This window comes from Culex quinquefasciatus, chromosome 3, assembly GCF_015732765.1.
Source record: "Culex quinquefasciatus strain JHB chromosome 3, VPISU_Cqui_1.0_pri_paternal, whole genome shotgun sequence".
In the NCBI taxonomy this organism is placed as follows: domain Eukaryota; kingdom Metazoa; phylum Arthropoda; class Insecta; order Diptera; family Culicidae; genus Culex; species Culex quinquefasciatus.
Genome location: NC_051863.1, coordinates 51,094,781 through 51,155,317, shown reverse-complemented (window position 1 = coordinate 51,155,317; position 60,537 = coordinate 51,094,781). Strand labels below are relative to the sequence as shown.

The 60,537-nt window shown below is 36.1% G+C and overlaps 1 protein-coding gene across 1 annotated transcript; it reads left to right on the top strand.

Moving 5' to 3' along the window:
* The first annotated feature begins 263 nt into the window (after window positions 1-263).
* Window positions 264-35,125, top strand: LOC119770783. The gene is made up of 3 exons (XM_038266270.1): window positions 264-363; window positions 21,055-21,189; window positions 34,243-35,125. Exons 1-3 carry the CDS (start codon window positions 265-267, stop codon window positions 34,909-34,911), a joined length of 903 nt encoding a protein of 300 aa, XP_038122198.1. The 5' UTR covers window position 264; the 3' UTR covers window positions 34,912-35,125.
* Window positions 35,126-60,537: the final 25,412 nt, after the last annotated feature.

Here is a 60,537-nt window from a genome sequence, read left to right as displayed (position 1 = left end):
CGGCACTAATTCCATTATGTTTCTACACCGGAGAAAAATCGCTCTAATTAATTAATTTTCAAACCCCTATCATGAACGATTCAGGGTAAGCGATTGCGTTTTTCAACTAATAATGTTCTATACAGATTAAATTCGTGAATAAAAATTTTAAAGTGGCGGAGAACCTGCCATTTTCCCCATACAACCAGTTACACACCAATTGTTACGTTGTTATGCCTTTCTTTTTTTCTAACCCCATTATTTTGTTATCTCTTCTGCAGGAACATGAAAGCCACTCTGTGGTTGTGGTCGCTGGTGACAGTGCTGGCGTGCGTCAGTCAACGGGTGTCCGCGGGGCCGTACACAGACTCGAGGATTATACAGGTGAGTTAAAACCCCGCCCCTCCCCACCCAGTGTAGGATCAGCTGATGGCCTTAGAAAATCTGTCAACCAAATGAACTGATTAAGGGCTCAACAAGTGGGTGTTGGTAGCCATGATTGAGCTGGAAATTTAACTAAACTGCTGTGATTTAAAGCATTCGAAATGATTTAAGGCTCTGAAAGGCAGCATTCCTGATCGGCCATTTAGCGGCCATGTTTGTTTAAAAAAAAAAACATTCAAATCTTGATTCAGAATGTTTCAATCAAAAAATGGGTTTCGTTGTGTTGTTTTTAGAAGCATATTACATATAGTGATTATTTTTTTCATTTCAATTTACTATTTCTGGACCCTGAATTCAGAACCATCATTGACAGTCATTGCCCCAAAAGTGAAAGACACCATCTAACAGCTTAAGTTGATAAAACAAGATTGTAATAAGCGTTCATGTCTTAAATTAACTTAAATCTACCTCATCCGCCTGAGCATTCCACTCGTGCACGTGTGCACATGCCAGCCAGCAAAGTGACCTCAAGTCCATTCCATGTTTCTACCCTGTTCACGTTCCAGCAATCTATCACCCGTGCTAATCGTCTGAAATTGATTAAAATGCCAAGTGTAACGAAGGTAGACTTTGCACGGCGCACACACCGGTACAGTGGAGGCACACCCCCGCAGATTCCAGAGATTGAGGCTTTTGGTGAGTTTGCGTTTTTCTTTCGCTCCACTGGTAACAAATCCTTTGAAGGTTGACTTATTCAGAGGCTGGTGTTAGTCCTTCGATACTCACAGGGAAGAAATGTTTCAGAAATTGCCATCTGGCCTTTCTACACAAAATATTATCAATGCCGTATTTATTAAAATCGTAGTTTCTGATCGATTTGATTTCTTCGGCAATGTTTGGGGAAATTTTCCCTCACCCCCTTAAAAAAGTGGGACATCAACACTACCCGTCTTAGAAACCCTGTTGTTGTCCCTGGTGAGCGGTGGAGTCCAGTTTTTTTTTTCATCAGTTTTCTAATAATCTAAGTACATACTGACAAACCGTACATCGGGATTCTACAAAAAATCCAAATATTTGTAGAGAGCTCAGACATGCTAAATATGATAATGAACGCAAGAAAATGCAATTTTTTACAGTTGATTACACTCTATTTCCATAAAAAAATAAGTTTTCTGATAAAAATATTTTTCCCTTTGATTTTGCGGATAGTTTTTACAAAATTTATGATAACTTTGATCTGTTTTGGAATAAGAATTGATTTTAGCGAAAAATAATACCCCTTACTAAAGGACAGGAGTGTAGCCAGAATTTTGGTTCGGGGAGGCTGGAAGAAGACATTTTCTTCTTCTTTTCTTCTTCTTCCCTCTCTCCCATATGTCTTCCAAAAATTTCGGGGGGGGGGGGGCTTCAGCCCGAAGCCCACCCCCTGGCTACGGGCCTGCTAAAGGAGGTTTCAAAAACACTCAAAGTGCAAAACATGAAAATTTGTTTTGTTGGACCTATTGAAAAAAAAACTCTACAATTCTACTCAACACCCAAACTTGAGAAGCTAAATTCACTGGCAAATTTATCGCATTCGCATTTGCATGGAGATGGTGATCTTAGCGGGTTGCAGACTGGATTTCGTCATGTATGTGTGATAATTGTCCAGCTCCGGCTGCTTAGAAATTGATTAGAGGGAATTAAAACCAATTCTACGAGAACATGACAGGTAGCACCATGAAAGCCATCCATTGCCGGCCGCTCCCATCTCCACCATTCACCGGGGCAGGAATAAGGATTAGGAGCACGGGAAGTGTTGATGCTAAACTTACTTAGAAAAAGGTAGCGAAACCGCAGGCTCTTTCCAACCTTATTGTGGAACTTGATCAAACTGACCGTTTGCCCAAATTTGATCGAATTTAAACAACAAGGTTGCGTAAGTGTCGCGGGGAGTTGGTAGTTGTGATGGGTAAAGGTCTGGGAGTCGCCCTAAGCAAGCGATACGACCATTGGCATAAATGAATTTTACTGTTAGGTTATTATTCTCAAGGCAAGCAATCGGATGCTGCTGTTGAGACAATTCCCGTTTAGTCAAATTGGTGAAATTAGTTTTTTTATCAGATTGAATTTTATTCTCCAGTCAAGCAATAAGATGTTGCTGTTGAGACCGTTGTCATTTAGTTGGTGAATGTTTAACACTTTATCCCGACGCGAATATTTGTTTAAGATCCAATATTAGACAGCCGGCTGTGGAAATAAGGGATCCTTTGAATAAATTCAAATGTTGACGAAGACATACAGACTATGACTAAACCATTCTTGAATAAAAATGCAATTTATGAATAAATAAAAATATAAATTGGCAGTACAAGTAACGCAAAATACGCGGAGCATTCCGAAATGATTCTAATGAATCTACTTGCACCGTGGCCGAAAAAGGCAACAAACAGACCGAAAACGCATCGCAAATCGAGCTAACTTAGCCGAATCAATCACGGGAAAGTGGATACGAATGTTAGTAAAATACTTTCATTTGTTGTGCACGCGACGCGAAACAAAAGGAGCAGAACAAAAAACAAACACAAACGAGAGGCGTAGGTTAACAAAGATAACTAAAAATGAAAAATAGCAGCTCCTCTAATTACGTAATAAAATAACGCTCCCTCATAAGATAATTTTAGTTCCTGTAAAGAAATCTGTAAGGACAAAAACTGGAATCTGCTTCAAAAATTAGAAAAAGTCTGTACTACTCTCAATTCTATTTTTCTGCGTCCACTGTTATTTTTGACAGCTTGGACGTGAAAGCTGACACGCTCATCTCGCTCTCTCAAATCCAGAGGAAAAACGATTAAAAGAAAAGGAGAGGAGGACGATTGGACAAAGATAGAACATTTTGGAAAGATCTCACCCGAAACTCGTCGATCTCGTTGCCGTCGCGAAACTGTGCTGAGCGCGCTGACCAACGTGAAGTGGCCCACTTCAATGAACAACATTGCAGCCCGTCTCGCTCTCTCCCAATGCGCCTCCAAGCACCACCCTCCACGCTGCCCGCCTCTGCTAGCACCGTCCACCGCTGTTACGGAACTCAAATCCCACTTCCGGGGAAAAGTCAATTTCGGTGCGCAGATGAAATCCGGGAAGGCGGCTCTTCTCAATCACTTCAAAATCCTCACTCTCACTTCGTGATCTTTCACACATTTCTCCGATAACACGCCACACACACAATAGTTTTGTCTCGCTCTTACAAGACACCGAACGAAAAAAAACATTCGCGACGCTTGCCGGAGGGCGTAGTCCCCGCTTTGGGGTATAAACAAACTTCTCCAAGAAATCAATTTTTCAAAATTTCACTATTTTTCCGCCGTGATCTCAATGGAATTGACGCACAACGTATGGTTCGGCGTTGCACACACGCGATGTGCGAAATAAACCAAATAATTAATTGCTAAAACACAAGTTATAGCAGAACAAAATTGTCGTCACAAAAAACGCGTGCACTCGCGATGATGGCCGCTCTGGATGATTTTTTTTCTAAATTCACTGGCAAATTTATCAGTAATAAAGTAAGTAAATCTTGCCCAGTTCCAGAGAGGAACACCCTTGAACAGTATTGGGGTCGGCATTTACAAAGTGGATTCAGTGTCAATTTTTTATCTCAACTAATGTTAACATGTTAATGTTAACATGTTAATGTTAACATGTTAATGTTAACATGTTAATGTTAATGTTAAAATTCCATAGGTCGCCTTCCTAAGGTGTCGTTCATAAGGTCCAGCTTGGGACAATGCACCACCTTCCCTATACTAAGCAATCGAATCCAGAAGAGTAACGATCACCAGTTTTGTTGGTTCGAACCTGGATTTGAACCCCGATCTAACGCTTACGAGCAGAAGCGTACCACTAGGCTACGTAATTCGGTCAGAAAATATATCAAAGGCTCTGTAAATAGATTTTAGAAGAAGACGCTCTGACTTCCGATGATACCTAGGCAACTAAGTTTATAAGCTTTATAACAAAATTCACACAAATTTGTAGAAGAATTGATAAAAAGCTATAGTGTTCTTAAATTCTTTAAACTAGTCTTGTTAAAAAAAAAAGATTTATATTGCATGTTCAACTGCATTCGAAGTACGAATGAACTGGTTTTACTTTTTATATAAAATTTGTTCTACTACATGTACAGTCAACTGGGGTGAAATGGGACACATGGGGCGAATTGGGACAGCAGTTTTAACCATGTTAGAGCACAATATTTAGATGTTTCTGGTTGGTTTCGGATAGAACAGACTCAGACCAACAAAATGTGTACATCCATTTCCAAATTTAAAACCTTTAAGTGCTCTAAACACTGCTGTCCCTATTCAAACTGTAGTCCCGATTCACCCCAGATGACGGTATTATTATTTAATATGCATTCTATTTTCCGATTCTAACAAATTTTTATTCAGAAAATTATGAAACTTTATTGAGCAATTCCAGCTCAAATCAGGAATTTTTCTGGTACTTTTGTACCCGACCCTCTCCTATTTCAATGAAATAGGAGCCCTTACATCCAATTGAAATGCTGTCAAAGACAAACTTATGGGAAATTGAACGAGCTTTCCGGTAAAAATATTTACGAGACTGAAAAACCAAGTCTGTCATATAGAAATTGCCATAAACCACAAAAAAACCCATTTTTAAACATTTTTATTATTAAAATCGCTGTATCTTCCTTAGGATTGGACATAGGACCATGGTCAATATGGAGACTTTTATGTAAAATTGTCTGGAGAATCGATTGCCATTACCAATTTTTAAAAAAATTTACGTTTAGACCACTTTTCAAAAAAACTGTTTTAGTTAATGATTTTTACATTTTTTTATGAGAGACATACCATCCTGCATTTTTCGTCAGTCTTTTGGTAACATTTTAGGCTATTTCCTCAAAAATTTTGAACGAAAAAAAAATCGCCTTTAAATTTAAGTTTTAGACTTAAAAATCAAAAAATCTTATAGATGTGGCGTGTATTTTTGTTTCAGTGTATTTTTTTCAGAAAGCCCGTCCAATTTCCTACAAGTTTGTCTTTGACCACTTTTTGATACGACGCAACGGCTTCGAGATACAGTAATTTTTAAATTACAAAATACAAAAATATTTAAATACCTTACGCCCTTCTCAAATGTTATTTTCGAGTACTTTTGGCTCCATATACACAAAAATGGCTTATATAGGCCTAGGATAACATGTCTACAAAGTTTCATTGAAATAGGAGAGGGTCGGGTACAAAAGTACCAGAAAAATTCCTGATTTGAGCTGGAATTGCTTTATTAATTACCATTTTCTTAATTATACTATTCTAACTTTTAAAACTTTTCAAAATTTAATGAAAATTTCTCTACCACGGTCAGTATGATTCCATACCATTCGTTACATACATAATTTGTACTAAGTTTATAAGCTTAATAACATATATAAGCATATTGCGGAAAAATCTCAAACCGACCAATTCAACCCTGTTTACGTAGTTTACTAATGTTATAAATATATTAAAAGTCTACTTGCTTGCTTGCAACAACTCCTCCGAAGACATTTAGTTTCTAACACTGCACAATTTCGTCACTTGTTTGCTATCGTGTGACACGTCCGATCTTTTTACGATTTTTCGGAGTATATATTTTTCACTTATAATTATAATTTTACAATCACGACACCACTGTGCATTGTTAAATATGGGTCATTCCATCTCAAGTGTGCACGAAAAAGTGCAAATTTGGAAATTACCCTCTCCGATCCTGCTCAAATTTGGCAGAGCTGTTGATACTATCAAAACATGCAAGAATCCCGAATTTCATCCAAATCGGACCACCCCTCCATTTTTGTACCTCCCCAAAAAATCGACCTTTTGGCGATTTTTGACCAAACCTCCTAGTTTCAAACGGAGATAGCTCAGGAACCACAAATCGGTCTTAGACTGAATTTTGAAGGAAATTGGACGTAGAATCCATTTCCGTGATCAAAATTTGGATTAAAATATTTTTTTACCTGTATTGCGCAATTGAAAACTTTAAACGGCCGTATCTCAAAACACCCCAACTTATTTTTTTTGATTTGACCTCACCATCGTATTCCCCGGACAATTTTACATGAGAATCACTTAACGACAGAAATGAATATGTTTCGTTCCAGAGATATCGAATTTCAAAGTTTTGTGTTTTCGAGATTACCTACATCAGCTTCATTCGCCGCATCGGGCTGATCAATAACTGCTACCTGGTGTTCTGCGAGATGATCAATTTAATTTTAATTTTTATAATTTTACGCAAATATTTCTTCAAATGGCTAATAGGGGAAATTCTCGTTCTCGTTTGGCAGGTTAAGTCCTCGCTCCTAGTTTCGTCCAATTTGCTCATTTTCACTATTTAAACAACAAATTTTGCAAAACTTTTGAGAGAAACTTGTTCACTTCTTATTGAGCTATTTATCACTCGATTTCAGTTGAAAACGCTTTTAATCAGCTGTAATTGAATGCCAAAGCGCTGATATGGCAACATTAGAGGAACGCTGGAATTAGATGCTGTTCCCCTACCTTGATCAATCTATTTTTGTGAAAGGAATATTCATTGAGTTATTTTGAATGCGCCATTTTTTTACGTGTTGCTAACCGTTTTAGAGTACCTCCAAGGCCATGACTAGGGCCTTTATCATAGGTGGTAGCAAAATAGTGCCATTCAGCAAAAACCCCAAAACCTGCTTTATTATTATTATTATTATAGTTTGTTGTTGACACTTTCCCATAATTTGGCAAATCTGATTTATGGTTTAAAAGATTGATCATATTGAATCAATTTTTATATTGTGAGCCAGCTCCATTTGATTAAAAGATGATTTTGGTCAAGGTACATTTAATTAAAAAAAAAAAAAAAAAAAACATTATACGTGAGGACAGCAGCCGTATTGTGTTCCAAGAATCCAAGAATGATAGAAGAAAAAAACACTGTTGTTCGGACGGTGTCGAAATCATCGCAACTAAATTTGGGGAATTAGCCGTTTTGCAGCAGATCATACTTTGTGATTTTCTTACATTTTTCAGATAAACATTCGCGATCAAACTCCAGATTCCTACAGTGTTATACAGTTAATTTTTGCCCAATTTGATAAAGATTATTTATGATGAAATATTATTTCAATAAATGACCAGGTAGCAGTTATTGATCAGCCCGCCTGTGTGCTTCTAGCAGATGCGGCGAATGAAGCTGATGTAGGTAATCTCGAAAACACAAAACTTTAAAATTCGATATCTCTGGAAAGAAACATATTCATTTCTGTCGATAAGTGATTCTTATGTAAAATTGGCCGGGGAACACGATGGTGAGGTCAAATAAAAAAAAATAAGTTAGGGTGTTTTGAGATACGGCCATTTAAAGTTTTCAATTGCGCAATACAGGTAGAAAAAATATTTTAATCCAAATTTTGATCACGGAAATGGATTCTACGTCCAATTTCCTTCAAAATTCAGTCTAAGACCGACCTTCTAAGATTTGTGGTTCCTGAGCTATCGCCGTTTGAAACTAGGAGGTTTGGTCAAAAATCGCCAAAAAGTCGACTTTTTGGGGAGGTACAAAAATGGAGGGATGGTCCGATTTGGATGAAATTCGGAATTCTTGCATGTTTTGATAGTATCAACTGCCAAATTTGAGCAGGATCGGAGAGGGTAATTTTCAAATGCTGTTCCGCTTCAGATGGAATGACCCATATGTATTTAATTAAAATAATTTTTCAACGAGTCATAAGCTCCCGGTCTCAGCTAAAGGCAGTTGAGTGATATTTAGTTATTTATCATCTTACACCCAAAACTGGGCATCGGCATACGAGAGGATAAAGAGCACGGATCGGTAGTAAAATGGAACTGTGAACGAACGGAGAGGATAAATCCCGAAATTACCGAGTACTTTACTCATGGGTTCATTTTCCAAAAAGTTCATCCTTCAAAAAAAAATCGATACCGAGACTCGAACCCAGACCTTCGGCATATTAAACCACGCTTTTGCCGTGTCGGCCACCATGGTTCAGTGACTAAGTGGCGGTCATTTGTCATATAGGCCGCTGAATGGGATGAACATTGGCAGTCAAGCGAGACAGGCTTGACTTTATTTGACTGCAAACAGTGGAAAGCCAGTCCTGTTATGAAAGTAGGCGAATATCTTGTGTTCCGTCGAAAATCCAAATTCCGTTTGTTAACGTCAGGTGTGACATTCTGTGGCTTTCACGGATGTGATACAAAATGGCACTAGAGCTACTTAAGGATTACGGAAGCGAGTCCAGTTCGGGGGAGGAACTCGAAGAATTTCCGGAGCCAATTCAAGATGAATCGCCGCTCCTGTTGTCTGCAACTGCCACTTCGACGAACTCCGATGAAATTGTCATAAACGAGCCAGCGTTGAAGAAGCGCAAGTTGACCAAAAAGGAAATCAAGCGGAGATCTGTGGCCAATGGACGGCGCAACGCTCATCGCGCCAAATTAAGCACGTGCCGATGCCACCGGAACTGCAATGATCTTCTTTCACGCGACGATGTCATAGCCGTTAACCGCGCGTTCTGGGTTCTTGACTTGCATGGTCAGAAAAAGTGGATTCGGCAGCAGGTAACGCGGCGTGAGGGCTCACGCCGTTCCACAAATCGTTTCTTGTTCCGCCTTCCAACATCTGAAGGAACGCAAGTGGAAGTTTGTCGCAAAAAGTTCTTGAACGCGATAGGATACGGCGAGGATTGCGGGTAAAGGATTGCGGTCAGCTTTACGGCATGTCTAGTATTAATTTGACAAGTTTTTCTAGCAACATCGTTTATCGGTGCTTCGTGGAAGGGGAGGACGGGTTGCCGGTGCCATCACGACGTGGTAAATACAAACGGGACAAGTCGAAGCGTGACGGAATCGAATACGTGTTGGGCATCTAAACCAATTTAGTGATGTTGTCACTAAGAGAAATGCTACAAGAAATTGAAGAGATTCTGATAAATATTTAAGTAATTGGAATAAAAAAAATGTACTATGAAAAAACTAACATTTTGCACTAACGTGGTCCACTCTTTAGTTTGCGTTTACCTCAGTTTATATCCCTTGGGCAGTCACGTGATTTGACGTTTCTAACAAGTGACCTTACAAAGAGTCTTCAAAGTACACATACGTGACTGCCGAAGGAATAGGTAATTACAACTTTAAAATTTCAATGTTGATTGGAAAATGTGTCACAAATTGTAACCATCAAGTCAAACGTTGTAAAACAAGCAAAAGTTTGACCAAGCAATTTTGGTTCAAATTTTACATTCAATATTGAAAAGACAAACTTTTTGGCACCGATGGCACCCACCTGAAACCACTCAACTGGTGGGCGCTATACCGCCTCATTTTACTTTTTTTCCGTAAACCTAAATTCTCACAACCCATCTCCCCGAGAAGCAGTGAGTTAAAAAAGCTATCGTACGTGTCGGAAAACTACGTTTAGCTCGGTCTACTGCGCTTGCTCCAAGCCCTCATCCATCCTGCGGTCTTGATGGTTCCGGGAGGGTTGGGACTAAACTTTCCCTCTTGGGGGAAACACTTTCCCCCCCACGCACACATTCACAGAGTTAAACAAAAATTGTAAACCTGAGGGCCTCCCACTTCACTTCGAGTGTAAACAGAGGCGAATCCGACCCCTCTTCGAAACCGAGCTGTCTATAAGGCTCTTCGATATTTCCCAAGTGCAAACAAATCCCCTTGCAGAGCGTAGGTACAGATTGTTACTCTACGGTGTACCGTAAGACAGGGTTCACTATTTTGAATTTTGAAAATTATTTTAAATAAAAAATAAAGAAATGAATAGCGAATTTAAAAAAAACATTGTACTCCACTAAACAGTACCCAACGTAAAAGTAATACTCCAAACAAGTGCATTTTTCAGCACTTGGTCTAGATTGCACAGTCTGAGGACTTCCCCCTCGGTCAAACTCTCGCTCTTCACCATAAGCAACGGCAAGAAGTCGAAAGTGAGCAAAGAGAGTGTAATTGAAGGTGTAAGGGGCTGGCCCCAACACCTGGGAGTCCATCTTTTTTTTCGCTCCTTCCTGTTGTTGCAGCTTTTCTGTTTGCGATGAGCAAATTTGCATACCAGGCACCAGGTCTAATTGCTTTGGAAATAATTAAGCAAAGTATGATTTGGTTTGATTGCAGCACAATGTGGAGTGAGGGGGAGGGGAGGGTAAATGATTTATCTCAAGGTTTTATATTTTTAAAAACGAGTCACGTTTCACAGGGCAAACTGTGGTTTGATACTTAAGACATAATTTGTTCGTGCCATGCATTCCGAAACGATATGGACGACTTCAAAACATGTGAATAAATGCTTTGTAATAATAAGTTTAATTTTTATCGAAGTTCAGCTTTACCCTCTATTTATTCTGTTAGAATTAGTTTGTTAGCCAACAAAAACGTGATACTGCAAACTTCAACGAAATCTACACTTAAATTTATTAAATTTATTAAATTTATTAATCTACAATGTCAAAATTTAAATTTGTTACAGCCAAATTTAAATTTCAATATTTTTTATCTCTATTAATTGGGAAAACATTCATAGCAATGACGAGGAACTAAAAGGTAATAATTCTAAAGAGAACAATTTTAGATTTTTTTAAAGGGTCCTATAAGCTATTGTCTTTCATATGTATATAGGACCTTTAAAAAAAACACGGTAAAAATTCATTATTTTATTTCGCTTTTTATCACTTCACCCTTTCAGGACTGAAATTTAAAAAAAAATGAATTTATGATGGGAAAATGATTCTTATGAACATACGAAAATTATAGGCTAGTTTTGGATATTTATATTTTGGGGGCATATATGCCCTCCCAAGTAACATTTTTTCCAGGAGTTCTACAAGAGCTCTTCAAGATAGCTACAGCATAGCAGTTTGGACCGCGGTAGGATAAAATTCTCTTCAAAACTTCTTCGGGAGCTTGGAAGAGTACTTGAAGAGAGTTTTATCCTACCGCGGTCCAAACTGCTATGCTGTAGCTATCTTGAAGAGCTCTTGTAGAACTCCTGGAAAAAAATGTTACTTGTTATAGCTATCAGGCCTAAAAGGGGTAATTTTGAACCCCCAGGCATTTTTGTGCAGCAAGTTAGAATGTTTGTTTAGATATTGCGCAATTCTCACTAACTTGGACTTCGCACTAAATTATTGCTATCGATCGCACTATTGCGACTTGTCAAACTGGCTTGGGAAATTTTAATTTTCTTAAAAAATGATCAAAGCGAGCCGATGTTGCTCACCAGTCAATTGCAATTTTAAAGTGCGAATGTCCAGTTTGGTGGAAACTGCGACTGGAAATGTAAATAAACAACTGCTGGTTGCCTAGTTTTTGGAAATTTTGTTGTCAAAAGTGCGAGAGAAAAGTGCGGGCAAAATCCAAGTTACAGTGCAAGGATCAATATAGAATTTAAACAAAGTGGATGATTTTTTTCATTCCATGCATTTTAAAATTCACTTCTGCAATTCCGTTGAGAAACTAGTTTTTTGCAATTCCGTCGTAAAACGACTTACTTTTCCTGTCATTTTTGAAAGATGAAAAAAGCCTACTTTTCTGTACCAAAAATAACAGAATCGAATAGCAACACTTTTCAAAATAAGTGCTGAAAAGTACTACTTTTCAGCACTGAAATAGATGCTGAAAAGTTGAACTTTTCAGCACTTGTTTCGAAAAGTAATACTTTTCAACATTTTTTTTATTTAAACGATTTATTGACAAAATACATGAACATTTAACTTATAATTTCACTCAATGGGTGTTTTTCGGAATTGCAAAAAATGTTGTATGGAACTCGTTGCGAAACTAGATTTTTTCAGCACTCGTCGTATTTATCCAACTCGGTGAACCTCGTTGGATAAATGTACGACTCGTGCTGAAAAAATCTTTTTTTGCAGCTTGTTGCATAAACTACTATTCTTGTAATACCTATTTCACACATTTCAGTGCTGAAAAGTAGAACTTTTCAGCACTTGTATCGAAAAGTATCACTTTTCGAAACTTTTATTTTTAGCATATCATAGCATAGCATAGCATAACGGGTCTGCACCACGCTGTAGGGGGTGCAACAATGGTCAATTCAATATTCTTAGACAATTTGATTGCTGCCCGGTACAACCAAGAATATCTAAGAACGTAAATTTCCACACTGTGCTCCAAGGCTACGCCCATACAGTTTTTTTTAAATTTATATTTATTTTGATTTTTTCTTCCATGTACATTCATTCAGTTAAAAAAATTATTCAGTGTCCAATCACAATCGATGACTTTTCACCTCAATTTTAAATACTAGCAACTTTCATTTATTCATGAAATATTGTAGCTTTCGCTATTCAGTGATTTCAAATGTAGGAGGTCCTACATGTACAAAAGGGAAAGGGATATCTTAAAACTAACTTTTAAACTATATAAAGAGCGGATCAATGCAGCTGAAGACTGCAATGATTTTTGTCGAAATGCATCAATTATCTTATTGGACATAACATCCAAAGTGTCAACTTCGGCTAATTGATGAAGTTCACTGGTGCTGAACCAGGGAGGAAGTTTCAGAATCATTTTCAGAATTTTGTTCTGAATCCTCTGAAGTTTTTTCTTCCTGGTTAAGCAACAGCTTGTCCAGATCGGCACAGCATAAAGCATGGCAGGTCTGAAAATTTGTTTATAAATTAACAGTTTATTCTTGAGACAAAGTCTAGAATTCCTGTTTATAAGGGGATACAAACATTTAATATATTTGTTACATTTAACCTGTATGCTTTCAATGTGATCCTTGTAAGTAAGGTTTTTGTCAAAAGCAAGTCCAAGATATTTCACTTGATCCTCCCACTTTAAATTTACCTCATTCATCTTTATAATGTGATGACTTTTTGGTTTAAGAAAATCAGCCCTTGGTTTGTGAGGGAAAATAATAAGTTGAGTTTTTGCAGCATTTGGAGTAATTTTCCATTCTTTCAAATAAGAAATGAAAATATCCAAGCTTTTTTTGTAATCTTCTTGTGATGACACGAAGGCTTCTACCTTTGGCGGAGATGCTTGTATCATCAGCAAAAAGTGATTTCTGACATCCTGGGGGCAAATCAGGCAAGTCAGAAGTAAAAATATTGTATAAAATTGGACCCAAAATGCTTCCTTGAGGGACGCCAGCACGTACAGGTAGTTGATCAGATTTGCTGTTCTGATAACAAACCTGCAGAGTACGATCCGTCAAATAATTTTGAATAATTTTAACGATGTAAATCGGAAAATTAAACCTTTTCAATTTCGCAATCAAACCTTTATGCCAAACACTGTCAAATGCTTTTTCTATGTCTAGAAGAGCAGCGCCAGTAGAATAGCCCTCAGATTTGTTGCTTCGAATTAAATTTGAAACTCTCAACAACTGATGAGTAGTTGAATGCCCAAGGCGAAATCCAAACTGCTCATCAGCGAATATTGAATTTTCATTAATGTGCGTCATCATTCTATTAAGAATTATTCTTTCGAATAATTTACTAATAGATGAAAGCAAACTAATGGGCCGATAGCTTGAGGCTTCAGCAGGATTTTTATCCGGTTTTAAAATCGGAACTACTTTGGCATTTTTCCAACTACTGGGAAAATATGCCAAATCAAAACATTTGTTGCAAATTTTGACCAAGCTACTTAAAGTTGCTTCAGGTAATTTTTTTAATTAAAATGTAAAAAAATGCCATCCTCACCAGGGGCTTTCATATTTTTAAATTTTTTGATAATAGATTTTATTTCATTCAGATCCGTATTAAAAACATCATCTGATGAAAACTGTTGTTCAACAATATTCTGAAATTCTATTGAAATTTGATTTTCAATAGGACTCAGAACATTTAAGTTGAAATTATGAGCACTCTTAAACTGCTGAGCAAGTTTTTGAGCTTTTTCCCCATTAGTTAATAAAATATTATCTACGCCCATACAGTCCCGTGGGGATTTGGGAGGGGATGTTTTTGTTGTTCACTAGTGGCAAAAGTGCAGGGAACCCATGCGACTTTTAAAAGTGAACGGAATATTTTTGGGAGGTTTGGAATGGGGGTTAGGGGAATTTCATCGGGCCGATGAAAATGGTTGAGTGCGTAATGTATTTAATGATTTGAATGTTTGTAAGTGTAAATGTGAGTCTGTAGTGTATTATCTAATAAGCATATAGTTTTGTAATAATGATAAATAATAAATATAATAAATATAGTAAATAAAATAAATATAATAAATATAATAACTACAATCAAGATGATTCCAGGAAGCTGTAAAAAAAACAGTTATTTAAAATATAAATGCTCCAGATGGTTCCCATGCTGTTTTAGAAAGACTTTTCGAAACTTTTATTTTTAGTAGAGAAAAGTAGGCCTTTGCGTCATGCAAGAATGACAGGAAAAGTTTCACAATAGAATTGCAAAATGTACTTTTCAGCATTCATTTGAAGAAAACCAACTCTTTCATGTCAGTGAAAGTGTATTTTAAGAATGAGCATGGTAAACTCTTTACTTACAAATCTTGATTGGCCCATCTACAATGTTTTGCTTGATTTCAGTTCTGAAAAGTTCAAATTTTCAACACTTATCTTAACGTAAAAAAACATTCAGGCGGAGAAATAAGTGTTTCACTGAAAATGTCGATTCAAAAGTTTTTTTCCGGAAAAATGTAGAATGTAGAAACTTGATTTTTTCAGCACTCGTTGTAAATATCAAACTCTGTAAATCTAGTACTGAAAAAAAAATCGTGACTTGTTGCATAAGCTTCTATTTTACATGCAAAATCAAATTTGCAATCGATAATTAATTTGCATATCTGTTGATAAAATGTTACCCAACATTTGAATATTTTTCTGTAATTAAAAATATTTCATAAAGGGAAAGAAACGTCGAAAAAAAAACTTCTTGAAGATCTGTTCATTTTTTTAAAGATGTTAATGAATCTACAACTGATTGCTGAAAGTTTAAATTTGTTGGAAACGTGTTTTTCTCCGTGTTATCTAATAAACCTTCATTTTTCACCTATAATGATATCTTGGCAACTATTGGTTTTAATTTCAATGTAAAAAAATGAAACTTGAGTGAAATTTCTGTACATTTTATTTTAAATCAGTCCAAAAATGTCAAAAAAGTTCAACACACTTATTTCCTATGCAGATTGCATTATTGCAGATTTGAAAATATTTTTCCATAAAATAACATATCTCTCGATTTTTTTACAGTTGAGTAACGGGAAGCGGCAGAGGTGATAAAAACCTATAAAAATAGGTGTTTTTTTTTATTTTGAGTAAGGGAGCGTTACTTTATTATGTTACGCAAATCTAGGAATTTTTGAAACACCCTTTTCACTTGTAATAAAATTTTCGTGCAAATTTATAAACAAGTTACACCCTTAGGCCATCTCCGTGTGAGCTGGCGAAGGATAACACATTTGTTAAAATATAAAACTTGAATGAATATAAATTGAACTATGTAGAATTTAAACTTCTAAAAAGCGACCAAATTAAACCATCAGCTAAGTTCAAAGTTAAACAGCTTAAAGATCGGTGGGTGTTTATTGCTCTGAGTGGCCTCCTTCGTCTACCCTGGGGATGGTCTTAATCCACACCGACCAGGGAAGATAAAATATTTGCACATCGCCCTCGTTTCGGGAGCGCGGCGCAAGGATTTCGAAAACGTCGTGTGCCAACAGCGGTTGACGCGATTTGCCGTCCCGCCGACAAATGGCGCGAAAAGGTGGTCTGTTGACACAGGAGGATTGACGCAGGTGAGCGGAGGTCATTTAGTGAAAGTACTTTATTTTGAAAGAAGGTGGTGATGGAAACTTGATTTAGGGTTATTTTGATGGTCTTCTGCTGAGAACTTTTGAGAACGAGGTAAAATTTGTGAAATTTTCAATATTTTTCGGAATTATGCAAACATTTCTGCCAACGTAATGAAGTTTTGTTTGAACATCGCTTCACTTCAGTGCAGTGCACTTGAGTATAATTAATTCATCGAAAATATCAAACCATTGAAAAGGTGCCTCAAAACATATTTTTCGTGTTTGCTCAACTTTCCCTACTTCAAAAGCCACATGGCAAGAGGCCACCTTCAGCGGTCATCAGGTCGCAGTTGTCACATGCTTCAGCGTGTTACATCGATTGGTGGGCAAATATTTACGCGTGAATGATTTCGAATAAAGTCCGCACCTCGCCGTCGTCGTTTATTTGCTTGTTTACCGTGGCTGCTGGCAGCACTGCCAGCTGATGGCAGTGTTGATAAGGGTGTAAATTGGTTCAATTTGTGGCTGGTTGTTGTTGGCAGTGCGTGGTGGAGTTCCACACGTAATCGACATCCAATCCTTGAATTGGAGTAAGAAAGGAGCTACATAAATCATGACTGACGTAGGTGCGACGCAGAGTGTCTGGAATGTTTATCTGAGGTCAAAATGCTTTGTTGGTGCATAATCCATAAATATTGCATTTTTATTGTTACATCGGAGCTAGTTACTATAAAGTAGGTTAAATGCTTAGCACCGTTGTGTCTGAACCTTGTTGATAGCAGCTTATTAACTGCCAGCCCAATTTATGCAACTCATACAGTTACATACTAATTTGACGATAAGTACCATTTTGATGAATGCCAGATTAATCAAAGCTTACCACCTGCATCAAGGATTTAAATGAAATCATTGAACCGAACAGTGTCAAGTCGCTAATGAGTGCTCCACCAATTAGCGCGAACACCTTGAAACTACCGGTTAACTATCCAACTAGGAAAGAAGCCCCTGTTTTGATCCATACCGCCCCGAGCAAAATCGTGATATTTTTGACTTTTCTTTCATAATTAAATCATAATGAAATTTGAATTGGTTTCAGTAATCAGTAAAAAATCGTAGGTTGAACTATGCAAGCAGAATAATTAAAATTCTTTAACACAAAAACCCCCGATTACCATGGGAATAAGAGGGTAAATCAATCATCAAAAACTTGTAACAAGCAAACAAGCCCTACCAAAGATATGTGCTTCAACCTTATCCTATGCTCCAGAACAAAACCCATATTACGCTACATCTTATCCTTCCGGGAAACAAAAGCATCCCGTCGCAATGTATTCACGGAGCATAATATTTTCATTTTCTCATAATACCTACCCCTGCAGTCAAAGCGGCATTCAGCTGAAATCTTCCTCTTCGGATGACACTAATGAGAAGAAGCAGAAAACCAATAGTGTCACCTTTACTATTATAACAAACACAGTGGTTGCGGCTTCGTTACGACGTGCTTATGTTTTTCCGTAAGTTTTTTTTTGCGGTACATTTTTTCCGCATTTTCGTATCATGCAAAAATGTGTATCATCCCAAGGGAAGGGTAAATGACACAATAAGGCACAGCACTCTACGAAATCGGCCGATTTCAACCATTTTTATTTTTTTTGTTTTTTGATTTGGCTCAAACTTTTTGGGGGCCTTCCCTATGACCAAATAAGCTATTTTGCGTCATTTTTTCACCCATACAAGTCTCCATACAATTTTGGCTGCTGTCCATACACAAATGGTATGTAAATATTCAAACAGCTGTAACTTTTGAGTGAATTTTCTGATCAATTTGGTGTCTTGGGCAAAGTTGTAGGTATTGTTGAGGACTATTGAGAAAAAAATAGTTACAGGAAAAAAATTGCAGATTTTTTAACCAAATTTTTTTCAACAAAAACTCAATTTCCAAAATACGTATTTTTTGATTTTCAAAATTATTTGATATGTTTTAGGAGACAAAAATCCGCAACTTTTGAGCCATAAAGAAACATGGTCAAAAAATCTGCCGCCGAGTTATGAATTTTTGAAAAAAATATGATTTTTGTAAAAAAAAATCGAAATTTCATGCAAAAAACAAATTTGACGTTATTTTTCAATGCAAAATTGAATTTGCAATCTAAAAGTACTTACAGATTTTTCGATAAAGTGCTCCGTTTTCAAGATATAGCCAGCGAAAGTTTGATTTTAGCGAAATATTTGCAGTTTTTCGATTTTTAAAAATAGTGACCATTTCTAAAAGGTTTTTTTTTTTAAGTTCAGAAAATTTGCTATTAAATAGTCTAAGAGACATTGAAGATAGGACCTCGGGTTGCTGAGATATAGCCGCTTTAAGAAAAAAAAATAAGAAAATTGAAGTTTTCTAAGGCTCACCAAAACAACTCACCATTTTCTAACGTCGATATCTCAGCAACTAATGGTCCGATTTTCATTCGTAAAATTTTCCGATCTTTTCGAAAAAAATATTTTCAAAAAATTAAATCAACTAGCATTTTAAATGGGCGTAATATTCAATGTTCAACGTAAACAGTCATGTAAAAATTATTTTACTAAAATTACTGTATCTTTGCACTGAAATGACAAACTATTCAAAATTGTTCAGCAAAAAGTTCCGTACAAGAGAATGGCATTGATTTTGGCTGCAAAATTTGTTAAACTGGAGTGAATTTCGTACAAATTCCAGGCAAATAATTTCATTATTTAAACTTAAATATTTTGCGAAAAAATACGATTTTCTGGATCTATATGAATACAGAACACCCTTTCCTATGATATGACATTGTTCTAAGACAAAAATCTATCAAAATCTGGTTGAGCTTACGAATTTACGAAATATCACGGGACACCCTCATATTAACGATTTACCGAAGTTCAAGAGGCTTGCTACCGAGCTTAATCCAAATTATTCTAAATTTTCAATGTTTTTCTTCAAAATGTTCACAAAAAAAGATTTATCAACTATCCATTGAATGATCACGAGAAAAATTGTTATGCAGGTTTAATTATTTTGTTTTGTTAATTTAATAATAGATTTTCTCTGGTTTTTCAAACATATGATCACTTGAAAAAAATGTTAAATGACAAAAAAAGCATATTTTCATATTTTTGTCAACTTTGGCTGTTTTTCTCTAATATTTGCTTTATTTTATGTAAAAATAAAAATGATGTAATTTTTTTATTGTTCCAGACTATGCCTCTAAGAATTTTGAAAAAATTTAACCCTCTACTGCCCAAATTTTTTTTCGAGATTTTTTATTTTTCCCTTGTTCTGGAGGTCATTTGAGCAACTTTTGTTCTACAGAAAACTTAACTTTTCTTGTTTTATGTTTTTCTAGTTTCTTTTTTACTATTTTAATTTGCATTTGTCTTGTTTAGTTTATCTGTGTTTTTGGTAGTATTTGGCCTATTCTACCACCTCCTGTCATTAAATTTTGCCTATCTAATTTTTTCATGTTTTTACAGTCACTTTTTAAATTTTTTGCTTGTTTTTCACATTTTCTGCTATAAAATGGCACCATTATCATTTAAATTGTACAAAAATGCGTAGAGTCATAGTCTCGGACACCAGAAAAATTACTGCATACTTCTTTTTACTTAGAATATAGGAAATGTCAGATAAAAACACAGCCAAAGTTGACCCCTAAAAAATGACATTTTTTAAAACATTGGCAAAGTCACATAAAACAAGTAAAACTTCAAACCCACAGATTTAATAAAATTTTAAGAGTTCTTCTTTCCAATGCTTTTTCAATATCAAAATATGGTTGATAAATTGATTTTTTGCGATTTTGGGTTGGGTTGTAGAGGGTTAAATGATAATAATTCCGTTCTAGAGTAAAAATGTGAAAAAAATAATTAAAAAGTGTCTCTAAAAACATGAATTAACTAAATATACAAAAGGTAATGGAGGTGGTAGTATTAGCCACAAACTATCAGAAACAAACATAAACTAAACAAGATAAATGCAAATATAATTACTAAAAATGAAACAAGAAAAACATAAATCAAAAGAAGAGAAGTAAAGTTTTTTGTAGAACAAAAGTTGCTCAAATGACCTCCTGAACACGGGAAAAATAAAAAAAATCGAAAAAAAACAGTAGAGGGTTGATAATTACAGGCTATTTTTGAACTTTGATGGAGTGTAAAATTTTATGACATTTGCACCGAACATCGGCCCAACAGTTGCAGATCAAAAAAAAAACAGAGACAATCAACATGTTGAATGGCCTGAACTTAAAATATTTGTTTCATAAATTTTCAAGTTTTTTGTGGCAATTTGCAGCAAAATAAACTTAATTTGAGGCCATGTACAATATTAAAATCATAACGACTAAATCATATATCGAATAAATTAACACATCGACTAATGATGGCCGATGAAAGTAAATAAAATCTTGGGTGATAAAATCAAGACCAAACTCCAATATCGTCAATTTTTTCATACAAATGTTTTTTTAGAATAATCCTTAGAGTAAAATGCTCTTCGCTTAATTCATCAACATGTCAACATTTTTCACGGTTACGAGTGTATCGGTCATAGAAAGTTATGAATATTTATTCACGACTTCTGAATAATTCGTACCTTATTTTCAGAGTTCAAAAATTCGTAAGAATTTCGGAATACTTCTTTTCCGCGCAGGATTCTGCGATTCTTTAATTTTGTTATTCTATTGAACTCAAATTACCTCAATACGTATAGTTTGCGTCTGCAGCATGTGTATTGCTGATATTCCATGTTGCAATCATATTTTAGGCAAACTTCAAACATTTTACCCTCACAGCAGAAATTCTACGTAGACACTTTCATCAGGCACCGCTGGCTGGCTGCAACCAACCCAACTGATACTCACACCCACTGTTTTCTCCGCTCTGTTCTCTGTTTCAGCCACAAGACAATAGCCTGGTGGCACCCGCCAAAAGGACAAAACCGTCACTATCGATAGTGAACCCGCTGGATGTGCTGCGGCAGCGAATTATCTTGGAAATGGCACGAAGGCAGATGCGGGAAAACACCAGACAGGTAAGAGAGAGAGTGAGAGTTGGAGCATGTTGATTGGAATTCTGCATCCCGACAATGTACAGCTACTATTCACTATCCAATTGACAGTATGCCACCTGGCTGCTCTGTAGCAGTTGGTCACAATTGCATCTCACTGCTGGCACATGTGTCATATCGGGGTCAATCATTTGTGTCACTCTGGGAGTTGTATTGAGCTGGAATTTGCACATTGAGGAACTGTCACAAAAATGAGCTTTTTTTTGTTAAGAGCAAACTGATTGGCAATTTCACCTTTATGAAGTTCAGATCCAAATATATCTCTGGCTCTCATCAGCCATATTGATACTCATTGGATCGAATGGTTATTTCGAGATCCATTTTAGCAGTGCCGCAGCGTTTAGTTTGTATCTGGCATGCATCGAGGATACCAATTTCAAAAAGTTGAATTTATCAATTGAATTTAACATTTCTTTATTTGAGTTACAATTTCTATCTATTCCCAAAAAAAGGATTGATTCGTGCATACAAGTTTCAACCCCATGCTATTTTGACAGAAGGCCATTTAAAAACGTTATGCAAATATTCAAAAATCTAGATTCCAGGATGGAATTGACAAGATGTATGAGCATTTTTTCCATGAATCTGCAAATTTTTAGGTTTTTTTGTTTGGATCAAGTTTGAATTGTAATTTTTCTATGACCAGGAAGTCATTTTGCATCATTAGTTCATACATAAAAGCTTTCATGCAATTTTGGTAGCTGTACATACAAAAAGGCTAATGAAATATTAAAAAATTAAAGTATCTTGAGAACTTTTTTCTAATCGATTTGATGTGTTTGTAGGTATTTTCTCAAAAATAATAGTAGGGTAGGGTAGTCATCAATGAGACACTTTTGGTTTTTCAACGATTTTTGTATATTTTTCATTAGCATGTTTTAAATAGCTTTTTGTTGCATTTTCTTTCTTTTAATTAAATTTTAATTCTAACATTGACCAAAATATGAGATCGATCTGACGTCTACAGCCAGAGTTATTCAACTGTCTCATTGTAGACGCACTTGGCAGGAACAATGAGACAGGTGGGGAACAATGAGACACTCTACGAAAATCAATACATTTCTAGTAAAATATCATGTTTTTATATTGTTCCCTTGCAGGTGACTTGCCTTGAACATTTTAAAGCAATTTTGCCAACTTGAAACTTTAATTAACAAAAGTTATACTAGTAAGTATTTAAATTTAGTAAAATCCAATTATTTATATCCAATAACCTTATATTTTTGGTTAAATGAAGTTCAAACTCAATAAATATGCCAAAAATCACTTCCAATTCATGTTTTAAAGGATTTCCCTAGATTTTGAAAAGTTTCATGAAGAAAAATCATAGTGTCTCATTGTTACCCATGGGCTGAAAAGAGCGGGGAACAATGAGACAGCCCTGGATTCTGGGTATATTCTTAATTTTGGTCAAACCTAATAAAAGGACATTGTAGCCCAACTCATGCCCTGTGAAATGACGAAAGAAATTTTGAGAAATATTATTTTTTGTGTTAATGGCAGCCTATGAGCGAAAATATAATTTTTTGTCATAATTTACTTTTACACCCCAGAATCAAACATGTATGAACAACTTTGCAAAGGAGCTTCCATAACCAAAGCCACTTGTATGGCAGACGTGTATCTAGTTGACACACCTTTCCCCCAAATATGAGCCTGATTGGTTGAAACTACGTCTTGTGAGAGCCATTTTATCATTGTTCCTCGTGTCTCATTGATGACTACTCTACCCTAACCTTCTTTAAAAAAAAATGTTTAAGCTTCTCAAACAAAAAATTTTTTTTTTTAGTTCATGCATTTCATTTTATGTGTTTATTTTATGATGTCATAATCAAATTTGCTAATGAAAAGTATCAAACATAAATTTTAACCATTTTCAAGTTGTATTTAATGATTTTTTTTGTTGATAACGTGCTTTTCTTCAACTTGCGAAATTCATGAGCAAGTTTAACCATCTCTGAAAAAAATGTTTTCTAAAAGATCAACAAAATTTCAAATGAATCTACTTCAAAGATATTACAGATTTGATCAATGGAGGAAAAATAAATTGAAATAAAATCGCTTTTTAACAGGAATTCCAAAATTCAAACATAACTTATAAAAATTAAAAAGTTTTGCCAATATTTTTCAAAGTTTTTGTTCCTGGACTATGGCCCCCTTAATTTTTCGGGCCGACTTTGAATTGAAAAACATGACTTAATCCACCTTTAAGTGGATGGTGCCTTCCTCTCATTTATAGTGTGATTCCAACCCCCCTGAGGTGTCCACATGGTTTATTGATCGCCCCTAACGTGATCGCAGCACCAAAGAGGTCCTAATAAAAATAAGTGATGAGTAAAAAAAAACAGACTGCCTACAGACTTTTTGTCAAGATTGTACATACACCACCGTGGGGAAACAGAGATTGAGGTTTTGTAAATTCAGAGCATTTTTAAACTGCTTGTAATTTTAGATAGGTAAGTCAGATCTTGAAAATTCTCAATCCACAAGAAAGGCCATTCAGAGCCTTTCTAAAAATATATGATATGACAGGTTTCCATGCAAAAACCACCCTTTTTGGCAAATTGTGAAATTTATATGCAGCAGTTTTTAAAGCATAACTTTTGATGTGCTTTACTAAAACTTATAAATTTTAATAGGGACTTATGAGACCCCAAGACGAATCGAATGAGTGACATTGATTAGGTACACATGTCTACATACAGCCAAACACACAGAAATTTGCTCAGCTGGTGATTCTGAGTCGATATGTATAAATAACGATAGGTCTAGGAGGTCTAATTAAAAAGTTCATTTTTCGAGTGATTTTATAGCCTTTCTTCAGTAAGGTGAAGAAAGGAAAAATGAGTTTCAAAATTTCTGATATTTGAATTTATTTGAAATTTTTACTACACTTTTTATCATTTATATCTGAACTATTAATTTTATTCACTCAATCAAAAGTATTTATCGACTTTCTAAAATTTCAAACAAAAGATATGAATTTAGGGAAAAATTACAGATTTTTATAAAACAATAATTCCTTTCATTTGAAGTTGCTAAATTTCATAAATAAAACATAAATAAAATATATAGCTTAAATTAATATCCACCAGATTACAACAGTTAGTTACTACATCAAGGTATTCCATTCAAGAAATAACACAAAAATAAACATAAAATTCCAAACGTTGAAGCCATTATAACCCTTCTTTTTGCCGCCTTTTTAACTGCGCGACAATAATTGTCTCAAACTTGCTGGTGATAGGAAACGGCACGTGCGAAGAGTTACACTGGCTGCCTTCTTCAAGTTGGGAAGGTGTCACCTTCCAACCACACTGCAAACAAACCTGTAACTCCAACCACCATCTCCGTTGGGGGGAGCGCCTCGAGGTGATGACTTCTTGCGGGGATGGGTATGTGTTGTTGCTTTTGAGGAATCTTCTATGAAAATATCTACACACATTTCAATGTTTCAAGAATCTCTTGAACCTATTTTATTGTATTCTACTTAGGTCGGAGTAATTAAAAAGAATGTTTTAGAAAAAAACTTTTGAACTTTGATCAATTGAATGAAAAAAAAAATAAAATAACTTGAAAAAAGGTAAAAAGAATAGCTTAACACTTAAATCCCCTACATAAAGGTGATATCGTATTGCATATCAATCTCCCCATCGCCAAGTTTTCCCAATTGTACAGCATGAGAACATCAAAAGAAGTTTCGTTTTCCAAAGTAGAAAGCGATTTGCGTATGTGATGTTTGTTATTCTCAATCTATCCCATTTTTGGCAATCCATTACCTCGGGCAATCTGGGCTTGGGGTGGAAATATGATGCTAAATAAATATATCAAAGTTAGAACAGTTATTTTTTTTCCTTTGGAGTTAAGGAATCAAAAGGGGGACCAATTTGCAGGAAATATATTTTGTACAAGATTAAATTACAATTTCATTTTCGAAGTTAAAGGTTTTTCTTAGATTTTTTTTTCAGCCTGAAACAGGAACATGGTTAATAAAGGGATAAAAGTGCCCAATTAGTAATTACCAAGGGAATACGAATGAGTAGCCGCAGAATCATTAGAAATGCCCTCGAATGCGGTCGAAACATGGCCCCTCGTTAAAGATGATACAACGATTGGAGTCACTTGGATTATTACCTCCAGCAGTATCCATTAGAAAGAAAAGCCTCACAAGCTTGGTGGAGGAAAATTGACCCTTAGTATCTTAAGAGAGAATGTTTTGGGTTGAGTTTTTTTTTTAGAAAGTAACAATTAGGATTCAAAAATTACAAAGAAATAAAGTTCAAAATCACAACCAAATTTAAACATCTATTTAAAACAGTTTTAAAAATCTCCTGCATTCATCGCGATATGATGAGACTAAATTCAGCTTCATTTTTTACGATCCTTGGGCGTCGCCTTATGAAACGTAAATAGCAGCGGCGTCGTATTACAACCCCAGACGGCAAAGGTGTCTCACCTTCATAAATAATGCATCGTTAAACAATGAAAGTCACAAGTCAGTTTCTTTGCAGCTGGGTTGGGAGCAGTGAAAACATAAATATGGGACGCACTGCTGTTGGGATTAAAAACTGTGCTGAATAATGTCTAGCCCTTGTACCGGATGATGCATGCTTGTCTTGCCGTTTTGCCATGTTTCTTAATCATTGAGATTTCTCAGAAGAATTGTGAAAACGGTATTTAGACCGTTGCAAACATTTCCAGCAAAGCAAAGTGTACTAAAATTTTATTTCTATGGAGAAGCATGGTAATATAAAGGACGTATTAGAGTATGACAGACAAACAAACAAACTTGCAAACAAACAAACTTTTTGTCAGTTGTTTGCAGAAACGTCAGCCTGCATACAATTGGAATTGTTTGCGAGTTTGGCAAACTGTCAAACCCCAAAAAGTGCGAATTTGTTTGTTTGTTTGCCATAGTCTAATACCCCGTCAAGCTCAAATAAATTAACGAAATCCTTATTTAAATAAATCATAGCTCTGAGTTCTGTTAATTATACTTCAAAAATCCAAATATATATGAAAACTAACTTAATCCACCTATGTAGTTGATGCCTTCCTCACTCTTTTCCAACAATGGGTGATATGTGATATGATGGGTTTGGACACAAATTTCGTTAAGTTCCGGAATACAAAAAACACACATATCACTCAAGGGCTCATAAATGGAATCATAAGTGATCATTAGGGTGTAATATCAAAATCGATTTTCCAGCACAGCATTATTTTAGTTCCTTTTGGGGTCCTAAACAACTCCCCAAAGTTTGGGAACGATTGGTTTAGTCCTCACTTTGCGGAAAGCGATTCAATTTTCCATACAAATTTGTATGGGAAAAATCATTTTTTTGAATTTTGATATTTAAAAAATCCAAGTTTCCCGCTATACTAAAACCGGATTCATATTCGGATGCTCCGGAATGTGCTCTACAACTTTCCCGAAGAGAATATGGTGCTAACTTGCTCCTATAAAAAAGATATAACGTGTTCAAAACTCGTCTAAAACGTGTTTTTTGATCGAAAATCACGTTTTAGACGAGTTTTGAGGACGCTGTATCTTTTTATAGGAGCAAGTTAGCACCATACTCTCTTTGGGAAAGTTGTAGAGCACATTCCGGAGCACCCGAATATGAATCCGGTTTTAGTATAGCGTGAAACTTGGATTTTTTAAATATCAAAATTCAAAAAAATGATTTTCCCATACAAATTTGTATGGAAATTTGAATTGCTTTGCGCAAAGTAAGGACTAAACCAATCGTTCCCAAACTTTGGGAAGTTGTTAAGGACCCTATAAGGAACCAAAAAGTTTCTGTGCTAGCCAAATTTGGACAACTTTATTTGTTTCCATACAAACATATTACACCCTAGTGGTCATAGCTTGAGACAGGGTTGCCAGATTATTAATGTTTCGGATTCGTTGGAAAGGTCTTTCGATTACCTTACCAACGATGGGTCGGATGATGGATCCGGACATTGTTTACATACATTTAAGTGAGATCCGGCTACAAAAAAGTACATAAATATTACTAAAGTGGTCAGAACTCGAGACAGGGTTGCCAGATCTTCAATGTTTTAGACTCGTTGGAAAGGTCTTTCAATTACCTAACCAACGATGGGTTGAATTATGGATTCGAACATCGATTTCATACATTTAAGTGAGATCCGGATATATGTGAAAATACATTTTTATACATAACTTTTGAACTACTTATCGAAACTTCAAACAATTCAATAGCACCGTATAGGACCCTAAACCAAGTCGAATGCAACTGGTTTGGTCAAAATCGGTTCAGCCAGTACTGAGAAAACTGAGTGACATTATTGGTCACACACACACACATACACATAGACATTTGTTCAGTTTTCGATTCTGAGTCGATATGTACAGTCATCCCTCATATTCGGAACAGTTTACAGATCGGCCAATGTTCAGAAAATCATAGAAAATCGATAATTGAACTTGATGATTCGCTTTTACCTTCATTTGAAAGCTTTTCTTGCGATCTTTCGAATGCTGTATCGAACAACTGCAAATTTTAACTTTTATATCAAGTTTTTGAAGAAATACTTTGACCCTTGAAATCCACAAATTCGGAACACTTTTTTCTTACGGATGTAAACAAACTTTGGATCTCTCCAGGAGCACATTTTTGTAACAAAATAATGACTTCCCACACTGCAACCAGTGAAACTCAAGCTTAGTGATGTTTTATCCATGGTCTGATAACTTTTTTTTGTAAAAATATCAGTTAAATTCAGGTGCTCCACAATTGTGGGAGGCACAATAACATCCCACAATCATGGAACAGGCAATTTGGAGGCAGAGTTTTGCTGCCCTGGATAAAGTAGTCTTGGAATGGGCTTTTATTGTTCAAAAAGTACTACTTTTACTAGTGAAATAGCAAGAGAATGTCCAAATGAAGGTCCTAAAAATAGTAGGGTCGACACAAAAGCTGCATTTGGAATGTTTTTGACAAATTGCCACAAAAGTGTTCCGAATTTGTGGGTGTTCCGAATATGTGGGATGACTGTATACATCAAGGTGGGTTTTCGAGCTTTAAATAAAAAGTTCAATTTTAGAGCAGGATTATAGCCTTACCTCAGTGAGGAAGGCAAAACATTTGTTTTTCATTTGACCAATACGTATATTCAGCTATTTTTAGAACTTTCTTGTATTTTTTCTTAACAAGAGCTTTTTGCACAAAGATTTTTGCTACAGATATTTTAGTATCTTCAAAATTATCGGGAATTATCGGTGTAATGTTTTATAAATCCATAAAGTATTGTCTACAACACAATTTACAACAGAATTTGTCTATTTTTAAAACCATATTGTTGCATTATTGGGTCCGTAAGTTTGACAATTTTGGAATAAGATATTCCATAATTTCAAAAATTCATGAAAATGTTGCAATTGACCAGATTTTCCAGTAAATCATAATTAAAAATAAACAGAAAGAAGTTATGAAAACAATAAATTTGTCAACTCAGCCATCTTAAAGAGCGAAGGTATATAAAACCACAAATTTCACCTTTCTCCAAAAACCATTTCACCGTTGACCTTTTTGCTTGGAATGCTTCCTCAAGTTGCACAATGTTTATTGCTCTTTCAGGACGTACTCGACTTTTTTTTGTCGATTCCAGCCATTCCAAGAATTCTTACAGCTCACAGAGTGAGTCAATTGAAAATACAAAAAAAATCGAGACATACTTTGCAACTAGTCATTGTAAAAAATGTTCGTGGAAGCAATTGGTTGGAAGTTTCGAAGCATGGGAAAAAAAACCCAATGCCGTCTAATAAAACTTTAGGGTGACTTAACATTGATTATAAAAAAAAGAATATTTTTTTCCTGATAAACTTTTTCAAAAAATCGCAAAATTCAACATTACGAATTTAAAAATAATCACCTACCATCGACGTTGGAGTTACCTGCTGAGCGGTTCAAAACACTCCCAAAGTTGATCGAAAATAAATCAAGTTGAAATTGAATTGTGTGGATTTTACCGCTTAACCGCAGAGTGCTGCCGAGTGGCGAAAGTCGAGAAAGACCGCACACAGCTTCCCCGTTGAGAGTTGGGTGGGTAATTCAAAATCGATAAAGTTTTGCGGACTGTTTCGCCGACGAGTTGGATGAAAATTGGTTTTGAATTATCGAAGGTGTGGTTTGGAAAGTTCGACCTGTTGATCGTAACGGCGATCGGTGGACCAGATGATAGCAAAAGCAATGACCACAGAGTATAGAGTTTCTACGAATGTTAGCCGTTAAATTTATCGACGAGTAAACCTGCTGATCACAGAACGTTTTAAATACTTTGTAGTGCATGTATATTGAATAGTTTGCACTTAATGAAAATAAATCTCTTTCCATCTCGTCAATTTCTGCAAGATATTTAGCCTCGTCGTACCGGCAAACCATCTAACTATCATATCATCTATCGTCCTAGTTCAACCACCAACGGCTACGATGACGATGAGGCAGCACCATGACGGAAGAAAATCAATTGGTTGATAGATACTTTATCGTTTCGAAGGCGATGTGGCGAGTTGAGGTGGCTTTGGTCCCGGTTGAACGTCTATTGTCTCAACAGTCAAAGAGCTGTCGAACTAAATTACGGTTCCCGAAGCGAGGCCATCACGGTACGGTCTTTAAGACTTAAGTTCTTCAGAACAATCTGAAGATGAAGTGGACAATATACTGGTAAACTCAGATGTATAAAAAGCTGAAATAATATTTTTTTTAAATTTGGTCCAATAAAGTAAATTCTTTTTTGCAAAAAACCGAATACTTCTAACTTGACAAAAAAAATCAATCTACTCAATTTGCAAATAACTCGAAAAACAAATATATTTTAATTTTAAGTGCTCATAACCGAATTCGCGATTAAAATATGAACAAAGTTTAGGTTTCGTTTGAATTTTTCAGGATTTCTCTGAAGTTTCAACAGAAAATAATAACTGCAGCTTAATTTAACTCATTTTAGTGTCTTATACAACTGGGTGTGCATACTGAATAAACTTGAACGGACGAACGAACCACCCTCAGGGGGAGCGAGAGAAAATGTGCACGTGAGAGCATGACCAAATCATCATCTCGACTGATTTCTTGATATCCTCAAGGGATGGACCCAGATAGAGATGTGGAAAAGCGCAAACATGGGAACTTTCCGCACGGAGGAGTGATAGGATACATTAATGTTCTTATATGATAATTATTGAATTTGTGCCAAATTTCCTTAGTCTGTGTTTCCTTGCAGTGAATATTGCTAGATCCACTATTTAAAACAAATTATTTGCTTTAAATGAAAGAAAAAATTAAAAAAACGTCTAATACCATACAATTCTTTTTTTTCTGAATTTGAATAGTCTCAGCCAATACCAACGATTTTTTTTTCGAATATTTGAATACGATTAACTGTGGTGTCATTGATAGGATTTCAATTTATTTTTCAAATACTATTCAAACTGTAAGACTCGTCTCAAGATTTATATTTTTTAAACATTTTCTGGGGTAGGTCAAGGTCCATGAACTTTTTTATAAATAAAGTATTTTTTTTCAATAGTACTTTAAATATAAGTTTCATTAAAAAAATCTTATTTAAAAAACCGGAGTGGCTTTGTTGGCCACTTCCAACAAATTACAGATTGAATTGATTTTGTCAAATTAGTATTAGTATTAGTATTTAGTTTCATTTGACACAAGTACAATTGTATGTTTGTTTAACTGAGTTCATTAACTTTCAGTAAAATGTATATATTCGAGGCTTAGTAAATACAAAGTTTTAAGATTGATCAAAATTCATTAGAAATTGATTTTATCATAAAAATATAAACTTTTGCTGCCACATAAACATACTTTGTAGCATGATTCATACAAACACATCGGAAAATACTTTTGAATTCTGATTCAATAACATTTAAAACTTGTAACTTAGAAACTCAATTTAACTGTTCTTTGTGTAGAATTATCCAAACAATCTGACAATGCAGCCTGTTTCCCGGTACGATCTTTTTTGCATTAAGAAAAACATGATAATTTGATGTACATAATCCTATTTATCATTATTTATTATGGGTCATTCTCCGCCAACTCACACAGCAGTTGCCCCGAACCTTCTTCGATTTTCGTGAAACTTTGCTCTAAGGGGTAATTTTGGTCCCTGATCACGAATCCGAGGTCCATTTTTCGATATCTCGTGACGGTGGGGCGGTACGACCCCTTTCATTTATCTGGTTTTTAACTAAGACACGTTTTTCAGTGATTTGTAGCTCGCAACCGTGAAAAGATATAAATTTGGTGTCAAAGGGACTTTTGTGTAAAATTAGACGCCCGATTTGATGGCGTACTCAAAATTTCGAAAAAACGTACTTTTCATAAAAAAAAATTAAAAAGGAGTTTTAAAATCGCTGCCATTTCTCGTTACTCAACTGTCAAAAATCGTTAGACATGTCATTTTATGTGAAATTTAATATACTTTTCGAATCTGAAATAACCCAGAAGGGTCATTTTTTCATTTAGAACAAAAAATTTCATTTAAAAATTGCGTGTTTTTTCTTATTTTTCAGGATTACATTTTAAAGTGTAACAATGTTCTACAAAGTTGTAGAGCAGACAAAGTCACGAGTTATCAGAATTCTACAAAAAAGTTTTTTGAAAAAGTTATGATTTTGACCAGTTTTTCGAATTTTTAACCCCTTAAACTCAATCGTGTGCTTTTGAAAGTATTTTTTTCGGAAAGTTCAGTTAATTTTGCATAAGAATGACCCCTTGGACGATTGTTGTGACTCGTGCATTGCGAGAATCAGAATTTTTTTCAAAAAAAATATTTTTGTGATTGGTGAGTGTATCCGGTTTGTTTTTTTATTTTCAAAAAATCCCCACATACAAGCAGTGCACAAGCCACAACAATCGTCCAAGAGGTCATTCTTACGCAAAATTAGCTGAACATTCCGAAAAAAAATACTTTCAAAAGCACACGATTGAGTTTAAGGGGTTAAAAATTCGAAAAACTGGTCAAAAATGGTCAAAATCATAACTCTTTCAAAAAACTTTTTTGTAAAATTCTGATAACTCGTGAAGAATACATGCAAACCCCTTATGTTACCCTGCAAAGTTAGAAAAAACACGTAATTTTAAAATGAAAATTTTTGTTCTAAATGAAAAAATGATCTTTTCACGGTTGCGAGCTACAAATCACTGAAAAACGTGTCCACGATTTTCTAATGACGACATCTCAGCAATTAATGGTTCAATTTTCAATGTTAATACCTGAAACATTCGTGAAATTTTCCGATCTTTTCGAAAAAAATATTTTGAAAAAAATTAAATCAATACTAGCATTTTTAATGGGCATAATATTCAATGTTGTATCGTCATTAGAAAATGGTGGGCTGTTTGGGTGAGACTTAGAAAACTTCAATTTTCGTGTTTCTTTTTCTTTAAGCCGCTGTATCTCAACAACCAGAGGTCCAATCTTCAATGTCTCTTAGACAATTTTATAGCAAATTTTCTGAACTTTTCAAAAAAAATATTTTTAGAAATGGTCACTCATGGTCACTATTTTTAAAAATCGAAAAACTGCAAATATTTCGCTGAAATCAAACTTTTGGTGGCTATATCTTGAAAACGGGGCCCTTTATCAAAAAATCTGTAAAGTAATTTTCGATTGCAAATTCAATTTTGCATAAAAAAATGAGGTCAAAAAAATTTTATCTATGAAATTTCGATTTTTTCCAAAAATCACCAGTTTTTCAAAAAATCATAACTCGGCGGCAGATTTTTTGACCATGTTTCTCTGTACCTCAAAAGTTGCGGATTTTTGTCCTCTAAAACATATCAAAAAATCTCGAAAATCAAAAAAATACGTATTTTGGGAATTTGAGTTTTTGTGAAAAAAAAGTTAATAAAAAAATCGGGAATTTTTTTTCCGTGTACCTATTTTTTTCTAAATAGTCCTTAACAATACCTACAACTTTGCCGAAGACACCAAATTGATCAAAAAATTCCTTCAAAAGTTACAGATTTTCGAATATTTACGTACCATTTTTGTATGAACAGCTGCCAAATTTGTATGGAAATTTATATGGACAAACTAATGATGCAAAATGGCTTCTTTGGTCATAGGGAAGGCCCCCACAAAGTTTGAGCCAAATCAAAAAATACAAAAAATAAAAATGGTCGAAATCGGCCGGTTTTGTAGAGAATTGCTCACATCTCTTTTGATTTGGTTTGATTGAAAAGATGATATCTGATTTTATATAGAAAAAAAAATAATTATCCGGAAATCCGAAGTCCCAGCTCTAGCGTGCACTGGGTGGGATAACATGGGCGGTTGCCCCATCATCCTCAGAAATTTGTTCTCAAATTGGTTAGAGAGTGTCTATAAACGACGAAATTTTCAAAACGCTCATATTGTTGCCCTACCTTAATCGAGGATCTGGGCACGCTCGTGGTTTTAAACCCGTATCAAGCAATAAATAGCTTAATGGGAAATGAGCATGGAAGTTTCTATCAAAACATTTGAAAACTGCAAAATGGACGAAATAAGGACCTTCCAAACAAACAAAAATTTCTTCTAATTATAATGTTTACTATTTGCAAAACAAATTATAACCTGTCAACGTCACCCTGTTTTACGGTACTGTAGCTCATGATTCCAGCATTCAGGATCGTGATGAACAATAACCATAGTTTGAATACTGTTAAACTGTGGTTTGATTTGTTTTTTTTCGGAATTCATTGATTTAAATTTACAAAAAAAAAACTTCACAAACGTTCCTCACAACCTTGTGAATCGTCAGCGTTTGCTAATTACCGTTGTTACGCAAAATGCCTCTCCGGATAAGCGTTTCGCGGTTCATTTCCTCCCATCCAACTCACAATCGTGGGCACACGCTGCTGCATGGTAATTTGATAATCCATTCAACCTGTCCTGTACTATGTTCCACCACGCTCCAAATGCGATGATTACACCGAGCAATTGACATTACAGTGCAATTATTTATCCTCGCTCCTTTTTTTCCAGGTTGAACGAAACAAAGCCATCCTGCGCGAGATTGGCAAGCGAAGTCACGCCGAGTTTCGCAGCTCCGACGGCGACGACACCGAACTTGGCAGCCCGGCCGGACTGCTGCTGGACCGGCTGTACTACCCACCTCCGCCGAGACCGGTGGCCGAGTTGGCACCCTACCTGCGGCGTTTCGCTGGGTCCGCTGGGAGTGGTGCTGTAGATTACGATTTGGACTCGCGGGAGCAGCGGAAGTCCACCGGCGGGAGTAGCGGAAGCAGCAGCAACAACAAAGCCACCGATGACAGCAGTAACAATCCGAACGGAAAACCGATTAATGAGCAAATTAGCAGTGGGCCGCTCACGTTGGCCAAGGAACAACGCCGGCTGGAACAGCAGGAAGAGGCGGAAAAGGCAGCTGGGGCGTTTCATCCCCAGCAGCTGAGGTTCTCCAACGATCGGCCAATGGTACCCCCGAATGACGGTTTTTTGGACGATCCACGTGACGACGGCGACGTCGACGATGACGACGAGGACGAATATCTTGCCGGTAACGAAGACTTGGTCAAGGGGCGGGAAAGACTTCAGCAGCTGCAGCAACAGCAACAACGCGACCAGAAGCTGAAAAGTGACAACGGTTACCGGCTAAGGTACTTGAACAACATTCAAGCTAAAATGTATGGCTAAGTGGGCTGACTCGAGACGCAACTCCACGCAACTTCTCTGACAACTGAGCTACATTACAAAACGAAACGGAAACTAGAGACAGGAACGAGGCAAAAGTAGGCAGCAACTATGTGTGTGTGTGGCGCGAGGGGTAGACAAACTATGAACGGAACTGGACAAACACGACCAACGTTAAGGAGACGCGCGAATCGGACTAAACTACCCGAGGGCTGTTTTAATTTAGCTTTTTTTTAATCAAAAATAGAAGGGCACCGTTTGAGCATTCTCTGTCAGCTAGATTAAATTTCCATCATCGTATTAAATGTGTATTTTACAAATTTTGAAGAAATGGCATACAAGTTGCAAACATAAGAGAAAATAAACATCGCAATAAAAAAAACTTAGGAAGCGCATATCTTCATAATGATGAACATGGATAATATTTGTTATTTCCTTCTGATTTACGAATAATTAAACAAAACTTTAATGATCCATATTGTGTTATCGCTGCTGTTATTGTTATTCCTCCAAGGTTTGAATTATTTCAAAAATTATATCTCCGAAACGGATGATACAATGTTGGCTCATTCCGTTGCAAAAGTAAGGTGTTAAGGCTTTAAATAAAATACTAAGATATTTTAAATACTTAACAGAAAACACCTAAAGATCAAATGAATACTTTATTTGCGGACCAAAGCTCTCACAGCTAAAATTATTTTTCTATGATTTTTCAGGATGTTTTACGTAGCAATAAAAATATCTATTAACAGGATTCGAATATCTTTTTACAGGATTCGAAGCTACCATTTTTTGAGAAGAAAAAAAACGGATATCGACTAGAACTCAAAAGTACCAGGCATCTCCATAGAATTGAGCTCCCAGTACAATTTGCTGGAAACGCATGATACTTTAAGTTAGATTGCTATAACGAAATCCAATATTTATTTATTTTTTCAAAGAATTTTATCTCAGAATTCTGTTTATGGATATTCCCCATATTGTTAAATGTTAAGTAAAACTTCCTGTAAAATAAAAACATATTTTTAGCGATGAGCTCTTTGATCGCGAGACCCTCAAATCAGCAAACAAAGATTTGATTTGATTTGAGTAGGGGAGAGTGGGGAGACTTGATCCCCGGGGAGACTTGATCCCAAGCCTGTAACTCGTCAGCATGTGGGTAAAACAATTAGCTTTGTTCTAGAAAAAAAAATATAAAATGTTTAGATTGAGTTACACAAATTTTTCTAAGAAGTGCTGCAAAAAACTTCCAAGAGATCTTTTTTCTTTGTTTTGATAAGTGGGTAATTCTCTACCAACTCACACGAAATCGGGAAAAGTTGCCCCGACCCCTCTTCGATTTGCGTGAAACTTTGTCCTAAGGGGTAACTTTTGTCCCTGATCACGAATCCGAGGTCCGTTTTTTGATATCTCGTGACGGAGGGGCGGTACGACCCTTCCATTTTGAACATGCGAAAAAGAGGTGTTTTTCAATAATTTGCAGCCTGAAACGGTGATGAGATAGAAATTTGGTGTCAAAGGGACTTTTATGTAAAATTAGACGCCCGATTTGATGGCGTACTCAGAATTCCGAAAAACGTATTTTCATCGAAAAACACAAAGTTTTAAAAATTCTCCCATTTTCCGTTACTCGACTGTAAAAAATTTTGGAACATGTCATTTTATGGGAAATTTAATGTTCTTTTCGAATCTACATTGTCCCAGATGGGTCATTTTTTCATTTAGAACAAAATTTTTCATTTTAAAATTTCGTGTTTTTTCTAACTTTGCAGGGTTATTTTTTAGAGTGTAACAATGTTCTACAAAGTTGTAGAGCAGACAATTACAAAAATTTTGATATATAGACATAAGAGGTTTGCTTATAAACATCACAAGTTATCGCGATTTTATGAAAAAAAGTTTTGAAAAAGTTACTTTTTGCGTTTCTCTTTGTTTCGTCGTCCGTGTCTGTCGCGGGTGACGATGAACGGCCATGATCGATGACGACCAACTTTTTCAAAACTTTTTTTTCGTAAAATCGCGATAACTCGTGATGTTTATAAGCAAACCCCATATGTCTATATATCAAAATTTTTGTAATTGTCTGTTCTACAACTTTGTAGAACATTGTTACATTCTAAAAAATAACCCTGCAAAGTTAGAAAAAACACGAAATTTTAAAATGAAAAATTTTGTTCTAAATGAAAAAATGACCCTTCTGGGACAATGTAGATTCGAAAAGTACATTAAATTTCCCATAAAATGACATGTTCCAAAATTTTACAGTCGAGTAACGGAAAATGGGAGAATTTTTAAAACTTTTTAGTGTTTTTCGATGAAAATACGTTTTTCGGAATTCTGAGTACGCCATCAAATCGGGCGTCTAATTTTACATAAAAGTCCCTTTGACACCAAATTTCTATCTCATCACCGTTTCAGGCTGCAAATTATTGAAAAACACCTCTTTTTTCGCATGTTCAAAAATCGAAGGGGTCGTACCGCCCCTCCGTCACGAGATATCAAAAAACGGACCTCGGATTCGTGATCAGGGACAAAAGTTACCCCTTAGGACAAAGTTTCACGCAAATCGAAGAGGGGTCGGGGCAACTGCTGTGTGAGTTGGCGGAGAATTACCCAAGTATAGAAAACACTCATAAATTATTCAAAAAAATATTTTTTATACATGAATTGTTTGATAAACATATCAATTCCAAAACCCTTACGCATTTGACGTTTAATTTATCGTCATACTTTTTTTACAATTAATTGTTTAAAAAAGTGCGTTTATGGAGACTTGATCCCTGCATTTTTACAGTCACTGGAAACAGCCTCAAGATTAAATAATTGGGCTGGGTTTTCGTACATAGTTTCCTTTAATATAGTTGTACATAACTTACTGCAGTTTGAGCAATTTTTCAAAAGTTTTGTAAACAAAAATTACCAGCTTTTGTAAACATATTCAATTTTGGTCTAAAAAAGAAAATTTTAAATTGCTGTAACTTATAGAAAATTAAAAGTTTGGATGAATACGAAACATTTTGCTTAAGATTTCTTCAATGTGTTTAAAGGGGGATCAAATTACCCCCAACGTTTTGAAAATGCCGGTTTAAAATATTTTTTAAAAACGCTTGGCATGATTCGAAGAGTTTATCTGGTGAAATACCCTTATCAGCCAAACATAGTTGAATGTTTAAGCTTTCAATTCATGCAAAAAGGTCATAGTTTTGTGAAAAATTTACAGAGTTATGTGCGATACAAAAAAAGGGAATCAAGTCTCCCCACTCTCCCCTAAGGCTACCAACTGTACGGATTTTTTACAATCTTTGCGGATTTTTAAAAGGGCGGAATTTTAACAACTTTGTAAAAATTTAATTGCTTTATTGATTTTGCCAAAGCTTTGCTAATTAGACATTTTTATTTCACTGTCAGTTCGATATTAAAGAGATAACTTGGTTAGTTTTCAGGGTTTTCCTCAGTTTAAAGTTGATTATCAATAATTCTCCTTTTCAAATTCCTTACAAAACAACATACTAAACAAACTGAACATTTCGTGAACTTTTAAACGTTTAACAAAAAAAGTGGTAGAACATAATTAATTGATTTAGCAATTTTATTTTGTGAATATTTTCAAACGTGCAAGTCACAAGCACTCTGATAGCAAATTTGTAAGCTGCATAAACGACACAGTTTTATATATTCAACTCTCAAATTCCAAATTTATCTAAATAGTTCATGGAGAGTTATGGTATAATATGGAATGGGTAAAAGTTCCCTTAATAAAATCAAAATGGTGTAAAATCGCCAAAGTGAACGGATTTGTGTTCAGCAAGAGCTGAAAGCATTTGAGTAGATTAGAGTGTATACAGCTATGTTTTTGAAATGTCTTAGAATTTTTCAAACGCAGCTTTTTTTGCACCACCCTGTTCCAAATAGGACCACCCTAGCCGCCAATCAAAAAGAAGGGTCTTATTATTTTTGCAAAGGAACTCCCATGTGTCGAATTGGTCAATAAACCAGTCAAAACTCTTAAGCTGGAGCATAATTATCCGTCCAACGCAGACGCAGAACTGGGTATCTTTCATCATAGTATGCCTGTCAAGGACTAGTGAACAATTAAAGCAACCCATGAAGAATGCCCAACTTGTTTTTCTTTGTTTCATAAATAAAAAATATGAATAAATGAATTATATTAATGGGTCACATATATGAATGAATCAGCAGAAAGATTTTTTTTAATAATTTAAAATAACTATTTTTAAAACGTTTTTGTCAAAAATTTCATGCTTTTCATGTAAAAAAAACCAACAGTTTTTGATTTTTGTATTCATGCACACGGGATTTGTCTTGAGAGTCTTAACCTCAAATTTCAGCTAATTTGGTCCATCCAATCTCGTGATCGAGTTTTACAGTTCGCTTTGCGCATGGCAATTTAATCATGAAATATCTTCATGAAATTTTCAGAAGTTCAGTAGTGGAAATGATCTTATAATTTTCTGAACTATGAACTATTTTTTACATGTATGTAACTCCATCAATTTTAATTTCACTTTATTACATGCCGATAACGTAAGGAAAACTTTAAAGGTGAAATTCAATTTTCTCGTGATGGTTGACCGTCCTGGAGTCATTTGGATGACACACAGGGATGATTTGTCTGTGTACACTTACTGAGGTTGCGACTCAGAACTTGTACACAGCCAAATTAGAAGGTTAAAAGACTTGATCACACACGTACGCTTTCTCATATGGCCCTTTCGCTGACTTAGTTTCCGTCCTTTTCACTCTTCTTCTAAGACACTAGTCACCTATCCACCTATCAGTTTCATTCCTTTCTTCTAATTTTGAGAGTTTAATTTCACCGAAAAATACCGACAAAAGCCCGTAATTCCAATTAAATTAACCTCTCCATATTCACCCACACCTTTGACGACACTCATTATGATTCCCCTCTGTGATTCCAATTAGCTTTGCTGTGATCCAGGCACGAGTTCCTTAACTGCTTTGAATTTCAAATTGAACTTGACAAGCTGAAATCGAGAGTATCTTCAACTTTTAAGCAACAGTAATTATCTTTTCAGAATGGATGACAGCAGCTCGGCAACAGCTTAAATTGCTGAGTGATACGGGATGACAATGGTTTTGCCAAAACTCATTTTAATGAAGCAAAATATCATTCATCGATTTTATGATTCTGTTGAAAACTTCCTATTTTTTGGGTAAGCGAGCTTCTTTCACAAAGATACGGTGCACGACGATACAATAGTTAACTCGGTAGACAGACAATTTTTCAACCAAAAAATGAGAGCATTGTCCCTCGTTAGAGGGAACGAAAAAGCTTAAGGAATCCTTTCAAACAAGGACAACAACTTTTAACAGGTTCGAGAGTAATCATTTAAAAATGTATGGGGGACATCCCTCGAGCAACAAATGGAACTGTAAACATGGGATTTTTAAACAATCGGTTTATTTGCTATTTTGAAATGATGGTTTCGAAAAACTGTTATCGCTTTCAAATAAATTTTGAAATACTAAATTTTTTAATGTGCCACCGTCAGAAAACTTTTCTCGTCCACCTCAATGAAGTCGCATGTTGCCACGTGTCCTCCGACGATGACTGACTTTCCCAACGAGAGTTGAGTTGTTGTTTCTCCCCCAAGATGGGTTTTGAACCAACTTCCTCGTGTGCGTGCCCTCCCGAACAATCCAGGTAACTTTGCGACTGTCGGTGAAAAGTTTGCCACCCTTCTCACTCACCAAGTCCAAAAGTAAACTGAACTGTGGTGCTTTTTCAAAGCAGCTCCTTAAACCACGGAAGAAGGCTTACTTTTGAGAGTTGAAATGTTGCACCCTGTCGAGTGTGACATTTCTGTCACGTGAAACTTCAAAAGAAAGGTAATTGAAAAGTGTTACGCACGCCACAGGCAGTGAATGCAGTGGGTGTGAAATTAGCACGAGTTTTTTTTTTTTTTTTTTTTTTTTTAATAATCAAACTGACAGAGAGTGCTACGAATTGGCGAGTAAGCTTTCCTTTCACGGCCATAACATTTAACAGAGCAAACTCAATGTAACTACAATGGAAAGATGAAAACAAAATAAATAGAACAAAAGTTTAAGTAACTCGAAAAAACGAAAAACGAAACTATTGGCACTACGCCCCCCGGGGCATGGCCTTCCTCTAACGTGGGATTTCTGCTCCAGCGCCTCTGACGAGACAGGAGAAACCGGGACCGACGTTTTACTTCACCATCCGATAGAAGCTCAGTGGATAAGGCGGGAATCGAACCCGCGTCTCATAGCATCATCGGGATCGGCAGCCGAAGCCGCTACCCCTGCGCCACGAACTCATAAACTACGAATTAAAGTTAATTCTAAAAAGAAGAAAAACATAAAAATGGTTGAAACTTATTGTACCGTACTGCTATGAAGAGTAAGATTGAAAGCTGAAACGAAAAAAGCACAACAGAATAAAAAAAAAGCGTTAAAACTATTTTTTCAATAGAAAATTGCTAGCAGCGGATGAACGACAGTTAAGTGCTGAAAGATCGATTAAACTAAAGAAAATATAAATTTAAAAAAAACCTTATCACGACTCCAAACCATTCCGGTTATTTATTTTAAATTTAATCCACTCTGTGTATATGCTGCCCGAGGGTGAGCTAGGCAAAATGGCTAGAAATTAAAGAGCAGAAAAAAATAAAAATCATGTTGTTGTGAAAGTTTGAAATCTCCAAAACAAATCCTCTATATTTGCATGTGTTCTTTGTGGCTCCAAACAACAACAACAAAATGGACCATGTAACAGTACCCGAAATGAATGAAATTGGAACAGGCAGGAAGCATTTTCCACCATCCTCATGTAAAGACTTTCCACGATGTGCAACGAGATGAGATGGTTATCTAAATAGGGCGAAACCGAGTCGGGCGAATTTGTTGAAAAAGTGTTGACAGAAAATAAATATTTACCAAAAGCTTACAATCACTACACAGTAAAAAGCATAACACAACAAGGATTGATTAGAGCGAGAGAACGAAATCGAAAGGCTATCACTGTACAATATAAATGATTCCCAATGTTTGCGTGAAAAAAAAAAAACAAAACAAAACACTCAAGAAATCTTGAAACACAGCAAAAAAAACACACAAAAAAATGCATAACACATTACAATACACTTGATGCTAATTTATCGAATATATCATACCTAATTGTACTTGTTGGAAACTAATGACAGCTAAAAATGTGCTAATCCTAAAAACATGATGAAAACTGAGGAACAGAAACTAGGAAGAATCTGGATTGTATATACAACTAACTTATTGAAACAAAACAAACAAAAATAATAAAGTATTTAATTTTTAAGAGCAAAATGTTCATCATTTAGGACGAAAGAAAGCCAAAGACAAAATTTTCTTCTTCTGATCATATTCCAGGTTTGATGTCAATGGCATCAAGGTAAGTCTGCAATGAAGGACTAACATTTAATAGCTTCTTTTTTTTATGTCTAAAACATCGATTAAAACCAGACATCCACTTGTACTGCACTTGGCTAGCACGCGTGCTATTTTAACGGAAAGCACTGCGCTTCTGATCATAGCACTCGCCCTAACTACACAGCAAAAAATCGGATGGTAAAATCGCATGCAAAAGCATGCACATCACCTTTGTAAGAAAAAGCACTTAAAATTACACTTTGCATGTACACCATAAAACGTGTAATATTACACTCTTGGTTATTTTGGTTCCTGGGATAGGTGTCGAATTGCTCTCTCTACAAAGTAAATGTCAAATGTTCCGATTTGATTGATAATAAATTTATTTTACATCCATATTTGTATTTACAATACGATGAATTGATTTGAATCGATGAGCAGTGATAGTGTAGTGGCAACGGGCGAAGTTGTCCACGACTTGCCGGCGATCAGCTACTCTGATGGGTGATGAAGCTGGCGGTACGTTTCGGTGGAAACGTCATCGAAAACGGTCGGTTCCAGACCAGGTTCTTGCTGGGAAACGTTGCCTCGGTGATGACAGTTTTGTTGGACAACATGCAAACGGCACGCGGCACTCTGGCGGGGTCACCTCCCGCGTCGACGGTTGGAGAAAGAAGTTCGTATCCGGTGGAGCACCTTCCGACGAACTTGATCTTAGTTTAGATGGTAGCGATGAAGGCATTCGGGGCTCGGTCAGATTGACTTTCTTCCGGTGAGACCTCCGGGGACGGGTAGATGGTAAACTTCAGCTTGAAATTTTTGATGTAATCGGGGAACAGACGCACTGAATTCGCCTTCTCTTCACATTTGTTTCGTTCTGGAATAGGTTCGATTATTGAGCGGTTTTTGACTAGCTTAAACTCATTCAAGACTTTCCCACCACAATAGTTATTTACCGCCACTCTCTAAACAACCTGAACTGCAGCTTTTGACCGAAGAAAAATTGAAATTTTGCCGCTCCACCAAATCCTTGTTTTGATTTGATTGCGGGTGGGAGCAACTTTTGACAACTCAACAGTAGACAAGACGCGAATGCGATATTACACAATTTGGGTGTACAAGATCTTAGGCAAAAGTGCAAAGTGGTGTTCTGCAATAACTGTGTAATATTACATAAAAATGATTACACAAAGCAGTTTTACACGCAGTCATTTTACTACTTTTTTTGCTGTGTAGAGACCCTAAATAGGGAGACTGGTCTAAGATTGTTCAATCGATCTGGCAACGTATGTTTTGAGCTTGGCAACACTGATAAGTTTTGCTGGGCGTAAAGGCAAATGCTCGTTTGGATACGTCAAACTCGTGTCTGTTTGGGTACGTCAAATTCACTTCGACCAGTCTCCCTATTAAGGATCTCTAGTCCTGACACCCTAACTGAAACGGTAACTAAGATGATGTTGCCCTTTGTGTATTCGACAACTTCTGTCACGATCACTAGCAGCGCGCGTTGCACTTAAGGTAAGTGCTAAATTTGAAGTTCCCGTGCAGAGCGTCACGTCACGTCTGATTAAAACTCATATTGACATTTATAATTATTTTCCAAAAAAAACTGGATTTTGTGAAAATTTGAGCTTCAATAGAAATCTTCCAAACATGACTTGTATGTGATTTTTGGCACATTTATTGAGTTTTGACTTCATTTAGCCAAAGATATAAAGTTGTTTGGTATAAATATAAGAATTTTATAAAATTTAGATACTTTTTGGTATAATGCTTGTTGATCGAAGTTTCAAGTTGGCAAAATTGCTTTTAAATGTTCATGACAAGTCATCTGCAACAATATGTCGGTCATTCTCCTCCAAGTCACACAGCAGTTGCCCCGACCCCTTTTCAACTTGCGTGAAACTTTGTTCTAAGAGGTAATTTTGGTCTCTGATCACAAATCCGAGGCCCGTTTTTTTATGTATCGTGACGGTGGAGCGATACGACCCTTTCATTTTCGAACATGCGTAAAAATACTTGTTTTTTCGAATAATTTGCAGCGTGAAATTGCGATGGATTTGAAATTTGATGCCCGATTTGATGGCGTACTCAAAATTCTAAAAAAAACGTATCTTTCATCGAAATCATCAAAAATACAAAAATAGTTTTAAAACCTCAGCCATTTTTTGTCACTCGACTGTAATGATTTTGGGACAGGTAATTTTAAGGGAAACTTATTGTACTTGTTCCATTTAGATCAAAAAGTTTCATTTGAAAATTTGGGGTTTTTGTAACTTTGCATGGATATTTTTTAGAGAGTCGGTTGTGGACGGTGGAGCAGCGCGCACGCTTTGCTGGATATTCGTGTTTCGAGCGTAATTTTTTTCAATGATTGGTGTCTTTTGTACTTTCATTAAGATTACATTAATTGTTTTGTGATTTTAAAAGCCCTGCCTATATCATCGTTGATCAGAAAGCACGGCACCGGGTAGATTTTGCATTAATTTTTCAAATAATGTGTTTAAATTTTCACGGTGAAAGAGTCATTCCTATAGAATCGGTTATCGAAAGACACGCTGACATTTAGGATAGACCATTAGTGCGCTGGCCACGGGGACGCCCAGACTCGTTTTTGCATTTCAATCTCTTCCATTTTCATTGTATCGCTGTTTAGATTCGATTGTGAGTAGCGAGACCTCGCGGTTACTCTGCATCGTGTTTTTCGGAGCATTTTTTTTTTTAAATATATTATTTTTCATACTAACTGGCAGTTTTAGTATTACTCATCAAACTATCCATTTTATGAAGATAAAGCGTCTTTTATTTACTATTTTTGAAATTTACTCACGTTACCTAATTTGTACAAACTGTAAAAATATACTGATAAGTCCAGCCCATAGCACTACTGCTCGATTGGCACGCGTTCGATTAAAAAACTTTTTAAATAGGGGTAATTCTCTACCAACTCACACGAAATCGGCAAAAGTTGCCCCGACCCCTCTTCGATTTGCGTGAAACTTTGTCCTAAGGGGTAACTTTTGTCCCTGATCACGAATCCGAGGTCCGTTTTTTGATATCTCGTGACGGAGGGGCGGTACGACCCTTCCATTTTTGAACATGTGAAAAAGAGTGTTTTTCAATAATTTTCAGCCTGAAACGGTGATGAGATAGAAATTTGTGTCAAAGGGACTTTTATGTAAAATTAGACGCCCGATTTGATGGCGTACTCAGAATTCCGAAAACGTATTTTCATCGAAAAAGTTTTAAAATTCTCCCATTTTCCGTTACTCGACTGTAAAAATTTTGGAACATGTCATTTTATGGGAAATTTAATGTTCTTTTCGAATCTACATTGTCCCAGAAGGGTCATTTTTTCATTTAGAACAAAATTTTTCATTTTAAAATTTCGTGTTTTTTCTAATTTTGCAGGGTTATTTTTTAGAGTGTAACAATGTTCTACAAAGTTGTAGAGCAGACAATTACAAAAAATTTGATATATAGACATAAGGGGTTTGCTTATAAACATCACGAGTTATCGCGATTTTACGAAAAAAAGTTTTGAAAAAGTTACTTTTTGCGTTTCTCTTTGTTTCGTCGTCCGTGTCTGTCGCGGGTGACCATGAATGGCCATGATCGATGACGACCAACTTTTTCAAAACTTTTTATCGTAAAATCGCGATAACTCGTGATGTTTATAAGCAAACCCCTTATGTCTATATATCAAAATTTTTGTAATTGTCTGCTCTACAACTTTGTAGAACATTATTACACTCTAAAAAATAACCCTGCAAAGTTAAAAAAACACGAAATTTTAAAATGAAAATTTTTGTTCTAAATGAAAAAAATGACCCTTCTGGGACAATGTAGATTCGAAAAGAACATTAAATTTCCCATAAAATGACATGTTCCAAAATTTTTTACAGTCGAGTAACGGAAAATGGGAGAATTTTTAAAACTTTTTTAGTGTTTTTTTCGATGAAAAATACGTTTTTTCGGAATTCTGAGTACGCCATCAAATCGGGCGTCTAATTTTACATAAAAGTCCCTTTGACACCAAATTTCTATCTCATCACCGTTTCAGGCTGAAAATTATTGAAAAACACCTCTTTTTTCACATGTTCAAAAATGGAAGGGGTCGTACCGCCCCTCCGTCACGAGATATCAAAAAACGGACCTCGGATTCGTGATCAGGGACAAAAGTTACCCCTTAGGACAAAGTTTCACGCAAATCGAAGAGGGGTCGGGGCAACTGCTGTGTGAGTTGGCGGAGAATTACCCATAGTCAATTGTGTATCTTTCCGCAGTCGGCTGCCTAAGATTTTTAAAATTTCAACCGATTAACAAATTACTTATGGTCTCATCACTTACCACAGTGAGTCCATACCTAATACCCATCTTTTTAATCTCTCAAAACTCATTTGATACTTTGTCGGAGACGCAGCCAATATAGCGGTTCCCATCACTCAAGTATCGGACTAACATTCCCATCCACTTCCTCGTGTCTTACCACTGATCGTGGCCGGCGTCGGTATTGATCAGCCTTTGATAATTTCGAAGTGGTGATGATCGGTTCTTACTTTTCATCAGTGGTCCACGGAGCATTTTTTTTGGGGTCCTTGTCAATAACGAAGTAGTATCTACCAATGCTATGGTATGCTATGCTTTGCAGGATTATTTTTTAAAGTGTAACAACAAATTCCCATGTCATAACAATTTCAAGTAGCAAATTATTAAAAAAAAACACGTATTTTTACGCATGTTCAAAAATGGAAGGGATTGTACAGCTCCACCGTCATGAGATATCAAAATTATATCTTAGAACAAAGTTTCACGCAAGTTGAAGAGGGGACGGGGCAACTTTTTCCGATTTCGTGTGAGTTGGCAGAAAATTAAATAATAATTGTTCCTACCAAGTCCGTCTACATTGAGACTTTTGAATAGCTCCCGCTGTAGAGGTATCAATATCATATTTTGGTTAATGTTAGAACACTTTAATAGAAAGAAAATGCTACAAAATGTTGTTTATAAAACGCGGATGAAAATGAAAATACAAAAATCATTGAACGTGAAAAACCATGACTCTGTTGGAGAACTAGGGAGTTTCGTAGAAACACAGACGCACAAACATTTTATATCAAACAATTAGCTTTTAAATTGCAATTGCCAGTTTTTCAACAAATCACCATCATCATCATCATCGTTGTACCTCGCAAATGTATTCAAATCAACCCAATAATTGCATTTCTCTCGAATTTATTGACAAGGACGTTCTTTCATGTTTTGATTGCCAACACAACACGACGGGAGTCAATTTGCGTTCGGGTGGTTAATTTTTTCGCGGATTATTTCATTTATTGCTACAGGCTACATTTGGTTTATCTTTCTGCTTCAGCTCATTTGTTTGGTATTGGAAGGTGCTCTGCCATCTAAAAGTTCAAACACAACAACGTTGGGTGCTTTTTTGTGGAAATAATAAAAACTAGGGAAACAAGTGAATTCTGAAATTAAATATGTCTTTATTGAACATTCTCATAATAATTACATTTCTTTTACATGCTAAGTGGTATGGCCTAATGCTCTTCATCTTTGTTGGATTTTTCGTTTTATTATTAACTGATCACATTTATTTTATTTACTTCAAATTGTTTTACATTATTGCATTGAATCGAATACATTTGGGTAAAAAAGTAAAAAAAAATCACTTTAAAAACTAATCCTAACTTAAAACTAAAAAATAAATTCATTGAAATATTCAAAATCACTAGAACGAGTAAACTACGAACTGTAAGACCTTTTGAAAATGTTCAAAAGGTCTTGTGGTGAAAACAGGTCACTACTGCCTTCGCCCGTTGATGCTGGTTGGTTTTCTCTCGGTTGCTGACTGAAGCCTGGAGGTGTTGTATTCTCTGCAACTTTTTGCCGCTGATTCAACGGCAATGGCTGCAGATTTGGAACCACTCGAACAGATCCTGCTCCTGGTGACGCCAAAGCAGGAAAATCCACGTCCGTGTATGCTGGTGGTGTTTTGCGACGGTTTGGTTGGTGCCTCGTCGTCGCTTGCTGCCGATGTTTTACAACTCTGCTCGTTTTGGGCAGCTTCGATTCTTCAATTGAAGCATTTAGTTTTGATTTTCTCGTTTATTTTTTTTTTTTTGAAATTAAATATGTCTTTATTGAACTTTCTTATAATAATTACATTTAATTTACATTCTAAGTGGTATGGCTAAATGCTCTTCATCTTTATTGTATTTTTCGTTTTATTATTAACTGTTCACATTCATTTATTTGCTTCAAATTGTTTTACATTTTTGCATTAAATCGAATACATTTGGGTAAAAAAGAAAAAAAAATCACTTTAACAACTAATCCTAACTTAAAACTAAAAAATGTAAATTCATTGAAATATTCAAAATCATTAGAACGAGTAAACTACGAACTGTATTTTAAGATAAATCCTCCAAGCGTTCTTACTTGTTCCGCACGAGTTTTGCAACCACGCAGTGTTGTCATCTCGATGAAAATGTTCAGAAGTTCTTGTGGTGAAAACAGGTCACTACTTCCTTCATCCGTTGATGCTGGTTGGTTTTCCCTCGGTTGATGACTGAAACCAGGAGGTGTTGTATTCTCTGCAACTTTTTGCCGCTGATTCAACGGCAATGGCTGCAGATTTGGAACCACTCGAACAGATCCCGCTCCAGGTGACGCCAAAGCAGGAAAATCCACGTCCGTGAAAGTTGGTGGTGTTTTGCGACGATTTGGTTGGTGCCTCGTCGTCGCTTGCTGCCGAATTTTCATAAACTCAGCACGTTTTGGGCAGCTTCGATTCTTGGTCGAATGGTCGCCGCCGCAATTGAAGCATTTGGCTTCGATGTTCTCGTTGATTGTTTCGCAAGCTTGAGTTTTGTGCTCACCTCCGCAGGTTGCACAACGACTCTTGATGAAACAGTTCCTTCCACCATGCCCAAACTGCAAGCAGTTCGAACACTGTGTCACGTCACGGTGCACTGGACGATAACGTTCCCAAGTCACGATGATGTTGAAAATTGCCCGAACTGCTTTCAGCTCAGACGGCGTTGTCGATCCTTTCTCGAGATGAACCAGGTACAGTTGATCACGATACTTGATGTCCTTGTTGTGTCTCGTCATCTTGAAGACTTCGATCACGTTCAACTTCAGAGTTTTGAGCTCTTCTTTCAGCACACTCACATCCAAGTCGTACAGGCCTCGGAGGACTTGTTTCATGGGGCGTTTACCTGGATCGTCATGGCTGTAGTATTCAATCTTTGTGTTGTTCAGGAAATCCCGAACGTAGTTGTAATCCTTTCTGGTAGGTAGCAGAATTTTGAGTCCATCAGCACACAAGCGAATGGAAGCTCGTAAAGCACCAGATTTGATAAATCCGGTCAGCCACTTTCGCACCGAATCCGATGACGATGTTTTCACAAAAATGGGTGGCAACTTTTCCCATCGTTCAAATTCTTCCTTCTCGCTCACGTCCACAGGAAGGGTAGCGAACTGGTTTCCAGACGAATTTTGAGCGTCCTTGCTCAAACTGCCTGGCTTTGCAGGTAGCGCTTCGGCATTCTTTAGCTTCTTCAAATCTGCCGATCCTGCTGGTGAGGACCGCCTCTTTTTCTTGCCGTGAGGCATTTTTGCACTATTTAAGCACTTTTTTGGTTTGTGAGGGACGCACGTCTGACTCGCTTCTCTGCTGATCGCAGACTCATTTTCTCGTTTATTGTTTCGCAAGCTTGAGTGTTGTGCTCACCTCCGCAGGTTGCACAACGACTCTTGATGAAACAGTTCCTTCCACCATGTCCAAACTGCAAGCAGTTCGAACACTGTGTCACGTCACGGTGCACTGGACGATAACGTTCCCAAGACACGATGATGTTGAAAATTGCCCGAACTGCTTTCAGCTCAGACGGCGTTGTAGATCCTTTCTCGAGATGAACCAGGTACAGTTGATCACGATACTTGATGTCCTTGTTGTGTCTCGTCATCTTGAAGGCTTCGATCACGTTCAACTTAAGAGTTTTGAGCTCTTCTTTCAGCACACTCACATCCATGTCGTACAGGCCTCGGAGGACCTGTTTCATGGGGCGTTTACCTTGATCATCATGGCTGTAGTATTCAATCTTGGTGTTGTTCAGGAAATCCCGAACGTAGTTGTAATCCTTTCTGCTAGGTAGCAGAATTTTGAGTCCATCAGCACACAAGCGAATGGAAGCTCGTAAAGCACCAGATTTTATAAACCCGGTCAGCCACTTTCGCACCGAATCCGATGACGATGTTTTCACAAAAATGGGTGGCAATTTTTCCCGTCGTTTAAACTCTTCCTTCTCGCTCACGTCCACAGGGAGGGTAGCGAACTGGTTTCCAGACGAATTTCGAGCGTCCTTGCTCAAACTGCCTGGCTTTGCAGGTAGCGCTTCGGCATTCTTTATCTTCTTCAAATCTGCCGATCCTGCTGGTGAGGACCGCCTCTTTTTCTTGCCGTGAGGGATTTTTGCACTTTTTAAGCACTTTTCAGGAGCTAATATCCAGGAGTACCTCACTGATTGGTGTTTCACAAAGGAATGAGGGAAACAAGTGCGTGTACCTACTTCATTAAAATTTGACCATTATTTGATATCACAGAACAGTGTCACACCACGCAATGTCCAGTGCCGCGGGCTAGAGTCCGTCTCGCAGTCGATGGAACCGACGTACTTCTTGTCAGTTCGCTGCGGTTTGCGGTTGATCGGGCACTCGTACAGCCTCGGATCCTTGCTGGCGGTGGTGTTAATTACGTAGATGTAAATCACTGGCATCTGTTCGTACAGATTCTTGGCCTGGACTGAGGTTCCACCCCAAGTTGCACCCCATATCAATCAAGAGCGGGAAAACCATTAGCCACGGAACTTTGAAAACAATCCGATTGCTTGAGAGCAAAACAAAACTTACCTTCCAAGAACAAACCACTCACGTAAACACCTTCCTGGGGGGAGGGGGGTTGTTGTAACGGGTTATCTGATTCTGCAGAACAACCGAATCCAGCGCCCAACCTTTGTGAGCACGTGTTACTTCCTGGAAAAAGGGACAGACATCAAATTTGGGGTTGATTTGGAAAGTTAAATGTCATCTTATCTTCAAAAATGTCAGATTATGTTTATTAGGACAACGCAAACTTTGTCTTATTTATTTTTGAGCCAATGAAATAACCCATCTTGAATTTGTGGATTTGAAATGTATGGTCCCCAAAATCCAAAAGTGAAACTATGACGAGAAATCTATACTATCCTTATCTCACCTAGACCCGAGAGACCCAATCTTCAAAATAAAGTAGTAAACAGTTTCAATTGTTTAGTTTTTTACATGCGATTTTTTATTTTTAAATAAAAACTGCCCAAATTTTTTGGAAACAAAATAACGTCAAAATAAGGTAAAAAATAGCTGATCCAATGGGGTGATGCCGGTATGATCCCATCGTATTTTTGTAGGCTGTTGTCTTATTGGGTACATACACAATCAAGTTTTCACTTGACACACACATGAGCATCACTCACCTATGGTACGTGATCGTTATTAATTTACCCAGCGAAAAGCTGAGTGAGGCAAAGGAAATATTTAATTTGTTATAATATATTTTGTGCACGATTCGAACCTGATATAGAATACTTATTAGGCAAAGAATCCTATCAGGAGGAAGCTAAGTCTTCAAGGGTATGATAGCAATTAAGCCTGTCAATAAAACAAGTTTTTTTTAATAAGGCGTCAATTTAACATTAAACAAACCATCAATATCACGAAATTAAACAGGGTAATCCAGCTTACTGATGAATGTCAGTCGACTTAGCACTCATTCCACAGTCAACTTTGCCGAGCATCATCTTCACTCTTCATAACCCACTAAGAACCCACTAAACGATCTTGCTAATTAAAGAGCATCAGGATGATGAGTTGAAGAGACATGTAGCACTAGCCTCACTCACGCTTATCCGGTATGCATGGTGTTCATGCTGCTAGAGTAGCATGTCGGTGCTGGAGCTGTACCTCCTTTCTGCTCCTGACAGAAACTCGAATACACGCTGAGCACTGTATTCTGCACCGGCAGCAGGGTAGTATGAGCTATGCTGGGAAAATGTGAGTGAGGACGCTGTAATTAAATTAATCCTCGAAGCTTAAACCAACCGTTCCCTGGAGGTGCATTGTCCGGTTAGGAGGCAGGGAAAGTGGTAGTAAATTAAATTATCTATGAAGTATCCACAAAGTGACCCCTTATCAACCCGAATGTTGAATTTATTTTTATTTTAAATTTGGATATCAAAATGGTACGCCAAAAATCAGCCACTATCTCCGTGTTACAAAGAAAAAAAAACAGCAATCATTGCAGGTAAAACTGCTACCCAGAACAAAACCGTAAAAGTGTGAGGGTTGTATGTCCGCTGTGTTTTCTCAGCTTCACAGTGAAAAAAATACGTGACCAGCCAGCGTTGGTATGACGTCAATCCAGTGTTGGTGTCTCAACTTCCATACCTCATTCATAAGCAATGCTTATTAAGCATACGTGTTTTTGTTTGCAGTATTGTAAAATAGCAACACATATTCCTATTACCTTAATATTTTGTTTTGACCTTTTGAAGCTCACACCTAATAATACTCCCGCCATCCACAATACCTACAAAAAAATAAAAAATAAATGCTTACAAAGATCCAATAAGACAACAGGAATCCCACCTTGGGACGATCGTTGTTGATCCAAACTCTGAACTGTTGATTGCGCTCCAGTAGTTCCGTGTACCAAAATTGAAGCGTCGTAGACTTCCATGAAATCTTTATTGGTGGAAGAAACTTTGGTTAGGATGTTGCTCCAGAAAAGAAAAATGATTTGTTTGAGCAAAGCAGGGTGTTTTAGGGAGAAAACAATGTATTTTTCAGTGAAAAATAAATCCCAAAAAGGAAACAGAAAGCTGTCCCAATTAAGGTAGGAAATTTCACGGAGAACATTTTCCTGTTTAAACATTCAATTTATGTCCACGCAAAGCCAAAATATTTGCATTTTAGTGAACAAAAAGAGATGATTTTTCAAAATTTGTAGTATATTAGCGTTTTTAGCATAAATCATTGGCTAGGGGAAATATGCCCATTTTAAGCCTAATAAGCGGTCGTGTTTGAATGATGCTGGATAATCTGGATTGTTCCTTGAAATTCACTAAAACCAAGTACACCAACGAGTTGAGCAACTTTTTGTGAACAATTCAGTTTATTTTCACTTTTATTAAAAGTTATGCTATTCCTTTTACAAGCATTTAAAAATAATATTTCAAAAATGCATTCTAATCAGTCGATTGCATTGGGCCACGCCCATTTTTCTATTTTATGCTCACACTGAAAATAAAAAGAAGTAATCCCATTCCTAAAATTTAGGAATTTGCCAACTTCTGCCAGAGAAGTCACCCAATTCCTAAATTTGCTGGCCCAATTTAGGAATTCTGATACTTCTTTGGAAAAATGAGCTTAAACTGACAGCAAAGCTTCTCTTGCGCAACTGCGCCATCTGCTATTGAAACTCGGAATTATTCTTCAGAGCTTAACAGCCTGAACTTTCCTCTTTCTTTTGTTCTCGAGAGATGCTGCTCAAGCTTGATGGGCTATCTACAATCACTTAGCTTAGAACATCTAAGTAAAGTAGTTACTTAGGAAAGTACGCAACTTACGGCCGTCATCCACAATCAACTTAGAAATTTTGCTGGGCTGATATACGTTGCTATGCAGTTGTTTGTTTACCTTTGATATTGAAACGTCAACTTACCGTAGATTTTGAAATTTTTCAAACCATACGTCAGTTTCTAATTTGATTACTTTTCCATTGTAGAAGCTCGGCTTCATTTCCATTGATTCAAATTCCTAAGCTAAGTGAAATTTTCTAAGCTAAGTGATTGTAGATAGGCCATGACTTGTTTCGACAGGATTCTGATGATCGATCCACATAAATGCCAGAATAAAACTTTTTCATTTACAAATATTTTCAGATAATGAAAATTTAATAATTCACTCAAATAAAAAGTATAAAAAGCATAAAAAGTATAAAAAGTATAAAATGTATAAAAAGTATAAAAAGTATAAAAAGAATAAAAAGTATAAAAAGTATAAAAAGTATAAAAAGTATAAAAAGTATAAAAAGTGTAAAAAGTATAAAAAGTATAAAAAGTATAAAAAGTATAAAAAGTATAAAAAGATAAAAAGTATAAAAAATATAAAAAGTATAAAAAGTATAAAAAGATTAAAAGTATGAAAAATATAAAAAGTATAAAAAGTATAAAAAGTATTTAAAGTTTAAAAAGTATAAAAAGTAAAAAAAGTATAAATAGTATAAAAAGTATAAAAAATATTTAAAAGTATTTAAAGTATTTAAAGTATTGAAAGTATTTTAAGTATTTAAAGTATTTAAAGTATTTAAAGTATAAAAAGTATAAAAAGTATTTAAAGTATTTAAAGTATTTAAAGAATTTGAGGTATTTAAAGTATTTAAAGTATAAAAAGTATAGTATAGTTCTTTTTTTCTTCCAGCGCTCTTTTGGGTCTGCTTAGTGCTGCCAAAATTGATGAAATTTTAAGCGAACACTCACAAAAAGTAGCATTTATAGCGAAAGTTTCCTGGCAGCACTTGCTCACTCCAACAGGCGCTGCACCAGCATGTTGGTGGTGTTGGTGGCCACCCTTTGTTCTTTATTTGCCTTCGCTCCTCGCTCGGGTTTTTTCAGCCTTCGATTGGAATGGGTATTCAAAATTCAAACGTCAGAAGACTTAGCGCGTTTATTTTTGTGATGGTGCTTGCTAATTATTTACATTTTTCGGGATTATTTGTTGGAAGTTGGAAGCAATTTTATATCTTAAGCGCTTTGAAATCGTTAGCGCAAGTGAAAATATATTGATGGCGACTTTCGTTAAGCAGTTAACCTCTGATCTTGCGTGTGGATGTGTGTGCCACCAAAATGATGAGAAATGGTCTCGCAAAATAGAAATTATTATCAAAAAAGCATTTATTTGATCTTTTTGGCCAGTAAATTGCATAAATTTGCGTGCTTACTCGAGGCGGTGCTGTTGCTGGTAAGTTTATAGCCTAAATAGTATTTTTGGAGCTTTAATCGAGCATCAAACTCTCCATATGATGAAGATAGGTGTTTGATTAGAAAGGGTATATTTCCCCTACTATGTTTACATACGGAAAGGCATATATTTTGGATATTTTTATTTTGCTCGCTTAAAAGTTATATTGTTGACAAACATATGAGATTTTCTCAACCATTTTTGGGATTTTTTGCCCGAACAGCTACCAACTAATACTACAAGTTCAAAGTTTTGTGATAAATTGAGATGATTATTAATATGGGCGATACCAAAAAAAAAGAAATCGAGTCTTCCCACTCCCACTTTAGACTTTACCTTTAAAAGAAAGTTTGTTTCCAGTAAAATTATTTAACATCAACATCAATGATATCTTGGATTCGAGCGATTTGCAAATTCTTTTTTTAACTAACCTTATGTAATTTTATATTTACCTTATGCAGCTTTTCCGGAATCCGAGCGCGTCCAGGGATTGGCGCAAATAGTTACTCATAATAATCGACCCCTCGATTGCTAACTTTAGATCGCACATGTTCGTGTACACCATGTTGATGACGCGCTGCATATGGTCAATTTCCTGTCTGAAATTAATTTTAAAAAGTTCATTTCAAATGTGGGTCACGGCCCCAGGGAATTTATCGATTGCGTTGACTTACATTGACTGAGATGGTTCAGTGCGATAACCTATGGATGACGACTCACCTTAAGAAAATGTTCATCGGCGCACCCGATTCAACTATTATAAAAATATCGTTCTCATGAAAACATTTCGACAATAGAGGTGGGAAAACAAAAGAGCGAGCCTCTAAAAGAGACGGTTCACTGAAAAGAGCTAAAGCACCGTGGTTCTTTTTTGAACTTCGGTTTTTTTAAAGAGCCGGCTCATGATTTGTGTTATAAACATAATTTATTGAATTTCAAATAAAAAATGTGAGTCCGAAATTGTATTTGAGAGTTGAACATGCAATTTCAAATATTTCAATTCTTATAAAAATTATTCCCAAAAGTATATGATTTTTCAAACAACATGAAAAAAACTTTTCACTTCACAACTGTTTATACATTAAATTATTACCGGAATACAAATTTGAGCATTTCAAATTGCATAATTTGTAAAATATTTCGAAAAATCTACTGAATTTTAGAGATTTTGGGAAAAAAAAATTCTTTTGTCCTATTAAACTTTAGCGTTTGTAGACTTAATCGATTAAATCAGAATGTTGGAAAGAGTTTAAAGAATGTTTTCTCCAAATAAAATATCAGCTTTGGTTCAATTCTTGCAGAAATAAACGCAATTTTTATTTTTTTTAATCAAATAATTTGCAAGTCCAATGTGAAATAACTCAAACAATTACACGATTCTTAAAAAAAACCTTATCATCCAAATTTTTAAAAAGAGCGAAAAGTGTTCAAAAGAGCGGCTCTTTTTTATGAGCAAACGAAAATGAGCGGCTCCTAAAAAAGAGCAGTTTTTTCCTCCTCTAATTTCGACAGTTTTTTAAAAAAGGTTCTATATAAACATGTAATACACAAAAGCTTATACGACCTTTTAACAAAAACTCTAGATTTGTAATTAAAATGTTTACAGGTATTCACAAGCTATAGAAAACCTTTGGATCTTTTATCGGATAAATGTGTTTTGTAAGGAATTTGAAAAGAAAAATAATTGATAATCAACTGTAAACTGAGGAAAACTCGGAAAACTATCCAAATGGCCAGATCAGAAAAGCAAATCAATTTTTAAAAGTTGTCAAAATTCTGTACAAATCAGTGTTATGCGAAAAATTCCGTACATAATTTCCGGCCTGCTAAAAATCCGCGGAGAGAGTCGAAAATCCGTACGGTAAGGAAAAATTCCGTACAGTTGGTAGCCTTAGCTTATGGCGCTCACGTCACATAGTCAATTCAATGAAAATTATTGAATTAGCTGGTTAATTGCTAGCCGGGACCTTGGTGTAGGGGTAAGCGTCATTGCCTCTCACCCAGTCGGCCTGGGTTCGATCCCAGACGGTCCCGGTAGCATTTTTCGAGAGGAGATTTGTCTGATCACGCCTTCCGCCGGACGGGAAGTAAATGTTGGCCCCGGTCTAGCAGTTGGACTAACAATCCAAAGGTCGTCAGTTCGAATCCCCCGGGGTGGATGAAAGCTAAGGTGTAAAAAGAGGTTTGCAATTGCCTCAACAATCAAGCCTTCGGACACCTAGTTTCGAGTAAGAATCTCGCAATCGAGAACGCCAAGGCAATGCTGTAGAGCGAACAATTTAGATTTTTTTTTTAGTTAATTGCTGTTAAGAGGCAATGCAAAAGGTTTCAAACCACATAAAATTATGGCAGAATCCTGGATTAGTATGAATACAGAACATTATTAGCAGGACAATTTGACTCATTTTTCAAGGTTTTAGAATAAAACATGATATTTTCTATGAAAACAGAATATTTCTTTCAAAAAATCGCAGATCGCGAGTTCTAAACGATTTTTGGTTTTTTTCTGAGTGTGAAAATATTGTTTCTGAGGCAAAAACCTATCGAAATCCGGGTGAGCCCGAAGGTTCCGCCACATTGCCTTTTTTGGGACACACTAGTGAGGATGATTATTTCAATATAATCAAAAATATCTCAAAAACTTAACCACACTTATAGTGTAAACTACCCACGTTTTTAAGCTTCCAAACCAACTTTTTTTTAATAAGTTGCTTTTTATATTGTAAAATAAACTAGCAACACAAAAAAGACAAAACAACAAACAGTTGAGATTTGTAAATATTTGTCCTAAAAATTGAAATAAAACTTTCAGGTCCTTCCACAACCCAAACATTCCCCTCGTTTAATTTCACCCTTCAACAGGCACATTGTCATAAAGTTAGTCAAATCATTCTTCACGCTTCACCGCAATACTACGCCTTGTTCCTTATCACTACTCGCACCTACGCCGGCGTTCCAGTTCGGTTAAGGTAGAGTATTTATAATACCTGGACCTAAAATAAAAACTAATAACCTCGGTAACCGGCTCATAGATTGTCGTCCTTCCGCTGTCAACATTTATAAGCGTGATAAATTGACCAGACTTTCGCAAATGAAGTGTTATGCCAGAGAGACAATACAGCCTCCTCTTGATAGAAGATAATAAATTATCTTCCTATCATACAATATCGAAACATACGACCTGTCTTTATCAGAGATTTTCTCTTTATACAACGAAAGCACAGCTCCCCATCGCTCTAGGAAAAGGAAGCGCGAAAAAAACTAATTTTTATGCAAATTCACCTCGTGTCACGCTTTTAACGGTGATGACAATCTCGTTAAAAAGGATTAGATTATTAAAAAGTGCCGCCAGTGTCACCGTCGTGTCACGTCTTTGCGTCATTCTTCCTCGTATTGCGACTGAGTCGATTATTTAAGATACTATAATGACATGAGTAGTTCGAGCTCGAAGTAATGTTATACTCAAGATTTGTTTAACACACACGGCGTGGCTCATAGCCCCATCGGAGATTTTGACGTGGAACGTTGTGCTTTATATTCCTAAAATGAATATTTCGTATAATCTTACATCTTAACATAATAAAAAAATGGCTTCAAAAACAAAAATCATCAAAATTTTGTGTTAAACTGGTACTTGGTATGTAGACAGAATCAATTTACAATGATTCCGCATCAAACCAGCAGAATCCATATAAATTATTCTCCGACTAGGCTCAAATTTGGCATGGAGATTCCTTGGTCAACATATTGTGACTAGGGTGGTCGTATCCGAAATATCTGGAAAAGATCTTGAGACCAAAAGGGCCAACATCTGAAACGAACTTAAAGTACAGTCCAAACTCGATTATCCGATGGCCTCGGAAAAAAATCACTTCGGATAATCGAATCACGAAAAAAAAAATGTCGTTATCTTATTTTTGATTGTCAAGCTTAAATGTGACTCCTAAACTAAGTATAGTGGTTTAAAATTTCAAAATCTGAGATGGCAGCCAATATGGCGGTGAAGAAATATTGAAATGCATTTTATTATTTAACAATACAAATTTGACTACAAGAAGGTCGCAAAACTCGAATTTGATGTTGAAAACTAGAAAAAGAAAAAAAATGTTCGTGATTCGATTATCGAGGCTTCGGATAATCGAGTCTGGACTATGCTTCTCCAATATAAATGAGAGTCCAGTACATTTTGCTGGAGACGCATCGTGTTTATTTAAGGTCATTCTCTGCCATCTCACACGAAGACGGAGGATTTGGTGGAGAATCCGAGGTCCATCTTTTGATAAGACCCCTTACATTTTTCTGGATTTTTATTAAGACATGTTTTTTTTTTATACATTTGTTGTTAAAGAGACTTTTGTGTGAAATTGGACGGCCGGCAAAATTCTCAAAAATCTGCAATCAAAGAACGCGAGACGGCGATTAGGAGCCGACCACGCATGGCGTCTCGTAAAACTGTGCTTACGAAATTGGTCTTGTGACGGCTTCTGTGGTTGAACGTTGTTGCTAGGGCGTCCAATTTTCCCGGGTTTTGAATTTCCCGGGAAACGGGAAAAATGGTTTTGGAATCCCGGGAATTCCCGGGACCCGGGAAATTTTTGAATCAATAATAAAATCTATGTTTCATTATATTTTTGTTATGTTTTCAAGCTTAAAATCATAGAATTAGCTTAATAATATCAAATGGTGATAATCCTCACTTCAATCTAAACAAAGACGATAGGTTTAAAATAGCCTAAAAGATTTTTTTTTGTCTTTGTGGTGTTTAGGATTTTATATTTACTACTATTTTTAATTCCAGTATGATTATTTTTTTTTTATTTGCGAATCAAATTACATAATTCTTGAGTTTTTTGTCTTCCATATGTTTATACGACCTATTCAAAAAAAAACTCTGGAATTCTTTTATATTTTTTTTTCTTTTATATTTCAATTCAATTCGGTTTTATTGGTGAATAATCAAGATACAATAAGTTCTTTTGAGGTTCATTACAGAGTTTTGGAGTTCCTTTCAGCTGTGTGTTACATCATAATCCATTTTGGAACAATTATTGATTGTAAATAAAGGAGTCACCAAGAGTAATTTTTCTTTTATATATATTATTATAAGACATGACTAAAACAGCTTAAAAAAATTATTTTATATCTAAA

Coding starts and splice junctions, on each gene's coding strand:
- LOC119770783 (XM_038266270.1), top strand. CDS start 265: ATGAAAGCCACTCTGTGGTTGTGGTCGCTGGTGACAGTGCTGGCGTGC. Junction 364..21,054: donor CAGACTCGAGGATTATACAG/GTGAGTTAAAAC, acceptor TCTCTGTTTCAG/CCACAAGACAATAGCCTGGT. Junction 21,190..34,242: donor TGCGGGAAAACACCAGACAG/GTAAGAGAGAGA, acceptor CTTTTTTTCCAG/GTTGAACGAAACAAAGCCAT.